Source organism: Chionomys nivalis, chromosome 11 (genome assembly GCF_950005125.1).
Source record: "Chionomys nivalis chromosome 11, mChiNiv1.1, whole genome shotgun sequence".
Classification (NCBI taxonomy): domain Eukaryota; kingdom Metazoa; phylum Chordata; class Mammalia; order Rodentia; family Cricetidae; genus Chionomys; species Chionomys nivalis.
The window spans coordinates 50,541,571-50,613,659 of record NC_080096.1 but is presented as its reverse complement, the minus strand read 5'-3'; the positions used below and the strand labels follow the sequence as shown (position 1 = coordinate 50,613,659).

The following is a 72,089-nucleotide window of genomic DNA, read 5'->3' as shown; positions in this document are numbered from 1 at the left end:
TGCAAGCAACCCCGTCAGCAGAAAGTCATGTTTATTAGAAACAGCTCACGCAGAAACCATGAAGGCTGAAACAGGCCAGCCCTGCCCTGTTCAGCTCTGTAAAACTGCAAACAAGAAGTCCTTTCCTGCACCAAAGCAGTTCTGCCCTATTGCAGAGGTCACTCAAGCCAAGGCAAGCACCAAACACCAGATTGGAAGCATTGGTTTCTCTCTTACTGTTCCCTGAGCACCTGGGGCCTTGCCAGATCACACCTTCTCTGCTAATATACTAACATGCTTCGCTAACCTGTCTTGCTTTGTTGAAATTGCCATACTGCTCTTACACCGGGACTCACTGCATGCTAACAAATTCACCTCTCACCCTCCCGTAGGGCCCCTGAGTTCAGGCCTCCGTGACCTGTTCTTTCCCCACCAGCCCCACCACTCTCTTCAGATTTGAGCCTTCTCCTTGGGTAGGACTTGACTTCTTCAACCACAGGTTAAATTCTCTTTTCTGCTAGTCTGACTTATAAGTCACCTCACCCACCCGACCTGTCACAAGTAAAGCTGTGTGAAAGGCTTATCTTCCCCAACTCAATATTTGACCTGGAAGTATCTGATTTACCTTCCAGTTTCCCCTTTAGGATCACGCTTTAGGGAAGGCTACTTAGATGGAACTCAGATTCCTTATCTACCGCTCACAAAACTCTCTCCCCCTAAGGTCATCCCGGTTCCATTACTTTCTAGTCACTAACTTGGGCCTTGCATTACCCTACGCAGACTTCTCAAAGAGAATGCAAGGGCCAGCAAGCATGATTTCTGACTAGAGATCTAAACTGCTGCGCAGGCTCCCTGATGTGACCGCAACAGAAAATGTGCACTCGACCTCCTGTCCCTCTGGTTTATTCTTGGCCCTCAGTGTGACTACGGCGTTTAACGGTCCATGATAGTGATGACTACAGAATCTGGACCAAGTCTTTGATTGACAGCCCAAGGCTCTCCAGAGCTCTCTTCCTCTACCCTACATGCTAGTGATGAACCAGATAAGGATTCTCCCTCAGATCACATGCCAGAATGAGGGCGACTCTGAACCCAGATCCCCTCAGTCCAAAAATGAACATGGAGCCTGAATGAGACAGCCTCTGTTTCTGAGACCACTGAGGGTTTTAAAGTTTGTCTCTTACCTCAGCGCCACTTTATAACTGGCATACCTCAGATGACTGAAGATATCCTGACCTTACCACAAGCAGGACAGCTGGTTCTATCTTGACTGTGGCAAGTCAGCCAGCTAAGCTGAAATCTCCTGGTTCTCACCTGAATCAGCCTCTCCCACTCTTTCCCAGTGATTCCTTTTTGAGCCCTCAGCACCATGAGAGTCTGTGCCAGCTCTTCCCCGCCAGGCCTCTCACGAGGTAGTTCTCAAGGTAGAACGGCCTAAGCATAGGCTCAGCTGTCCTCACAGGTGCTCTGGGGAGAACACACTGTGCCACAGGAATTTGAGGGCCTGCTTCAGAGCCATTACAGCAGGCATATCACAGACTTCCTGGTGCTTGTGCCAGGAACACACGTATCTAGCCTTAGTATCACCTGCCCTTTTAGTAGAGAGATTTACAAGGAAACTCTGTTATAAAGTCTACCGGAAATAACTGTGCATACGGCGATGACCTTGTCACAAAGGTGATTGAATTGGTGAGGAAGTGGTTGAAAAGCTTTCATGGCTGCGACTCTGGAATAAATCCCTCTCTTCCCAGCTCATTGTCCCTGTAATCTTTTGCATTTATGTAGGAATTTTGCTCAGTATTCTATAAAAATGTTTCTCATATTTTAAGCACACTTTTTCTTTCTGAGACTGTGACCTTTCATTTCACCATGGTTTTACTTTTTTTGTAGAAGACTTTCAAACAGTACAAATGATTCCCATACCCCCTCAGATTGGTTCTCCCAAAGTTGACGTTTCTCACAATCATACATCTATCAGTCCCCAATAAACTAACATTGGCAAAATATTGTCAATCAAATTAAACGTGCAAAGAGTTTTCTGATGTTTTGATGTTCTAGCATCCAATCTAGACATTCAGTACTTAGTACTTAGTACTTAGTGCCCTCTGATCTGGGGCAGCTTCATAGACTTCCTGTGTTTCCTATGACCTTGGCACCCTTGAGAATTATTAACCAGGTATTTTATAAAAACCATTCAGTTTGGTTTTATCTGATATGGTTCCGTAACTACATTGGTGTAATGGCTTTTAGACCAGCAGCAGAGATAAATTCTCTTCTCATCACAATCTCTTCAGGGACAAATGCTGTTCATAAAAGGCATCACTGCCAATGCTAAATGTACCCATTTAGTCAAGGTGGTATCTGGTAGACTGCTCTGCACATTGTTACTCTTTGTACCATTTTTATATTTTAGTAATTAGAACTACTAAGTCCAGACCACACAGGATGATAATTAAGCAGGAGTTCCAGGAAGAGGGAATGATAACACTGAATTCTATGAGAAATTTTTTTTTTTTTTTGGTTTTTCGAGACAGGGTTTCTCTGTGGCTTTGGAGCCTGTCCTGGAACTAGCTCTTGTAGACCAGGCTGGTCTCGACCTCACAGAGATTCATCTGCCTCTGCCTCCCAAGTGCTGGGATTAAAGGCGTGTGCCACCACCGCCCGGCTAAATTTTTTTTTTTTTTTTGGTTTTTTTTTGGTTTTTTCGAGACAGGGTTTCTCTGTGGTTTTGGAGCCTGTCCTGGAACTAGCTCTTGTAGACCAGGCTGGTCTCGAACTCACAGAGATCCGCCTGCCTCTGCCTCCCGAGTGCTGGGATTAAAGGCATGCGCCACCACCGCCCAAAGAAATGTTGAGAGCTCAGTTGAGCTCTACACCACCCAGGTTGACCTTCAACTTTGAATCATCCTCCCCAACAAGGAATTATAAGAGTAAACCACCATGGCTCTCTAGTTATTTTTAGAGACCTATGCTTTTTCTTATTACAATATGCTACAGGCTCATCTGCTTGCTTGCAACAGCCCTAAAGCCAGTCATTTCTGTAAAGAGCCCTGGTTTTCTCATTGATAAATGGCATTTGAAATCAAGAGCTAGATACTGAAATGCTTTTAGGTCCTCTCCAGAAAGCAAATAGAAAATACATGTGTGTTAATGTACTAGCCTATGTGTGTACACATATGACAACACTTAATAGATGCATGAAGAGTTTTCCATAAAAGTGACCTAAAGCCTTAAATTAATATGTAATATAGACAAATACAGCAATTATTTCAAAGTAGTCTTTGCTACAGAAGAAATACTAATGATATGTCCTACTAAACATTAGGAATCATCCACGTGAAAGGGCACAGAGAGACCATTTCACATGGAAGGAACATCACTCAAGAAGCACCATAAGGAGAGGCAAAAATTGACTGCAAAGAAACAAGCACAGGCCTGGCAATGGTGGCGCACGCCTTTAATCCCAGCACTCGGAAGGCAGAGGCAGATGGATCTTTGTGAGTTTGAGGCCAGCCTGGTCTACAAGACCTAGTTCCAGGACAGGCTCCAAAGCTACAGAGAAACCTTGTCTCAAAAAACAAAAAGGAAGGAAGGAAGGAAGGAAGGAAGGAAGGAAGGAAGGAAGGAAGGAAGGAAGGAAGGAAGGAAAAAAGAAAGAAAAGAAAGAAAAGAAAGAAACAAGCACAAGGGTATGCTTGGAAGCATGGAACAAAGTCCAGATTGCTGTGAATGCAGGGGATGGCACAGAAGAGATTTTAGTCTTGTAGAAGAGACTGTTATTCTTCACGTGAAACGGGGTTCTCTTGCCTCCCCAGTATTCCTCACTCTTTCCACCTACAAACTTTTCTCACCTGATATGAATCCACAGAAATTATTGCAGCATCCCGCATCATTCTGGTCCATACTAGCACTTTTTTAAATCCCAGTTTTTGGATTTCACCAAGACCAGATCTATAAGAAGGCTCAGTGCCAGGTGCAAGGAACCCTGGGATTTCAATGAGTTTGTTCCACAAATGGGCTGCAACCTGTCTGGTGCAATTCCTGAACTGCTGTAGAGTAGGCTATTGAATCATGCAGAGACATCACCAACACTGAAGTTTGATGGCCATCAAAGAGTCTACCTAAAAAGCCAGGCATGATGAGTGCATCTGTAATCCTAGTGTTCAGAAGACTGAAGGAAAAAGATAGCAAGTTTGAGGTCAGCCTGAACTATGTTGCAAAACCTTATTAGAGAGAGAGAGAGAGAAAGAGAGAGCTCAGCTGGAATCAAAGCCAATGTTGTAGCATATCTAACCAATACTTTAGGACATACCACTAACTGAAAGGTTTTTCCTGGGATGACAAACTCTAAACCGTCAGAAACTTAGAACTAACCCCAGTTCTTCTCAAATGATTCTAAAAGACTGATGTGGAAAATTCTTAACAAAATGCTAACAAATCCAGGAACACACACAAAACACATTGGGGGTTTATCCAAAGGATGTACAGATATACAGATAGTTAAACACATGAAACCGATGCACATAATACATCACCTCAAAAGAATAAAGGACAGAAACCACGTTATTATCCCAGCAGAAGCAGAAAATAACCCTCAGAAATTAGGGATACAAGGAATAATTTGACCTTCTTCTTTTATGACGATTCTACATTGGGAAGGGCCAGAACCTGACATTCTATTATAGATAGAACTATTACTATCATAACATAGAAAGTATCTGAAGCATACACTGTCACAGTATCCTAGAAGCAGCTGTGAGGAAGGGAAGTGTCCAGGTTCTCAGCTTAACCAAGGAAACCATCATGACCCTGACTGAAGTTCATGAATATCATGCACCCAGTTCCACACAAGAGTAGGTGGGAGAAGATTTTGTTAAAGAATATCTTAATAACAGCAATAATGTGTGGCTAACATGCAAAATGGATGGAAGTGTCTTAGTTTTGTGAATATATGTATGCATATCTATATTATGTATATGCATATATATACATTACACCTATATATACATATGCATATGTATGTATATATGCATGTATTGTTAAAATTCTTAAAGCTTTACTTGTGGGGTATAAGGTAATATGCATAAAACCAAGAAAAAATCTACAAATATTCACAAGACTAAGAATTTCTCTCATTACTAATATTTTGATTATTATCACAACTTTTTCTGTCTATCTGTGTAGCCCAAGCTGGCCTTCAATTCAGTTCTCTGCTTTCAGAGTGCTACAATTATAGGTATGTGTCACCATGCTTGGCCCACTATAATATAATAGACAAAACTTCTTTTGAGACAGTCTTAAGTATTTCATTAGTTTTGAAAGGAGCTCAAGTATTGGCTTTCCTAAATAAATTTCACTCTCTTCTGCATGCTGTGAAATACTGTCTCAGGAGGATATGAGACCATGGATTTATGACCCTACAGTTTTTATAGGGCTAGTGATACTAAGTCCAAAGAGCCCTTTATCTCACCTGGTAAAACAAAAAAAATAACACAAAAAAATGGGGTATCCTTGGAATAGTGGTGTAATTTGAGTCTTGAAAAGGAAGGTTCATTATTTGCATTGGAAGTTTGTATACATTAATATAAAGCAATTGGTCTTTTAGTTATGGACATGAAATATGAGAGCCAGTCAGACGATAATAATGCTTGTCACATGAAAGAACTTGCACAGAAGGCTTTTAGGATACCCTTTATTAAAATGGAAGCCACTCCCCACAGGGTATTTTATATCAAAGATCCTGAGATTAAGTTACAGTTTATATTGCACTAAAATTAATAAGTGGGTTTATTATCCCCTGTCAATACTAATCAATTAATAGTGGTTTCTGGGAGCACTTAGTTGAAAAAGACCATGGTATAATTTACTTTTCTTGTGGCTGTGATATGATACCCGAGAAAGCAACCTAAGGGAATTGTGGCTGCTGTGTCATATAATTTGAGAGGCTATAGTCCATCGTGGGTGGGAAGGTGAGGCTGTCACATTGCATGCATAGTCAAGAAGCAAAAAGATGAACGTTTGCTTTCTCCTTTCTATTCAGTGCAGAACCTCAGAACATGGGGCGGTGACTCGGACTAGCAGGCCATTCTTCAGTGACAGGGTCCTAAGTGGGAGGTGGCCAGGAGATGAGAAGATAAAGAAGACAGAAAATCTGTAGTCAGAAAATCTGCCTTATAACAAGTTTATTATGAAATGTAGCACCTGATATATGTTTTTCAGATGGATATAGGGCTATGGTTAGCAGAAAGTTAAATCAAGCAATTTTGGCAAAAAGATCACAGTATACCTTAGACATAGCTGCTTTAGGACTGATAACCACAGTCCTTCCGGAAAGAAAGCTGAGTTCAAAGGAACCAAAAACCTCAACTCCTTAGAAACCTAGGTCCGAGGCCCAAATTGGATCTTGTGAAGTCTACACCCTTGTAAACAAAGAACTAGGTTTTCTTTGTCTTCATCAGGACCTCTGAGAAAGTCTGGCTCCTAACAAAATGGTACCAGTGCCACTAGTTTGGGTGTTCTGACCTTAGTCAACCCCATCCAGAAATTCCGCCACAAATATGCCAAGTTATATGTATCCAAGGTAATTCTAGGTCTTGACAAGTTTACAATTAGCATTCAACATGACAGCTGTGAAGACAAATTACTTTCGTGCAAAGATCATGGATGTTGATGTTTAGGGAAGAGCCGAGGGAGGGGTTAGCAAATGCTCAACAGTAATCAGTTGGCTTTGGATTTGGGAAACAGGGAATATACACAGACCCAAGATTGTACATCTTTTTATCTTCTTATTCCAAAAAGAAATGAAGTGTAAGTAAGAAAAAAGATAAATAGATCATGACAACGTACAATAAGGTCAAATGATAAGAGCAGTACTACATGCAAGTCATGAAGTCCCACACATTTGATCTGAATATCATATTACCTCAATGAAAAGCTGAAGGTGGAATTATCTACAAGATCCAGAGTATGTAAAATATAAGCAGGTCATACGAGTAAGATAGGACACAACATTTTGACATAAAAACTAGAAGTCACAGTGTTAATCCTAGGCCTACTCACTATTGAGTGTCCCGTTGACTTCCTGCAGTTTATTTAAATTCTTTAATTTTGGCAAACTTGGCAAAAAAATGTTGTGATATATAGCTTTAGGGGATAATGTACCTTATATGCCCACAAAGGTCACTGTGGACAAGGTTTGGTTTCTAGAATGACATTGAACCTGCTAATAGGTCTATGGTTCATGAGGAGAATGCACTGAAAGGAGTACCCTGAAGGAGACTGTCGGGTCTTAGCTTCCATTCTCCATCATTTCCCAGTCATGAAGCAAATATATATGTTCCACCATGCACTCCAACAATGGTATGCTTCCTTACTGAAAGCAAGACAGCGAAACAAATGTTGAAAAAAAAACCCCTTTGAAACTGTGAACCCAAAACAAATAAGTTATTTTATCATGTGTTTGTTACAGTGATAGAAAGCTAACTGACATGTGTTTCACAAGTCTTTCTAAAATTCAGTGATGTGGCAATCCTTCACTTCTTGACCCTGCTCCAAGTCCTGGGAGGCCCTTCCTGATATAATGAACATTTATTTCAGAAGAAAAGGATTAGTACCATTTGAGTCTTTTATAGGATAAGCGTAGAGTCAAGAACTTTGGTGGGAGAGTTTTCATAAACGCTGATACATCTAGAGAAAAAAATATGAAATGGGTAAAAGAACCTGAGACATGGAACTCAGCTGCTTCCAATTACACTTTCTCAATTTTCCAATTTAGCATGCAAACAGGAGAGAGATGACCAGAGTACACTGTTCTCATCAGTGTGACCGAACACAACTGTGCCGGCATTTGTGAGGAGCTTAAAACACTACCCAGGTCTGTCTGAAACCTAAGGATCGCACAGTAAGGAGCAAGTATGCACTTTTTGTTTCATTCCATTTCCTGTACTGTGGTACCGGGTTAAAGTGAGCATGGCAGAGCATAGTTCACACACACACACTGTAATGACTAATTTCATTGTCAACTTGACTGGGTGTACAAACACGTAGGAAACACACATTGGCGCTTGTCTGTGAAGGAGTTTCCAGAGAGGATTAACTGAGGCCCTGGGCCGAATGAAAAGGTGAAAGCAAGTGGAGCACTAGTCTGTCTGTCTGTCTGTCTGTCTGTCTGTCTGTCTCTCCTGTCCCCCCCCCTCTCTCTCTGCCTCCCAGCTGGAGACACAGGGCGGCCAGTTTCCTCATACTCATGTGGCCACATCCACAGCCACTCTGCTCTTCTTGGAATGATCCACTGTTTCTCTGAAACTGTGAACCAACAGAACTTTTTGGTCCTTAAGTGACTTTTGTAAGGTATTTGTTACAGTAACTGGAAAAGTAACATATACACACCTAATCATTTCTGGAGTGATTAATAACTTTCAAATAGTCAATCAAAAAGGAATGCTAACTCTTCTATGCTCTCTCTCTCTCTCTCTCTCTCTCTCTCTCTCTCTCTCTCTCTCTCACGCACACACACACACACACATTCAAGTATAATAATGACTAAGCAGCTGGATTTAGTGCCACAGGCCCCAAATTCCAGTTGCTTGAGAGGCTATGGTAGGAGCATCACAAGTGTAAGTCCTACTTGAGCCATATGGAATGAATCCAAAATTACTCTAGACAATTTAGCGAAACTCTCTCTCAGCTCAGTGGTAGAGCACATTTCTGAAGCCATGGGTTCAACCCTAGCACCACCAAAGGATGACTCAAGTTCCCAGGGTGCTGTCCTTTGGCTTGGGAATGTCCCTCAAAGACATGTGTCCATCTTGGTTTTAGTGGCAGGTAGTGGAAAATTTAAGAGGTGGGGCTGAATGGGAGGATTTAGGCACTGGGGATGTGTTCTTGAAAATCATTACTCTGGTTTGTTCCACCTCCTCCAACCCTGCTATGAGTTTAAGTGGCTGGGTTCTACCATGCATTGCCGGGCCCTGAACAACACACCTAGCTAATCATAGACTGGAATCCACAAGACTAAAACAAAGCAAACCGTTTTCTTTATGAGCTGATCAAGTCCTCCTTCTGTTTCTAAAAGGAAAGCTATCGAAATGGGCAGTCAACAGAGTCCTATATTGGTCCTGAAATTACTGTGCTTAGATAATTTGCCCAGCTTCCCCTGTGAGAATTTTCTAGCTGCCATGAGGGTCAGGAGAGGTCCTCGTTCTCAAACCCTTTTATCAATAAAGCCTTTTCTCCCCTTTGTTGCAAGTGTTTTTCTAGGACACTAGATGTGCACTGAGATCTTTTGTGCACAAGCTGTTCCCATAATCAAACAAAATAACCACAGCGTAAGGGAGAATGTACGAAGTAAAAAACTTATAATGTACCATGCTTCATCCCCTGCCATCTTCCGTTCATCCTGCTTTGATTTTTAAAGTGAAGATTGTTCTGGTATGACAAACTGAACCAGTGAAATAAAGGAGCAAAGACCAAAATTTAATAATGAGGTTATAATTGCTCACAATTTTTGACGTGATCATCTTGATTACTCTTTATGTTTACTCAAGGGTTTTGTATTTCAGAGGAAACTTCTTGAAATGGTTCATATGTCCCAGATGTGACCTACTTTCATTCTGGGTATGAATACTGAGCATGCCACCAGCAAGCCAAGCAGGCATGGCTATTCAGGAGTTATTTATGTGGCATGCCTATGGGAACCAAATACGCAAATCCAGCTGGCCAGTGAAACCAGGCCGGCCAGTAAAACCCATGATATTTCAGCTCAGCAAAAATGAAGACCAAGTACTAAAGTTTGAGTAGTTGTGAACTAGTTTAAAAGAAAGACAATAAAATAGTCACAAGGTAGAAGAAATAAATTGCAAAAATAAAGCCACAGTAAACTATGATAAAGGCGGAGAAAGGCAAAGGAAGCACTTCATTCAGTGTAGACATCTGTTTAGCCCTAAGAGAGCTGGGGAAGATTCACAGAGGAGGTGATATTAGAGCAAACTAAAAGCTCAATTACAGTACTACATTAATTTAATTACCATGTTGTCTATTGGTTTGTCATACTAGGAACTGAAAGCTGCATGAAATAGAGAAGGAGCAGCAAAACAGAAACACAGAGATCCTGATTTTTATCATTAGGGCATTATCACTGCTGTGGACCTTATATTTTTCCACCTTTTTTCATTTACTATTCATTATTTTTTCTTCATTCCTTTATTGCTTTTCGTTTTATTAAAACATTGATAGAAAATAAGATACAGTTATGTTTCATTATTTTACATGGGGAAGCCTATAATGTTATCGGTGATTGAGACCATGTCTTTGATACTTACATGTTGTGTTTTAAGCAAGCATCTGTGATATTTATGTGCTTTTTAAGAGGCTTGAGAGTTGTCTCAGTAGTTAAGGGCACTTGTTGCTTTTACAGAGGACCTGGACTCAATTCCCAGTACCCACATGGCTCACAACCATCTGTAACTCTAGTCCCAGGAGGGCACACACATGCATGTAAGCGTAATACTGATCCACATAAAATAAACAAATCTTTAAAATTAAAAAAAATGCCTTGTATATTAAAGTTCTACAAACTCTAGTTATACTGTTAACAAAGAAGGGACAGGTACTTACCTTTAATTTTTGTTCTGTTTTTTATGTTAAATAAAACAGTCCAGCAAGAGAAGATAGCTAATATCTTTTGGTTTCTGCACACAGGTAAACTAATATCTTCATTTATAGTAAGATAACTGAGAAGAAAAATAGTTCAGGAACTTGACCTGGGTCCTAGCAACAGAGAAGGGAGAACAGGGCTTTCTATCCAGCACTCCTCAAGTAGCTTGCTGCCATTATTTCTGACGACTCTGCAGCAAACTTTCCCATAGTTAGCCTAGACTTCTGGCAGCAGACAGTACTCGTAATGAATAAGCCAAATGAGACACTGTTCATTATGAGATACTCTTCTGCTTTAAAAATATCACTACTGCACATAAGTAAAATAGAAGAACTTGTCTCCTATAAATTCCAGAGCAGTACAGAGCACATCTGAACCTCAGATGCAATCAAAGGCTCATGCTTGTGAAGGCAGCTGCGCATGGAAGTCTTAACGAACGCTTCAAATGCAACAGATAGGAGAATTAGCAGAGGTTGCTGACCTCAAAACTCAGTAAGCTGACCTCATCATCCTCCGTGTGTGTGTGTGTGTGTGTGTGTTTGTCGGGGCGCTGCTGAGATGCCTCAGTGGATAAGGAGCTTGGTGCCAAACCTGGAATCCTCAGTTCAGTCCCTGGGACCCACATAGTGGAAGAGCAACACCCTTGAGTTTCTCTTTGTTGTCACCCAAACACCACAGCACGCAAGTCACTCCTCTCGCTAACAGATAAATACACTGATACATAGATAGATAGTATTTAAATAAAGCCTACTGTGATGTAACAGAAACGGAGGCATATATGAGGATTTTCCCATGTGCAAAATAAGGCTGTGGTGGTAATACTTGCCAAAAGAAATTGCTATTAGCTTAATTTCTTCTTCTTCGGGAAACTCTTGCTTCTCTGTTGCCAGGCATCCGGCATCATCTCTCTTTCAGCTTCCTAGTCTACGAAGTTAGCAGGCAGAGAAGTATTTCACTCCAATGAATGAGTTATGAGGTCCAATATTTTACTTTTTACAAGAATTGTTTTATTTTAATGATGGTCTTAAAATCATACTCTAAGGAACTGGTGTGTAGTAATGAAGTAGATGTTGAGAAATCCAGCCTTCCTAGCACCAGTCTCAACAGCTTGGAAGCCAGACTCGCGGATCTGAGGGCAGGGCCAGGAAAAGTTCCCTCTGTAATTCACGTCAGGAAGCACAAAAGCACCACCACAGAGATGTGCGAGACATGCAGGGGGTAAAAGTTCCTATGAGTAGAACTGGGCACACTATTATGATGTAATAGAGCTGGTAAAGTAGACACAAGGCTTCACATTCAGATTTCTAGAAATTTAAAGGTACATATAACTCAAAAGGGGAAGCTCTTTTTAAGAGAACTATGTCAGCGGTTCCTTATTTTAACAAATGCACATGGAATCACAGAGACAGAACACTCTTTCACAAAAGTGATATTTGCTTCCAGCAAAAGTTTTCAATGGATGCTGAGGGAAGGTTTGGAGAACAATGTACTTACAGTCTTACGTTCCTTGGGTATTGCTGTGAAAAGCAACGTGACCACGGAGAAATCTAGACGACACCATACAAACTAAATTATAAAATTTCATATCCTTAGTAATCAGACAAGCCAGTACCTTGTTTCTACAGATATTCCTAGAATGGAATCCTTTCCCCAAACTGTTGAGCCAAATCTGAAAATAAAGAAACAGTCTGACTAACCTACCAGTCCCTTTCAAGAATGCTATTGTTGTGGTGGATCACACACAGAGCAACAGACCTGCATTAGAGGAAACTAAAGCCACAGGCTTATAAAATAACGCATGGGCCTTGATCCCTTGATTTTACATTCTTGGAGGAAATAAGTGAATAATTGAGAATGATTGAATCAACTTAAAGATCGCATATTAAATGATAGCATTACATGAATGTTAGATTTCCTAGTGTGAAAACATGCACTTACGTTGGAAGAGCCTGAGTGTTGGGTGAACAGTGTTAACTGTTGTTCTTAAATTGTGTGTGTGAGTAGTAGTATGTATGTGTGCATGTATATGTCTGTCTATGCATCCATTGAGAATGTAGCAACTAAAACTAAAAAAAATATTTTATATATAAATATTAAAGTCTCATGAATAAGCCAGTTCTTTGATTAAATTGTCAAATTTTGTGTTTTTAGAAAAATGTCATATTTGTAAGAAAAATTAGGCAAAAATAATAGTTCACGAGGTGAGGTAGGCTTTAATCTCAGTTCTTGGGATGTAGATCAGGCATATCTCTGAGTTTAAGGCCAGTTTGGTATACACATTGAATTCTAGGCCAGCCAGAGCTACCTGAAAAGAAAATCCAGCTTAGAAAACCAACCAACTGAACAAATCAATATCAAAAACATAATACAGCCAAGATCCCTGATTCATCAATTGTAGCTATTGATCTTCATTTGGCAGATTCTTTAGTGTGTTGCGACTAATTTCATTCATTTGGACAAGTTGGCTTTGCTTGCAAAACAGTATTGAAGAGAAAGAATGCTGACTATCTGAAGAAACACGGCAGCAACAACAGAAAATGCAGAGCTGGTCAAGGAAGGATCACACAGGCTGTTTAGGTTACCAAATACTCTATAAAAATCTCCTCTTTTCTATATGGACTTAGTCTTGTTCTGAATTTTCTCAATTTTCCTGTCTTTCTTTTTTTGTTTTGTTTCAGAAGAGTTGGAAAGTATTTCCATTTCACATTAAGAGACTTTTTAAAAATTCAGTTAAATACTATCAGATTTCCATTAGACATAACAGGATATGTTCTGCGAGGTATACAGAAGAGCACTGCTCATATCTTCATGGTCAGTTCTGTCCCCTTTGTTCTTACAGTCCAACTCATTACTGTGTACAAGGAAATAAGTTTCCTCGGTGTCCTTAATGGATTCCTGAACTCCTTCTTTCTAGCATTTTGGTATTTTAAGACATATTTTATTATATATAATGGAGAATGAACAAGATATCTCTCTATAGGTAGTTCATTTCAATTCATATACATAGTGAATTCAGTATATCAAATTTTAGTCACAATCATGTCAAACATAATTTTCTCTTATATAATAAAATATAACTGATATTTCTAACATTACAAAGGCAGTTATTTTTAAAATTTGGTTTTTATTAAGCCTATCTAAAATGCCTTGTGAATATGTCTTTATCCATGTTGCATTTATTTTAAATTATATATTTTTAAGTATTAACTTTAGCAGCCTTGGAAACAATAGGCAGCAGCTTGATTAGTCGTACTACATATAAAGCTAGATTATTCTTGCTTTTTATAGACAAGCATCTGTGGATTAAATGATTATCCAGTATGTGCCACTGTTTGGTAGTTATTTTGAAAACCTGCTTACCAGGATTAAAAAAAGGAATTTTGTGCATAAAAATAGGTCACCAATAAGAAGCATGAACCATTTCTCCCAATCAAGTATAAAATGATGACACATTTTATAAATCAGGTAAATATAGACATGAAATACAACATTTGAATAGTTAAAAGAAATTCTAGCTGGGTTACATTTTTAGAACATTTTACCAAATGCTTATTTTTACCTGCTATTTTCAAATATTTGAAAATTTCCATACATGTATTTTTTCTCACTTGAAAAAGTGAGACAAGTTCTATTTGTTATTCACTTATACTATAAAAATTTTAGTAGATGAAATGGTTATATTTGCTTTATTCAATAAGTATCAGTCTTTCCCCCTGTAAATTTAAAACATGGTTGGGAAGATTACTATGTTTGATAATTTACCTTTTTGTTAATTTTATTGCATAAGTAGTTCAGTCTTAAATTCTCCAAGATAGCATTTATGTACATAGTTTACGTAAAGCCTCTATGTGCAACCGTAACTGTGGCTACCATCACTGCCAGCTTTGCAACCATCTCCATCTAAGAACTGAGGATGTCAGTGCTCTTCTTCTGGAACTACTTTAACTTTGTATTTATGACAACTTACAGGCACACTTATGGTCACGTGCCCCTCGCTTCCCTGAAACCATTCCAAGTGAGGGGCACTCCTATCCTCACCCACAATGGCTGTGGAGGTGCTGAGAACACTGGGAAGTCCTGGCTATCTCCTCACCTGGAAGTGCTACCAGGAGCTAGCTAACAGAGGCAGCATTGTTTCCAGTCATCTAGCCTGGGAGGCCACCTTTCCAGGACAGCCCACCCACCAACTGCTCCATCTTCATTTAAACTCAGGACAACTTAGATGGGCAATTCCAGCAAAGGCTGGATCAAACAGAAGTAGCCTTCACTGGGACTGTACCACAGCCTGTTTCATCCTCTGCCCAATTCTCGTGATTCCTTTCTCAGGACTGTTAGTCAAAATTTTTAATAGATCTGCATGCTAATCTCAGAGTCTATTTTCCAGAAAATACTGCTTAAGAAAGGAAGCTATAACAAAAGTCCTGGGAGTTAATCTAGTAGCGGGACATGCCAAATCATCACTATTAATATTTTCATCTATTTTCTTTTTTTTTTTTTTTTTTTTTTTTTGGTTTTTCGAGACAGGGTTTCTCTGTGGTTTTGGAGCCTGTCCTGGAACTAGCTCTTGTAGATCAGGCTGGTCTCGAACTCCCAGAGATCTGCCTGCCTCTGCCTCCCAAGTGCTGGGATTAAAGGCGTGCGCCACCACCGCCCGGCTCATCTATTTTCTTTATTCTTCCTTCCTTCTACTCCCACCTCTCCCCCCATCTATCCAACTCATATGGATAAATTCATACACAACACACAAATAGTGATCTTTGTACATAACGAGGCCTTTGGTTTATGTCCAAATTCAATGATCACACTTCCTTTGAATAATTAAATTTAGTTTGAAATGTTTTAATAGAAAGATACATGATGTTAACCACGTCTCTTGTGATTTCCCCTTTAGATCTTTTCATTGCCCTTCTAGGATGTTGATACGCACCACTTACACCTGATTAGTAAGAGCAGATTCTGAAATTGAAGGTATGGCTTTGACAATTTTATAATCTTTTGAATTTTAACTCTTTTTCAAAAGGTTGTACCAATTTATACTTTTAAAACATTTTTCAGTGTTTTAAAAGTAGTTTTATTCAACTGTAAAAACTTGGACACTAAAGAAAAATTAATGCCAAATTGATAACTCAAATAGTTCTTGCTGTATTAGGTATCTCTTCTACCATTCTACCATTAGAAATTAGTATAAACTAACTATAAAAAAGATAAAAACACATAGAATATAATTATTTCACATATAAACATAACAGTTTGCTATGTAAATATTAAAATACATATATAATGATGTCTTATGGTTGACTATTTTATAAATAAAATCATATTTAATGTAAATTGATTATAATAAATTATTCATTATAAAAACTTTTCTCTATTGTAAAATATTTTCTAGTCTTATTTTTACTAGATATGACTCTTCTATAATATTCTTGTTTATTGGACTAGTAGTTAGTACTTGTATTAACCAATGTTGTACTTGATTATATTATAATGTTATATTATAATTGACTAATAATTGCTTAGCCAATACTTGTAATTGATTTACAATACATGTCTGTTCAGTCTTTAATTGAATTTGTGATTTCATAAATGGAATTGTGGAATGATGGGTTTAGAAGATATAGGTATTTTAAAGTTCCCTGGGGTTGGAGAGATGACTCAGAGTTAAGGGTAGTGCTATTCTTGCAGAGGACCAGAGTTCTGCTCCTAGCACCTACAGTAGACCACTCAAAACTGCCTGTAATTCCAGCTCCAGGAGGTTTGATACCCTCTTCTGGCCTTCAAGGGAGCCTCCACACATGTTGCAGATACACAGGAATAAAAATACAAATACATCTTTAATCTTTCTTAATAATACATATATAAAAATTTCCCTAAATTTTTAGATTTATACTCATTTCACACTTGTCAAAATTAGTCTTTTATTGTTGTATTTCTGTATTGTGTTTTTCTAACTTTTCAAGTTTGTAACATTTTTTTTCCTTAATCCCTCCCAGTGAATTTAAGTGGTCATTCTTCCCTGAGAACTTCTTTTCTATTCATCTAGAGTACAGATGCATAGTCCCCTCCCTGGTGACTTTTAGTATTTTAATAGCTCACTCACTCTTGGTTCTCAGCAACGTGTCCTCATACGTTTTGATGTGTCATTACAGTAAATCACATTGCACAGTTCATAGTTTGCAATGTACATTATCTTCACAATGTATGCTTATGTTTTAACTAGAGTGATCTTTACGGGCATGGAGGCTGGTGTCTCTACCATAAAATAAAGCTAAGAGTAAGAATGGGTGCGGGAGTTGGAGGGAGACTCACCATAAGGCCTCTTCAGTTCTTACAGTATATAGTTTTCATGTAGTTACATTGCTGTTTACAGTGCCCAGAATATTGAACGAAAGTTCCGAGATAGCGTCTAAGGAGTCAGAAAATACCCTCATTCTATTTTTAAAAGGGAGACCGATTTATATTAGTGGGCTTATGATCCCAGAGTCTTGCTCAATGTGTAAATTTAAAAATCACAGCGATTTAAATGAACCAACTGCTTGATAGTGTATGGGTTGATGAATGAGTGAAGAGGTGGGAACCAAGAACAAGAATATTCTGGTTCCATCCAATAAAGACACAGGTTATCTTGATGGCATGCCATCAACATTCTTAGTGAACACAGAGTTTTCACACCAAAAAGAGGGGATAGGGTACGCAGACACTTTGGAACGCTATTTCGTTTTGCTCTCTGAAAATGACTTAGCCCCATTTACAATGAAATCAGTCACAACCTGTGATTCCGTGAGCGCTTCTTTGACTTAGGCGGTATGGAAGGTCCATGATCCTTGGGAAACACATTTCTTGGTCATGTCTTCAAATTAAAAACATTTCTTTCCAATGAATGCCCAGGAGGCTTGGCAGCGGTTCCTCCTTCGTCTGGGCGGTCTCAAACCACCGGTACTCTCGTGGAATCGGTGAGGACGCTGGAAGCTGAGCATGCACCTGCACAGGTGCTCACCAGGAGAGAGGGAGGGAGGCACCTTGAGCCACTCACTCCTATCACCCTTTGGCCACCCCAGCCCGCGCAGGCGCGCTCTCCTCCCCCCAGCCCCGCCCTCACCGCACCTGCCAGGTCACAAACCTCCGCCCACCCACTCCCGCTCCTCTCTGCCGCCAGGGCTTGCCCCTCCTTGATTGGCCAAGAGTCCGCTGGAGCGCGTCCAATCGGCAGCCCTCCTGCGCGACCTCTTCCCGCTCCTCCCGCCCCGCCGGCCTCGCGGGCGCCCAGCTTCTTTGTGACTGGTGCTCGCGGAGGTCACTCAGCGCGCGGTGAGCGATCGGCGGGCGGGGCCGGCTCAGGTGCCGTGGCACGGGACGGCCGCGGTGGGCAAGGGGGCGGTCGCGCCGCGACGTCGGCGGCGTGAGGCTTGGCGCGCGTGAGCGGCGCGGGCGCCGGGCCTGGCGGCCGAGCTCCGGTGGCGGGCACGCAGGTCGTTGACGCGGGCCCCGGCTGGGAGGCGCGTCCGTCGCTGGGAGCGCGGCGTCGAGGTTCTCGGACCATGGAGGACCCGCAGCCGCTGCCACAGCCGGAGCTGCGGCTGTGTGACAGCCTCATCATCTGGGTGAGTGTGATCCGCGCTCGCCGGCGAGGCCACCCGCGGGGCGGGCTGAGCGAGGGAACCTGCGACTGCCACGTCCACCTGTTCCGCAGCCTGTCCGAGACCGGGCTCTCCACCCAGCCGCAGCGCCCCATGGCGTACTGGTGGCTAGGAGACGCTGGCCACCTCGGTTCCCAGCTTGCTGTCCCTTTGGGCCCACACAGCACGAACGGTGTAGACACGGCTGCAGAGAGATGCGGGAGCTCTTTTTCTTTTTTCTGTGCCTCCCCTTTCCTTCTTAATACCTTTTCTTTTTTAAAAGTAAAAAAGAAGATTTGGCATTTTTTTGTTTGCGCTTGATGCATGTGCAGGATTCATTGGTGCAGACTCGATGGACGACTGGCTCTGTCCTCAGATGTCCAGTGAGCAAAATGGTTTCTAACCTGTTGGAATTGCCTAGATATGACAGAACTGGCTTCCAGGTGTGATTCCTAGCCCTTTGTTGTGTTAGGATAATCCTTGACGTCCCACAAACTACTGTTGATGACTCAAAGCTCACCCCAGTTGTGTAGATTTGTGGAGGGCAGTCTGTCTGATTGGAATGTAAGTAGACTGGATCAGGAAGATTACATTCTCCAGGAGATTGGCTGGTTGTCTCTTAACGTGAGCAAATCCAAGGAACAAATGGGAAAGAGCTCTGAACGTTTGAAATATAAAGTAACTTTTGCACTTTGGACTTAAATGACAAGTTTTAAGTAGAACGCCAGTAGCTGGGATTTCAGGATTTAAAGCATTTAGATCTTGTCAATCTGCGTAGTCATTTAAATTAGTATTTAGGTTTAGATAATCTGTTTAAGATTGCGGGGGAAGAAGGCGGTATTACTTTAATGATCTGCTTTGTTTAAAAACAAATGGCTAATCATAGGGTGTGTCCAGGTCTCCAATTTTGTGCTCTGGCCGTGACTGAAGTGGTTCTTTATGATGTCACTGACTTCCCTGTCCTGCGGTGAGGTACAAGATTTTCTTAAAACTCTACTGCGATATTTTAAAATATTACGACCATATCCATTCTTAAAGCAGTATTTATTAACTTCGTACTTTGTGCTAGTCTCGTTACAACCAGTTTAGAGGTGTGTGTAACAACAGTGGAAGGCAAAATTCCCCAAGATCTGAAAAACTATGAGCCAAATAAGGAATCACAGACAGGGTGCTTGGTTGCCAGTCACCAATTGGCTTGGGCAGTGCTCTCCCAGGCTGCTGTGTACTGCAGGAAATAGAATGACTGACAAATTGTCACTGTCTTGTGGTCACACTATTATGGCCAGATGTACACTTTTTCTCAACACTGTAACAACAACCGGATAGTGCTACTACTTCGTAGAAGCTCCATGCAGATACTACTTGACTCTACTTTGAACTGAATCTTGGCTTTTAGCCGAAAGACTACCTTTCCTTATCTTTGGATCTAACTTTACAACCTATTCCTTCTAACTCTTCTAGTTCTTGTTTTATCATTTATTTTCCTTTGCTGCTTCTGCTGCCCATCCCCCAGCTGAATGAGGGGTCTCTGCAAGTGCTCCACCGATGTAGCCGAATCCTCAACCTCCTTTTTACTTAAGACATAGTCCAAGATGCCCAGGTTAGCCTTGAACTCACTATGGCTGACAAGTCTTTCTGAAGTTATCTAGTAGTTGACTGCTGAGCAACAGAACTGTTGCCTGATCTGCTTTGGCTGTGACCCTAAAAGAAAGGATACTCACTAAGGTCTCAGTATATTGAATGAAAATAGAGTTGTCTTGGCTCTGCCCTTTAGGAATGGTATTCCACTTTTAACTGCTGTGGACTTCTTGTCCTGCATTTTTAGTTGCATCGTGGTTTAAAGAAGAAGAAATCATAGGGAACGAGCCCCCACATCAGAGAAGAGTCGTTAGTTGTAACTAATACACCTGAACGCTTTTGTCTGTAGCCTGAGGGGAAGTAAGTAGTAGAAAACACACATTTGTCAGATTGTCTTTAGCCAGGAAGGTGTTCCCAGATATGCAAGTAATTTTGCGTTTGAGAAGAACTAGCACGGTTGATAAGATTGAAGGAAAAGCAAGTTGCAGTGGGGCCAAGGCGTGCAGGTGAGCATATGGCTGGAAGGAGTGTGATATTTTACAGCAGGACTAGGCCCTACCTGAAGCAGAAGAATCATCAAGAGAAGCTGGCTAGGTGAGGGTTGTCTCTTTAGGTAACTCTTTAAGTGTAGGTTTTATGATTTGAATGTTTCTTTTAAGTAGTTCTTAAAATGTACCGCTATTTAGAAAATACAAAATCAAAGGGAAAAATAGAATAATTTACATAACAGGGAATGAATGTAAAGTTTGAAGAAATGTTTTCAGGTTTCATTCTGGTTTGTAGTGTTGTGAGGTTGTTTTTACCTTTTATTACTTTTTAATTCAACTTTCACGAATATCTAAGGATATTATTGGGCCAGATTATTTTAATAATTCCTTTTTTAAAATTTTGCTGTAATTTTAAGAGGTAAAAGAAAGAGTAAAAGCAAATATATGTGCAGTCTTAGAAAATTACTGATCAAATTATATTTTGAAATTTTATTTATGTTTATTTTATGTGTATGAGTATTTCTGTGTCTGTGTGTGCACATGTGTGCATGTGGGTGTACATTACATGCTTGCCTAGTGCCCAAGGGGGCCAGAAATGGTCATTATATTCTCTCAGATGAGTTAAAAAGATGGTTGTGAGCTGACATTTGGGTGATGGGAATTGAACCCTATTCTTATAGAAGAGCGGCCAAGGCTCCTAACACTGAGCCATCTTGCCAGTCTCATGCAAAACAAATTTGTTGTTCTAGGCTATAAAGCCTTTCAGTTTACCCAAGAGAAATTACGTTGTTACCCACTTTCATTTGCAGTTGGGAGTTGATATTGATTTAAATGTAGTGCAAGGAGGCAACTCCATAACCTAGATACACCTATATGTATGTCCACATTGCTTTTTCAAACGTCTAAAACTATGTTCAATTATTGCACAAGATAGGGCAACTTGAGGGAGCTTCTTCTCCATGTGAGTTCCAGGAATTGAACTCATGTCAAGGTTGATAGCAAGTGATTTTTACTGCTGAGCCATTTCATTGACTCCTATCAGGATTGTTCTGCCTGATATTCTGAAATTGATCTTTTAAAGCCACTCACCATATCCATTTTGTAAAACATTTTGTAAAACATTGATCTTTAAGTTAATATGAAAAGTTAGCATGTAAATACAAAGTGTTGGCCAATGTTTTCCTTTTAAAGATATTGCAATTTCTCTTCCCTGCATATCCACCCAGTTGCAAAATTCTTGTTGCACATCTTATACAATCCATTCCTCCTGTATTCTGAATTCACATTATATGTGTCTTGGTGCTGCCCATTTTATGAACTCATCTCCTGCTCACAAGCACAAGGATATTCTGTATCTCTATTGCATCTCTGTCTTACCACTTCTTTGTGATTCCTTCTTACTCTAAAGCCAACACGTAGAAGAACTGCTGTAGACTTTCTGACTTCATGTGTCTGGAGGTTTGAACATGTATTATCCCTGTTCAGGAAAACTTAACTTGTCCAGATTGTGTTTGTAACCATTGAGCACAGAACCTTGTGCAGACGCTGATGTAATTATGTCGCCTCCTTCACTCAGTTTTCTCAGCCGTCTTCTGTGGTGGAAACTTTCCAGTTGTTTCCCATTACATAGATGGTTGTTCTAAGGATAAAATGTCGTCCTGACTCCTGCCTGTCTCTTCAGTCCCGTTGGTTGACATTCTTTGCCCATCCTCCTTAAATGATACTAGAATGCATACTCCTTAAAAATGGCAGTTTTCACTTGTATTTGTATGATAAAAATACTCATTTTCTGAAGCTTCCATCCTCAAGCCCTCTCATCCAGGATCTTTTTACAAGGTGTTTCTAAATTACAAATTTTAAATGAATTATCTCTTTTTTCTCCTTTCAAAAATAATTCATGTATACTGTAATTATGAGCTAATCATGTCTCAACATGACATGTGCCTTTCACTTTCTTATAATTCTTAGTGATAGCTGTTTTGAGGGAGAATACAGTGATTTTCCCTTGTAATCTCATCTCTTACCACAGTGCACCACATCAAGTAGGAGCTCAAGAAGGCATCTCCACGGGGTTTCAGAGCAGTCATAGCTGGCTTTAGCCTTCCCATTCCATCTCTCCTTTGTACTAGAAAAACAGGGACAGCTTTGTTGAATCTCAAAATGCACAAACTTGTAGTGAGTTATGCTGGAATGGAATTCTGTGGGCTTTGATAGTTAATTGGTGATCCTGAGGCTAGTAAGTGAATAGTGAAGGGAATGAATAATGTACAGGAAAGGAAATCATAATACCTTTAAGTATGGGTAGAGATTCGATTTCTATGCATTTATATGATCCATTTTAACTGTTACATTGCTTTATAAAATTTTTCCTATTTTGGATTTGCTGCTTTGAAAAGGATGCCAGTATTCTTAAAGTACACATGAAACATTAAAAATTACATTAACTTACGCGTTTCTTTATTGTGTTTGTGTAATTGTTTGTACGGCTGGAGTATGGAGGTGAGAGAACAGCTTGCAGGAGCTGGTTCTCTACCGCATGAGTTCTGGAGATTGCACACAGGCCGTCAGTCTTAGCAGCAGTGCATCTTGTCAGCCTCATAAACATTTTCAAAATCAAGATTAAATGTTAGTAACAGCTGAAGCATTCTAGATTAGAACAGCTCAGCTGCCTGTCTCTGTGGCTAATTGTTGGACAGTCCTAGTTTCTTTCAGAGCTCATTTATATGGTATTAAGTAGTTTTAGATCTAACAGTTATAGCTTTTATTTTCCTATCAAGTATCTGAAATGACATTTTAACTAGTACTTGTTCAGTTATCTTAATGTTCTTCTTATAGTAGATACATCTGAGAGTTTGTATTATTCAGAAGTGCTGAATAATTTCATACATATCACCACGTTCTATTAGGCCTGATTTTATGTACAAATGTGTTTTTTATAAAAATTTTACGCAGCTATAGAAACACAATCTTCCATCTGTATAGTTGCTATTTTTTTTTTATTTTGTATTGTAGGGATAGCCCAACCGTATGGTGATTTGTTTTGTGTCATTTTAGCTGCAGACATTCAAGACTGCCTCACCCTGTCAGGATGTCAAACAGCTGACTAATGGAGTGACCATGGCACAAGTTCTTCATCAAATGTGAGTAGTGACCAAAGACCTCATAGGAATGGATGTCCAGCAGCAGCTAGAACACTTCTATAAAGGAGACTGAGAGTTCATCCTACCCAGTAGACATAGTCAGATATATGGTACCAGGGCATTCTTGCAACTAGGGAACAAGACCATTTTACCACCTCATGATTTCTTGCTTGTTTATAAAGATTCATTTTAACCAAATGATCGATAAAGATTCCTATATCGGTTTTGTCCCATGCTTTTTTCAGACCCCGGCCAGCTGGCCTTGGTGAGTTCCCGATAGAACATCCCCATTGCCTCAGTGTGTGGGTGCACCCCTCGCGGTCCTGAGTTCCTTGCTCGTGCTCTCTCTCCTTCTGCTCCTCCTTTGGATCGTGATACTTCAGTCCAGTGCTCCAATGTTGGTCTCTGTCTCTGTCTTCTTTCATCGCCTGATGAAGGTTAATATTCAGGAGGATGCTTATATGTCTGAAAAAGCATGGGATAAAACCGGACTCGCTGAACATAGCGGACAATGAGGACTACTGAGAACTGAAGAACAATGGCAATGGGTTTTTGATCCTATTGCACATAATGGCTTTGTGGGAGCCATGTAGTTTGGATGCTCACCTTAATAGACCTGGATGGATGTGGGTGGTCCTTGGACCTCCCACAGGGCAGGAAAACCTGATTGCTCTTTGGGCTGAGGAGGGAGGAAGACTTGATTGGGGGTCGGGGGGAAATGGGAGGTGGTGGCGGGGAAGAGGCAGAAATCTTTAATAATTAAATAAAAAAAAAAGATTCCTATATCGTTGTATGCCAAATAATCACACAGAAACATTGCTTGGCCTATTAGCTGAGACTTCTTATTAACTATCTCTTTCATCTTAAATTAACCCATTTCTACTAATCTGTGTATCATCAAAAAGCTGTGGCCTACTGTAGGAGAAATTTTGGACGCTAATGACGAGAATACAAGTGAGCTCTGGATTCACCCTGTCCACATGTGCCTCTTGTAATTTTTCCTCAGTCATTGTCAGTTCCTTTTCTGCTTCAGCTGTTAATTCTCTGGGACTGTTCAAGTCTTTATCACCATCCAAGATTTTGTTCAAATGAATTATTAGATCAGGTGTTATCCCAACAGCTGGTCGTAGGCTGGAAATGTCTCCTAACAGTCTTTGAAAGTCATTAAGAGTTCGTAGCCAATCTCTCCTAATTTGTGCCTTTTGTGTCTTAATTTTTTGCAAACCTATTTTATAACCTACATAATTAACAGAATCTCCTCTCTGAATCTTTTCAGGAGCAATCTGCAATCCCCATTTATGTAAAACTATATTTCTTCAAACAGTCTTCCAAATATCATCCATATTGTGATAGATTATAGACTTGGGAAATTTCTTGCATATTTGCAATGGTTGATTTACAAAATATTGGCACAGGGAGGGGCTGTTTAAAATGCCCTGGAGGAGAACGGCCCACTGGTATCTCCTCGAAGGTTGAGAATTATTATAAGTAGGAACTGTGAAGGGGAAGAAGGCAGTGAGTGAGACACCATACCTCTTCTCTCCAGGCAGTCACCATAGCTCTCCTCTCCGAGATGGATGCAGATCAAGAATATTCCCGGTAAGACACCAAACCACCTCATGGTGCTACACAGATTATAAGATATGGGTTAATCAAGATGTGAGAGTTAGCCAGTAAGAGGCTAGAGCTAATGGGCCAAGCGGTTTCTTTATTAATTAACCAATGAAAGCAACAGATAGATAGTAGACCCACTTACATCAGCCTACTGGTAAGATTCTGGGGCATCTGTCTCCTTCGGTAGCTACATGGTATGTCCCCTACTCTGCCTACTCTCTCTCTATTTCTGTTGTTCGAATTTCCTGCCTGGCTTTATTTATTCTGCCCTACCTTAGGCCACAGCGACTTTATTCATTCACCAATAAAGCAGCACATCTACAGAAGGACATTCATCCATATCATATTGCTCAAGGGGAAAAGGCTAAATGATTGATATACTTGCATTCATTTTCTACAAATGTAGGTTGTTCTTTTGAGGGCTTTTCACATGGACATTCGTTCTTTGAGATTCTGAATTTGGAAAACAAACTATATTAAAAATCTAATACTGAAATAATAGTAATTATGAGTCCACCAATAATCGTGTTAATTTTATGGACTTTGAAGTTACAAAGCATGGACAAGGCTTGAATAGTTAAGATTCTGGCCTTGGGTATGTTAATGTACACTAAACAGTATTTAAAAATTGTGAGTTCAGAATTGGCCATTTGCACTATTGAGGATACAGTTTATATTGTTGACTGCAATCCTAATCCCTGAACTATGGTTGGGAAATATTAAGAAATAATAGATTTAAGAATTTTTGATATTACTATTTAAAAAGAGACCAGACTCCTGTTTTGACTTTATTGTTATCCAGTCAGAGATTATTATATTGACTTTTTCCCACCATCTACAAGATGAAACTGACTTGAAAAACTCTATAGTTGGAACCACAAAAATCTTTATGCCTCTCCTAGAAAAACAGCTTACAATTATTTTAAAATCTTAATAATTTGGTATTTGAATATCTCATTTGAATATCCAAATTTTATAGTTAAAGCATGTTAACATTTTCTTCAATCATTGAAAAATACTCCTGCCCAGTTTTCTTAAAATGTTGCTGGGAGGACACTCATTTGTTCCCAGCCACTTAGCCCCAAAATAATCACATGGAAACTGTATTAATTAAAACATTAGCTCTAGCTTCTTATTGCCTAACTCTTATATTAATTTCAACCATTTCTATTAATCTGTATATTGCCACGTGGTAATGGCTTACCAGCAAAGATTCAGCATGTCTGACTGGCATCTCTCTGATTCTGCCTTCTTCCTCCCAGCATTCTGTTTAGTTTTCCCTGCCTAGCTCTGTTCCCCTACCGCTCTGCTATAGGCCCAAAGCAGTTCCTTTACTAACCAATGAAAGAAATGCATAGACAGAAGGACCTCCTACATTAAAATACTTTTTTCATTTTATTTTGTTTAAAACTATCTACTTGACCAGAGCCAACAAAGTACTTCTTGATTTGAGGATGCCATCATTGCTTGATGAAGGAATATGTGTCTTGCTGCTTTCATTGTAATAATTTTTGGCTGATCGGAATAAAAGGTATCTATTTATTCAATTAACAGTGCTATGTGAAGACATCAACCCAAAACTAGGCCTAGTTTGTTCTTTTCCTTTCATTTTTTGTTTGTTGTTGTTGTTCTTTCAGAGTTTGGCTTTAATCTAGGGTGGACTGATACTTACTGTGTAGTCCAGGCTGCCTCACAGTTAGAACAGTCCTCCTGTTTCAACTGCTGGACTGCTAGGGTTATAGACCTTGCCAGAGGCATCATTTCTGTTTGTGTTCATAGCTTGATGTTATACTGTCTTTCCTTGGTGTGCTGTGTGTGGCTCTTGGATCTCCCAGATTTTCAGGCACTGTTTGGAGTAGCACCAGGTGCACTTTGTCTAAATGATAGCATGTGTCTTCTCGGCTTATTTTCCATGGTCAGATTTCTACTCTCTCTCTCTCTCTCTCTCTCTCTCTCTCTCTCTCTCTGCCTCTCTCTGCCTCTCTCCTTGTTTGTATATGTGTTATCTTCTAATAGCTTTTGTTTTTCAGGGAAAATCAAATAGGTTAGTTAATAAGAAAGATTTCTTCATTAAGCAAATGACCAGTGGCCTAAAATAGGTCCAAGCCAGTCTGTCTGCTGGTCCCCCTAACACCCCATTTTGTGTTTCATTTGCCCATCTTATTGTATTCTTTGAAGTTTTAACCTCCTTATCATCTAAGGAACTTTTATTTATTTATTTATTTTTAACACTTTTCTAGAAGTCTATATGTAGACCAGCAAGACTTCATTTGGATAAAAGTTTCATAATCTTAATAAAAAAGACTAATTTCTTAAGTGTATAATTTATTGTTTGTTGAGACAGGTCCTGGAACTCACTTTGTAGACCAGGCTGGCCTTGAACTCTCACCTGTGTCTGCCTCCCGAGTACTGGAATTAAAGGCATACCTGGCATATTTCTTTGACTGTTTCAAAGTACCATAATGGTAACATAATAAATTTTACTGGTGATTTATGTAAAGTCACATGAAAGTTGTAATAAAGTTGAGAAGATAAATTCTGCTTTTTAAAGAAAGGCCAACCTTTTAGATAATCATTTTTACTTATCTGAGGCAGGTATGCATTTATAGAATAAGATCTTAAACAGTTGTCTAAACTGTAACTTTAGCCACGAGGAACCATGGACTTAGTGATGGCTTCTGTAGGTCCTTGTCTTTAGTTTGGATATGTAATGTGCACTCCTTTAAAAGCGTACGTAGAAGGTGCAATTGTGGGGAAAGGCTGTGCACTGGGGGAAAATGCACCTACGACTGGGTTAGTTTTCCAGGGCTGCTGTAACAGTGCCACGGGCTGTGTGGCTTAAAACAACAAAATTTTATTCTCCTGTAGTTCCTATAGTTAGAAGTCTAAATCAAGCTCTTGGGCAGGCTGTTCTCACTCCAAATCTTCAGCGAGAGAGCTTCCTTGCCTTTTCTAGCTTCTGGTTGTCCTGGGCATTTCTAGGGCCACTGTGCCTCTGCTTAGCTTCCCTTTGTTTGCAGCTATATCTGTTGCAATTTTTTTTATTTTTAATTTATTTCATTTTTCTTTTTTTTAAAAAGAAAACAAACTAACTTTTTTCATTTTACATATCAATCCCAGTTCCCTGTCCCTCCTATCCCTACACCTCACCTCCCATCCATTCCTAAAAGAGGGTGAGGCACATTGCTTTGGGGAAGGTCCAGTGGCTCCCAACTATATCTAGGCTGAGCAAAGTATCCTCCCAAACATTGGAATACTACTTAGCAGTAAAAATAATAATAGTAAAAAAATGACATCTGAAATTTACATGCAAATGGATGGAACTAGAAAAACCATCCTGAGTGAGGTAACCTAGACCCAGAAAGATTAACTTGGTATGTACTCACTCATAAGTGGATACAACTGTAAACCAAAGGATACTGAGCCTATAGTTCATGATGCTAGAGAAGCTAAGTAACAAGGTGAACCCTAAGAAAAACATACATAGATCTGCCTGGAAAAGGGAAATAGACAATATTGCCTGACAAAATTGGGAGCATAGAGATGAGGGGAGAAGGGAGGGTGAAAAGTGGAAGAGGAGGAGAGAAGGGGAGGGGCCAGGAGAACTTGAGGGAACGGGATAGATGAGATGGAAGAAGAACAGAGATGAGAGCAAGGAAAGAGATATTTTGATTGAGGGAGCCATTATGGGGCTAGCAAGAAACCCGGCACTAGAAAAATGCCCAGGAATCCACACAGATGACCCCAGCTAAGAACCTAAGCAATAGAGGAGAGGGGGCCCAATTTTGACTGGCCCTGTAGTCACACTGATGAATATCTTAAATGTCACCATAGAACCTTCATCCAGCAACTGATGGAAACAGAGAAAGAGTCCAGCAGGGGAGCACTGGACTGAGCTCCCTAAGTCCTGTTGAAGAGTGGGAGGAATGAGAATATGAGCAAAGAGGTCAAGACCATGATGGGTTCACCCACTGAAACAGTTTACCTGAGCTAATGGGAGCTCACCAACTCCAGCCAAACAAGGAAGGAACTAGCATAGGTGCAAACGATAGTCCCTCTGAATGTGGGTGACAGTTGTAGGGTTAGGGCAGACTGCGGGTTCGCTGGCAGCCGCACCAGGACTTATCCGTACTACTTTATTTATTTATTTTTTTGTACTGGCTTTTAGGGAACCCATTCTATCTGTTCCATTTTAAGGGCACTAGTCTTATGGACCCATTCTAAGTTAATAAGATCTCTTCCTACTTTGATTGATACTGTGAAGACTTTATTTCCAAATAAGTTCATATTTATAGGTACAAAGTTAAAACTGAAATACATCTTTTTGGAAAATGTGGTTCTATATACTGCTACCAAGAATGAATCCATTCCCCCACTTTGTCAGTTGACCAGCCATGTAATATGTTTTTATTGTATTTCACTGGATGACTTTTGCAAAGAGGAATGTGGTATAGAATTAAAATATTCAGGCTTTAAATCATTTTTAATTGTGCAGGTATTTGAGCAGTTAAATGATAAACCATGATAGCCAACCTCTGAGTATTTACTAAGTATATCATTATAGGTCCCATTATATGGATTATTTGTGTGTGTGTATGTCTGTGCTTGTGCAGTTATCTGTTGTGTGCTTATGGAACCCAGAGGTTGATGTTGAGTATTTTCCTTTATCATTCTCAACCTTATTTTTGAAACAGGCTAGTCTCTGATCTGGAACTCACCGTTTTGGCTATCCTGGTTGGCAGTGAGCCCCACTTCATAGCCAGTGCTGGGGTTGTAGACATATGCTGTTGCATGCAGCTTTCCCATGGGTGCTGCAGATCTGACTCAAGCATGTGCATTTATGCACTGAGCTGTCTTCCCAGCTCTCATTCAGCCTTTTTATTTATAAGCTGTGTATTTACTATTTTTATGTCCAGTTTATCCCTGAAAACCAAGGGTGTAGAGAACTACTTTCAGAAGTGAAATAATAAATTGTAAGGCTGGGTTCTGTATTAGTTTGGTCTGACTCCAAGGCCAGTGTTTTTATTCAGCAGTAACAGTAGAAATCCAGTACCTCACGTCTTTCTGATAGAATCTTATTCAACAATAGTCTTGGGGCATCAATAGAAGACAATACAGTTTTTATTAGTAAGTAGAAATATAATTATTCCCTTAAGTTAGCTGCTAAAATTCTTGAAGATGCATCCTGGATGGAATTAAACATAGTGTAATGATTTTTGCTTAGTTTTCATTAGAAAATAATTGAATTGTATTTTTTTTTCATTAGCTCATTTCCTCCTTTTGGTGTTTCTTTAGTATCAAGATCAAGTTCTAATAAGTGTATAAAAGAAAACAAAAACTATCAAATCATATATATGATGTACCAGAGCAAAAAAGTATAAAATGTCTGAGGTTGAACATCAGGTTTAACTAGTGGGAAGATTATTAGCTCAATGTTAATGGTTACCAAGAATTTGCTTGTAAGAAGGCTAGAGCTAGGTAGGTTGCTATGGAGAAAGAAAAATGTAGTGGCTTCATTTAAATTACTGCTAATCTTATTAAGGATAGATTTTAAGCTATGAATACTTGAATACTGTGGTTCAGTTTTGTTTTTCATTTTACAAAAACATTTTAAAGTTTAGCTTTTATATTTTTGTTTTAGTGACGTGGCCTGGTTCGACGAATCTTGGTTAAGCCGAATTAAAGATGATGTTGGAGACAACTGGAGAATAAAGGTACGCAGACATGGATGGGTGGGTCACATATGGTGCAAGCAAAGCTCTTAGCAGCGGTTCTGATCTCATTTGATTTTTTAAAAATTAATACATGAGTGCATTTTTCAGTTTGAGTTAACATATACTGGTCTGTTTTTATCAACTTGACCCAAAGTAGAGTTAGTTACCTTGAAAGACAGAACCTCAATTGAAAAGGAAATGCCTCCATCAGATTGGCCTGTATGCCTGTCTGGTTGTCGTTTTCTTGATTGTTGATTGATGTGGGAGGACCCAGCCCACTGTGGGCAGTGTCACCCCTGGATAGGTGGTCGTGGAAAGTTTAAGAAGGCAGACTGAAGGGATGTGAACCTGAAAGCTAGTTATTAAGCAGCTGTCCTCCAAGATTTCTGCCTTTCCTGCTGCTTGAGTTCTTGCCCTGATATCTTTCAGTGATTGCTTGTGGTTAGGATTTGTAAACTCATTAAGTTCTTTTATCCCTAGGTTGCTTTTGGCCATTTTGCAATAAGAAAGAAACTAGGACATCTGAGTTTACTCATAGATAAATACCATTTTATAGTTACAGAGCTTTTCTTCCATCCAAGAACATTGGTCTCTTTTCAGTTAACCCTCACCCAGTGACTGGCTTCTGATGGCTGTCTGTCTGCTTTGAGTCCCTTGAGTTCTCGTTTCTTGAATTCTGTATAAATGCGCCAAACTGTGTACTATGTGTGTCTGTAGACTTCATTCATTAAGTATAATGATTTTGAGATTCATCTGTGTATACTACATTGATACGCCATTTTTATTTAGCTATTCACCTGGTGGGATAGTTGAACTATTTCTGTTTAGGTTATAGCAGTGAATCTTTAGTTAGACATAATTTCATTGGGGGGTAAATTTCTTGGTGGAATTGCTGGTGTGTGTGTGTGTGTGTGTGTGTGTGTGTTTAACTTTATCTGCAAATGATTTTATACTTTTAAATCCCTTTTACTTCTCTTGGATTTCTTGGGACTTGGGGGCCTATGTTTGTTTCATAAAGGATGTCTAATTTGTGTCATAAAGTTTTTAACAATACTAGTATTGTAATACTATGCTAATGAATAATTATATATATTTAAAAATTATTTATTATTCTGCATGTATGGGTATGGGTACCATGTGCATGCTTTGTGTATGCAGAGGTGATAAGAGAGCATCAGGCCTCTTGGAACTGGATGCTGGGAACTGAATCTGGGTCCTTAGTAACATGTATCTTATTTTTCAGTTTTAATTTTTAAATTATTTATTGCATTGATTTCCTCATTTACTTCTCCTTTTGCTGTTTACACATGTTCTTTTTTATCCTGCTTCTTTATTTTTGAAGAGGTTTAAATAATAAATGTTAGGCCCATTTTTATCCTAATATTAAACACTGCCTTACATTCAATGCATTATGAATATGTTGTGTGTATGGAGTGTGCACATGCTCCATCATGTGTGTGGAGGTCAAAGAACAAGTTTGTGAACTTTGATCTCCCTTCCCACCTTTGTGTGGGTTCTTGGGTCAAATATCAGCCTTGCTTTCTTATCTGTCTTATGTCTTAGTGAGTGCTCCAAGGGCACCTGAAAGCAATATACATCCTCATTTATTCTCCAGATATGTTTCGTTCCACATTTGTTGATAGTGCAGTGTGTATTTTGTGTTTAATTTCCCAATAACTTACATAGGGAGGCATCCTTAAGTCTCCGTTGATGATAACTATTTTTCTTTTCAGTTCTGATAATAATAAATTCAGGTTTTATCAGTTATAATAGTTTCATTTTCTTGCTAGGTTTCTTACACATTTTTCTGCCTTAGTGAGGAATTTGATAATGTTTTATTTTTATTGGGAAAGTAATTGTCTCTCATCTTTGTGTATGTCCCTCATTATTAACAAGAAAAAAACATTTATTTCTTCTTTTCTGTTTTAGGCTAGTAACTTAAAGAAGGTCCTCCATGGAATTACAAGTTATTATCACGAGGTACAAGAAATACCTGATTTTTAAACAAAAATTCCAGTTGCTTGACTTCTTGTTTATAGCTTATATTGGAATGAAATTCATAATTATAATAATTATATTGCCATTTTTAATGCACTCAGAATTTTTGTGAAAATGGTGATGTTTAAAGCTTAAATGCATTGGATTTCCAAAAGAGAAATAAAATTTCATTTTATTACCCTAAATTATTTTTACAAATATAGTTTATTGTCTATTAATTGGTGGCTTTTGAACTGATTTTCTTAGTTAAATTTTTTTTTTATTTTTTAATGGCACAGAAATAAACTTGAAAGTTTGTTGGAAAAGTTTTAATGCTACTATGAGAATTTTCTGTGTGCTCTACACGTCCAGAATCCTTATGACTTTTTAATAAGCTTCAAGAAAAGAAGGGGAAGAAAAAATCAAATCCATTGGATTTGTTTTTCATTTGTAAAAGTGTGGTAGTTGATGTTGTGATACATACTACAGATATTCTTCAGACAGTCTGTCTTTTCTTCATTGTGTAAATAACTGCCTTTCTTAATAATAATACCTTTCTATTTTGAGCTAGCATAATCCTGTTTACTGCTTACTGGGAAAGCATTTTTGTTAGAGTAAGATAGCCTAGGTTCTTCTTAACAAATCCTTGTTTTTCTGATAGTAAAAGCAAGCAAAAACAAATACAATTGGCTCTGAATATTGAGAAGGTGCCAGAATATTGCTAACTTGGTTTTAGTCAACAACACTGAGTTGTGGTTTTTTAATTTATTTAAGTTATTTTATGAACTTATTTTAATTTTTTTTATATAGTAATGTAAATTCTCTGTAGCCTACTTAACTCAGTGATCTAATATATCATTTGATTCTTCAGTTTTTGGGGCAGCAGATTTCTGAAGAACTTATTCCCGATTTAAACCAAATAACTGAGCGTTCAGACCCTGTCGAGCTTGGGAGGTTGCTTCAGCTTATTCTAGGCTGTGCAGTCAACTGTGAAAGGAAGCAAGGTAAGCAATTTTTAAACATTTGAGGTTCCCACTTTCTAGAAACATTCTGCTTTGCTAGTTCTTGGTGCTGACATTCACAGGAAGGGGTTGTCTTCCTGCTGCTGAGTGCCTGAAATCACATTGCACTAACTCGATCTAAATTCTAGACCTTCCTGTCATCTGTCATGTTGCAACTCTTAAGTGTCCTGTGTTCTGGTGGTCAGTGGCCAAATTAAGTTTATTTCGTTCATCAATACCTGGTATTTAAGACACCAGGTAGAATTTTAGGTTCATTTAATTTTTCATAATAAAATATTAAGCTAATAAATTTATAACCCAGACTTCCTCAAATAATACCTGCTGTGTTTAAAAGAAACCTGTCTACTGTTTTCTTTTGAGAAGTGGAATAGTTCACATATTAATGGAACCCATGCATTACACTAGTATATGTATACATAGCAGTTTGTGTGCTGCTGAGCATGAGATGTCACAAAGCTGAGTAGAGTGAGTCTCCTTCCCTGTGGGGGCTTGTCAGTCTTGTGTGTCTCGTCAGTCTTGTGTGTCTCGTCAGTCTTGTGTGTCTCGTCAGTCTTGTGTGTCTCGTCAGTCTTGTGTGTCTCGTCAGTCTTGTGTGTTTTGTCCATCTGTGTGTCTCGTCAGTCTTGTGTGTCTTGTCCATTTTGTGTACCTTGTCCATCTGTGTGTCTAGTCCGTCTGTGTGTCTCGTCAGTCTTGTGTGTCTCGTCAGTCTTGTGTGTTTTGTCCATCTGTGTGTCTCGTCAGTCTTGTGTGTCTCGTCCGTCTTGTGTGGTCTCTTACACATCTTGGGTGGGAGGAGCTTTGCTAGAGCCTGGTCTTAGTACACTGCCTTCGTAAAGACTTTTATCTTCAAGAAAGGGTAAAGGACAGATAAATTCAGTAAGTCCACGTTCAAGAAATATAAAATAAAGTCAATTATAGTTTATAAAATATATATACACTCACATGCCTTTCAGAGGGCAAGTAACTACTTTTCCTATTGTTAGTGCTGGGGGCATTAAAGATCTATATGTTGTGTTTGTGTGTTTTGTGAAAACTAAATCTTTACTCATATAGGTTAAAATGTCTCTGGCTATTCACAGTTTGACAAGGAATAATTCAGGTTTAAATATAGTACTTTTTGTTACAGTTTGGCTCTTTTTATTCCTTGATTAATACTTTTCTTCTCTTTTAGTTTCTGGCTATTTGTAGCGTATTTTTTGCCTAATTTATGTTTCCAAAATTTCAGACATAATTCATTTTCAGAAAAGTACCATTTGGCTTTGATTCTCTTTCATTTAAGTATTATTTGTTTTTTCTAGTATTGCATTCTTCCATTTTCTTGTAAATTCATCTTCTAGTATAAGCCATGACTGGCAGTCTAAGCTACACTTTTCCCTGGTGTTTGATGATTTTGTTGCATCCTGCAAACTTTATCTACTGTCTTAGTCATAATTTAGACCTAAGCATCACTAGATATTCTTGTCTTCATAGTTTTGAAAGGAAATTCAGTTCCTGAAGATACAAGTGAAAGTTTACTAAGCAGTCCATATGAGGAAACAGTCTGGCTTGACAATTAGGTTTGAGTAGTTAATAAAGCGTGCTAGCGGGCTGAGGGTACGGCCTAGTAGTAGAGCTCTCATCTGTCATGCAGAGCCCTGGATTCTATCAGAGCTGTAGAAGGAATGAAAATAGGAAAAGCAAAAACAAAAAATACAAGAAATGAACCCCCTAAATTTGATGATATCAAGCAACTTCTGCACTTTTGTGGTTTGAAGTGACAATTGGCTTAATTGTTAATAATAACTTTCTCAAACAGAAAGATTTTTTTAAACATAATTTCTCGATTGATTTTTAAAAAATCTTACCTCATGCACCCTAATCCCACTCACCTCTTAGGCTCTCCATATCACCCCTCACTTTTGCAGCACCTCTTCAAAAGAAAGTTAAAACAAGCAAACAATCAAAAACAAGAACAAAACAAATCTCGTTGATTCTCCATCTTTTCTGCTTCTCTAACATCTCTTCATTTGTCCTGGTGGTATTGGGAGCAATGTGTCACATAGTTTATGTACCCTTTTGTCCAATCTGCTTTACTAGCAAATGTTCACTGAAATGAGTCACTGGTCTGGTTCAAGGCCTCTGGTTTCTGGGACACCATCATCACTGGATCCTCACCAAAACTCTGGGATATCCCATGTCTGCTCCAAGTCCTGGAGATCCTGCCAGTGTAGTTCCATAGGACCAGTCTCTTCATGAGCTCCATCAGGTGGAGTAGGTGTTAGGGTGGGCCAACCTAAGACCCAGATGTAGGCCTGGGTGGTAGCTGAGCTGATCAGTCCAGGCCACTGGAGCCACCCACCTGAGGTGAGAGGGTGGAGCCAGATTCCCTATACTCATGCCATCAGAATCAGTTTTCCCTCATCTGTGGTGAGGAGTGGGCCTATATCTCCCAGTTCAGGGGCCAGCTCTCTTGCTGCAGTGTCCAGAGAGAGAGAGAGAGGCAGGGCCAGTGAAGGGCAGAACTGGCTCAACTTGGCCCCCTGGTGTCATCATGCATGGCCTACGACCCCCTGAGGTCATCAACACAGACTTCCATGGACCCAAACATGGCCCTCAGCAGCAACTCAGGCCTGGACAGCATCTTTGCTCTGGGTAGAAGCATTGGCCACACAGATCAGAACACTCAGATCAGGATGGCTCTGGTGGTGGCATGACCCCCGGACACCAACAAGGCCACAGTTTGCAGCCCAAACTCTGGGATTCTGTGTGACTTTGGTGGCACCACAGACCTCAGACTTCAACACAGACCCCTACCGTGGTAGGACCACTGACCCAGACATGTCCTTGGCAGCAGCCAGGTCTGGATGTCACCATTGCCCCAGGTGGCAGTGTAGGCCACTCAGATTGTCACAGCCCCAGTGGCAGCATGGCCCGCAGACACCAACATGGCCCAGACCTCAGGCTTCCACGTGGCCTTCAATGTAACAGCCGTGGACATGAGCAGCAGCACAGGCCACTCAAGCTTTTTTTTTTTTTTTTTGGTTTTTCGAGACAGGGTTTCTCTGTAGCTTTGGTGCCTGTCCTGGAGCTAGCTCTTGTAGACCAGGCTGGCCTCGAACTCCCAGAGATCCGCCTGCCTCTAGCACAGGCCACTCAAATCTGTATGACCTGGCTTCAGCATGGCCCTTGGACACCAACATGACCTGGACATCCATAATCCTCAGTAGCAACAGAAACCATGAATGTCATCCCAGACCCTGGCTGCTGTAGGGCCAGGGACCCAGACATGTCTCCCAGCTGCAGCTTTGGCACCATGTACCACACATATCTGTGTGACCCCAGCTGCAGCATGACCCTTGTACACCATCATGATCCCAGTTGGCTGATCAGATCCCAGGTAACCACATGGCCTTTGGTTGCAACAAGAGCCACAAATGTTGACTCAGACCCCGGCCGCTGTAGGGCCGTGGACCCAGACATTGCCTTTGGCAGCAGCCTGCGCCTGGACACACCAGGGCCCTGGGGTGGCAGTATAAGTCACCCAGACCAGTATGGCTCCATTTGTGGCACAGCCTTCGGTCAACAACAAGGCCACAGGTGGCAGCCCAAACTCGAGGCTTGTGTTGGCCTTTGATGGCAAAATGGGCCACGGATATTAACACAGACCCTGGCTACCATAGGGACCAAGATATGGCCCTTGTAGGCAGCACAGGCCAACCAGATCAGCATGACTCCAGCAGTGGCCATTGGACACCTACATGGCCATAGGTGGCAGCCTAGACACTGGACATCCCTGTGGCCTTTGGTGGTAACATGGGCCGCATCACCATAACCCTGGGTGGCGAGCAGGTCTCCCACATTAGCCTACTCCTCACCGCCTTCATTTCTTCTGTTCTGCCGCTTTCCCCATCACATGAACTATTCTACTTCTCTCCCATTTCTCCACCACATATTTTCTCATCATAATGGGATCCAACTGCCTGGTGCTGCAGGCAGGATGTCTTCCTGCCGCCTTAAGGGCCCAGCCGTAGTTAGCACCCTCCTGAGCACAATTGCATCAAGGGGCTGGCTGTGCTGTGGACTTGGTGAAGATTTTTTTTTTTTTTTTTTTTTGTAGATTTCAGCAAACTTGAAACATTCCACCCTCCAGAACGTTAAAGGAAACCATTATGTCTTTGGTACATTATTTAATTCTTTTTCTCCTTTGCATTTAGTGGTCAAGTGCATACCATAATATTTCAGACTCTTAGTTATCACAATAAAAGGAAGAAATAGAGGACTGTTTAAAAGAATCAGTAAAACACAAATTTTGGATACATGGAAGGACAGTAGTTGGGTAAGAACGTACAGTTGAAGTGAACTTAAGTCTACAAATATCTGAGGCATTCTTTAAGGTCCCACATTTCCTGCCTGGATGAATCACCTTATTACTGTATGTGTTTGTGGAAAGTTTTAAGCATCTTGTGAGAAGTAGTGGATGCTAAGCAGGTGTTGTGGAAGGCTGCTGGGATGCAGATGGTACAATCGAAGTTTCTGGATCTGAAATTGGATAGTTATTATAAATTATTTTAATATTACTTGTATTTTTTCTTTTACTAAGATAAATTAAAGGGTTTCTTCTTTGATTAAAAATTTAAATTACTAAGGGTAAAAATTTTTATCTTGCCTTTAATGGACATACTAGTGAATTAGTGTATTTGCATGAAAGATTTATGGTTAATTAATTTTCACACTTCTGTTATTAGGTAGTTAAGAAATTATATGTAACAAATTTATTTAAATTAATTTCAAGTTTAATTTTTTATTTGTAGAGCATATTAAAAATATAATGACCCTGGAAGAATCTGTTCAGCATGTGGTCATGACTGCAATTCAGGAGGTAAGTGATACTACATTCACACAAGTATGAAAGTGCTGAACAAAGTTATGCAAAACTATGTGTAAATTTTTTAACATTTAGAAAATGTCAAAAGTCTTCAAGCCCAGTTTTAGAACCCCAATTCTAAAAGTCATCTGATAGTCGGCATTTTAAAGTAATTTTATTTAAATTTAGAGCTCAGCACCAAACCCAAGCTCTAATGATTGCTAGGCAGATGCTGTTCCATGGATCTAAATCCCAGCCTCTAAAAATTCTTTTCAGTACCTTCTACTAATAAAGCAGAATAATCAGCTTTGCTACATGTAGAACATTCTATTTCCTCTCTTCTACCTGCCAGCTAGGACAGTGTTCCCTACACTAGTGAAGTGGTTCTCGACTTGTGGGTTGTCTAACACCCTTGGAAAACACAAATATGTACAATACAATTTATAATAGTAGAAAATTACAGCTATGAAGTAGCGATGAAAATTTATGGTTGGAGGTCACTACAGCCTGAAGAACTGTATTAAAAAGGGCCCAGCATTAGGAAGGTTGAAAACCTAGTGTATCTGTATTGTGCATTAGGAATTATAGGCTTAGATTTCAGAGTCAAATAACCCGAGTTTAAGATTATATCAGATATACTAGAAGCCGTATTGGCTCTTAGTTCCAGTTCTAAGTCTTGGGTAAAAAGCATTAATTTATGATATATGAGTCATTTTTAAGAGGGGCATGATAATATATCCTGTAATCCTTGCTCTTGATGGAGCACACAAACTTGAAATCAGGTTAGTCTACCTCATGAGAACACTGACTAGAAAAAGCACAAAATAAAATAAATTTAAGAATCCCTTATTTAAAAAAAAATTTGTGTTTATAGTCAGTAAAATGTCTCTTAAAACTTGCATTGTAATTTATTCTTAATCTTATCACTAATATGCTTGAACATTCTTAGTTGATTCTACCTCTAATGAAGCTTTTTTTGTGTGATCAATGTTCTAAGGTTCCTTAATTAAAGCAAGAGAAAGCTAAATATAAGTCAATTTATGATACTTCAAGTAAAGAGACTTTCATAAACATTGCACCATTGCACTTAACTTTGCTGTTTTAATTTCCTAGTTGATGAGTAAAGAAATAGTGAGCTCTCCTGCAAGTGACACCGTTGGAGAATTAGAGCAACAGGTAAGACTTTGATTGTGGGAGGAGACAGTTAGCAATGGTGACATGGGTCCCCTACCAGCTATTTTTACAAGACTTAAAATCACGTGCAGCAATCCCTCTTGTGGAACTGAATATGCTTTGCAGTAAGATCCCACTTGGATACTAATATGTGTTTTGTAGTGAATATAAGTAGTGACAGCTTTAGTGTTTTCTGTGATCCTGTTCCAAGAGTCAGTGGCACTAAACATTCCAGCCAGCCTGTTACTAGCTGTGTGGCCCTTTCTACATGGTTACACTATTAAACAGTAGATAATTTTTTAAAAATCTCTAAAATTTTTATTATGGTTTTGGTACTGATACACACACGCACGCGCACACACACTTCTGTTCTTTTCTCTGAGATTAAAGAAATAGCTCAAAGACTCAGGATCTTGTTGACAGCATTTTTTACGTAGGATAAAGTTCCTCCTTCTCCCTTTCCTATAGTTAATCAGGGTGGTCCTGGAAAAGGGTGAAGAGAGGTCAAATGCATTTTTAGGTATTTCTTTGTAAACCTCTGGCTCCCCACTCCACAACCTGGGGTAATATTAGATATCTTAAATAGTATTTCAAATTGATTTTTTATGGAAATTTTGTTTAAATATAAACATACTTTTAAAACATATTTTCTGCAATGAAATTAAAAAGTAAGATCTCTAATAACCTTTAAAATATATCCCAAGAATTTTCATAAAGTTTTATTTCTGTGGAACCTTATCTTTAAAATTATTAGTTATATTATGCAAATGTCATACCAAGGCAACACATGAAGACTCATTAGTTAACAGATGATTTTTTTAATCATGATTTCTAATACCACTATACATGTTGATAGATGAATTTACATTCTGGTTCACTCAGCCTGATTTACTGAGAATGGTGCTTTCTGTTTCAGCTTAAAAGGGCCCTAGAAGAGCTTCAGGAAGCCATAGCAGAAAAGGAAGAGCTAAAGCAAAGGTGCCAGGAACTGGATATGCAGGTATGGACACGGGAACCTGAGCAGAGAGGGCTCTTTTTAATTTAAATAATTAAAACTAGTAACCTGTTCTGAAGGTTGGTTTGCATTTCAGGAATGAGACATTAAAATGATTCTTTAACATTTAAATGGGGGTTGTATAAGTATTTTTCTCTGCTTTGAAAATTGTTGACTTGATTAGTCTTGGAGAAAAGCATGCCAATTGGAAAATTTCAGCTAAATTAATATATTAGGATTCAGTTTGAATTTTATAAAAATGGAAGATTTAAGCAGGGTGTGGTGTGCATGCATTTAAATCTCTGTGAGTTCAAGGCCAGCCTGGTCTACAGCCAGGGCTACGTAGAGAAACCCTGTCTCGAAAAACCAAAAAAAAAGTTTAAAAAAATGGAAGAAATGAAAGACTTAATGTATTATCTTCATGGCATGGTCATTTTTGAATATTAAGTAAAGTAATTTAATGTTCTTTTCAGTGATGCATGACCCTTTTAATAAAGTGTAACTCTCTCGTTCATCTATATGTCCATATATGTATGTATGTATCCTCCTATGTTTGCCTTGTCATGTATGTGAATATGTCTTATGTATTTCCTATATTAAACAAATGTGGCATGAACAAGTATTTGGGAACCCACTAAGTAAAGACATAATTGTTCAGGTGTGGCACACTTGTATCAAGTACTCCGAGGATGGAACTTGATGTATTGAGTGATTCCGTGATGATAGGAACAAAGTAGTGATGTTGAAGGGTCTCACTCACCAAGTGAGAAAGTATGTCTCATCTCATTGTATGGCTAAAAAAGAAGCTTAAGAATTGTCAATAAAACCAGGAAAGGTTAGCATAGGTGTGTGTGTGTGTGTGTGTGTTTGCACTGCTGAGTATTGAAACCATGTCTCTGTAAATGTTTCTGTGACATTGAGGTTCTGCCCCATACCCCTAGAAGTTTTTTAATGTTGATAGTGAGGCTCCATTTATTCATTTATTAACTGATGATAAAAGAGCTGTGGCTGAATCTAAGTTATTATAACAAATGGTGCTTAAGATGTTAGCACTGAAAAAAAAATACATGAAATGTCTTAAGTGCAGGTATTAAAACCAGAGAAGTGGATGGCTCCAGAGGAAACGTTTGAAAACCGTGCAGCAGCATGCCTCCTTACCTCAGGGAGTACCCACTTCCTGCTCTCTCAATGCTCCTGGTGTTTTTTCTCAAAACAAAACTAAAATCATCAGAAAAGAGCATATGATAACATTTTAATCAGAGCATAGCATCACTGGTGCAGTAATTAGCATTAGTAGATGATGTGGTCATTGCTACTTAAGTGCTGCCGTGGCTTCTTCTGGTTCTACAATGCTGCCCATTCAACTTGAGCATAGGGCTTTTTCGTGTGCTAGTGGTATGTCATTATTGTGCCAATTATGTTTATGTTTATGCAGATATTCCAAAACCTGAAATGCTCAGAGTAGGGGTCCTCAATCTGTATTCTTTCATTGTCTCATTCTGACCCTATCATGTTTATGTCAAAATAACTCCAACATCTCTTACGTAAGTACTTAAATTTCTACTCTGAGGGTCATTCTCTTTTTGGTGTTAGAATCACTTATTTGTGACAGGGAGGTAGTCAGTTAACTTCCTATGTGACAAATATGACTGACTACATTGGCTTTAGAACAGGAAATTGTTGTTGTGGTTGTGTGTGTGTGTGTTTTATCACCTAGTGTCATATTTTCAGCCTGTCCATATTTCTCATTTGTGTGTTTTACAAAGCAAACTGAAACACTGTTTGATTTTTAAAGGGTTAGATTCATCCATTAGGTAGCTTCAAAACAGGAATTAGTTTAGGAACTCCACCAAAGGACAGCAGTGAGAGGCTTCCAGAGAAGAGAGTAAAGTCAAGGAGACTGTGAGAAGGCTAAGCTGGTAAAGGTGGGGACCTGAGTTCAGTCTTTAGAGCCTATGTAACAGTGAAGGCCACTGACTCCACAGAAGTGATCTCTAACCTGTGTACTCAGTGGAAGTCCCTCCTGTAGTGTGTGTGTGTGTGTGTGTGTGTGTGTGTGTAGTTAGAGAACAGCTTCCAGGACTTGGTTTTCTCCTTTCACCATGAGACTGAACTCAGGCCGGCAGACCTGGATGACAAGCTCCTTCACCCCCTGAGCTATCTTACCAGTACCCACTTACATTTACATTTATCTCACCCATTTTACAAGATAAGCAAGTTCCTTGAGCACATGAAAACATTTTAGCTGACTTTTTTTTTCTTAGCTGATTCTTTAACCAAGTATGCTTGTCTCCAGGATATATGACTGTGGTTATTTTCTACTGTGAACCTAAAATGATAATTTAGGCTGAGAGAATGACTGCATCCTGAAAATTAGCTTAGACCTCAAACTGTTTAACTTCAAATTTAGATTTAGAAACACTGATTTGATTTCTCTTATTCTAAAATTCCTGTACTCAGAATTCTAGTGTGGAACGATCCTTAAAACTTACCTATTGGTCAGACTGTTTCATCCCTCAGTCAGAATTAGAGTACAGAACTCCCAGCTCGTCAGTGGTGGTTTTCTATTGATGTTTGCTTCTCAGGTGACTGCACTTCAGGATGAGAAGAATTCACTGGTCTCTGAGAATGAGATGATGAACGAAAAGCTTGACCAATTGGATGGCTCTTTGGATGATCCAAATACAATGGTTGCGAGAAAGTATTTTCATGCACAGTTACAGCTAGAACAATTACAAGAAGAAAACTACAGGTAGTATTTTTAGTAGAAATTACTGAGTTTTATTAAACTGATATCTAAAGAGTCATAATTATCAATAGCCAGTAATTGAGAATTATATATGCTTAGGACATTGATTAAAGTACACCTAACAAAAGTACCAAATGGTGTCAGCAGTGCCTTCCTTACAGGGTTCAGTCAGATTAAGCAGGTAGGATATGCACATTAAAACAAGGACTTCAAAGATATAAGCCAGATATTGGCTGGAGACAGTAAGAGTTGGGGGAGGGGTCACAGAGGCTTGGAGAGAGCATGTTCACAGAAGTAAGGTAACAGTAATGAAAGGATGTAGATCTCAAGCTTAAAAGATGCTTTTCATGCTAACCTTTTGCTCTTTAAAATAAACAGCCCAAGCTCTTACCTTTAGTAAAGGTTGGCTGTTTCTGACAGGCAGGCTACTGAGCCTTGTGCCAAGACCTTAGGACAAGCATTTTGATTGTACATTACATATATTTTCATATCCTTTCAAATTTGCAAAATAAAGTTGTCAGGATATCAGGAACTCGTTCCTACATGTCTTTTATAGCTGTTTCATAGTTGTATTATTATTATAAAGCTTTCTCTGCTTATCACAGTCAGTATTCATGTAGTCACTCAGATTTTTAGAGAGATGCAGATTCTTTAGCCCCCTCTAAGCGTGTGTTTCCTAAAATCAGCAAACCATAGTGTAGTGGTGATGATAAGGAGAATGGTCACTGACACGATGTTCCTGTCTAAACTACCGAGCATTTTCAGATACAATCAGTTGTTTCATTTTCTTTATAACTTTCCCTATTGAAAATGGAATCCAGGGTTTCATTAACTGATTTTTGCTCAGTGGATGCTAAGTCTGTCACTTTCATCCTTTGTTTTGATGTGCTGCTCTCCTAGATTTGACCAAGTCAATCATTTATCCTTTAAATGTAATCTTTCTTTTGAGTACTTTCTTTGTGACACAGCAATATGCCCTAAACTGGTTGTCCTGAATCTTTTGTAATCTATTTAGAATTAATATTTTACTTCCTTACATATCATATAATTTTTTTAAAAATTACTGTATTTATACATCCTTATTTTTCTTTGCCAATTAAAATTTCAGTTAGAACCAGATATGCATAAAAGGTAAAGTGAAAACTAAGAGCATTCTGTACCTTTCATTTGTGTTTCAATGTTAATGGCTAAAAGTTACTTGAATTTTTCCTCTTCTGAAGGTGGAATTTAAGTATGTCGTACTAACTTCAAATCTCAATGAGATGACAAAGGATGAAACTATATTAAAAATTATTTCTTTTAAGGCTTGAAGCTGCAAAAGATGATTACCGTGTTCACTGTGAGGAACTTGAAAAGCAGCTGATTGAATTTCAGCACAGGAATGATGAGCTGACAAGTCTTGCTGAGGAAACCAGAGCTCTGAAAGATGAGATAGACGTTCTTAGGTACGGCCTGTCCTAAGCTGCTGGTCGGATAACTTGAGTGGTTTCTGGTCTTACCAGAACTCTTACTATCCCTATATATTGATCGCTTTTTGTTTAGACTTCTGGTCCTTTTCTGTGTTCATTAATTAGAACTGCACTTAAAGATATAATAACGTTCAGTTCTTTTTTTTTCTTTCTTTTTTTTATTGATTTTATTGAGCTATGCATTTTTCTCTGCTCCCCTCCCTGCCTCTCCCCTCCCCTTCAACCCTCTCCCAAAGTCCCCATGCCCCCAATTTACTCAGGAGATCTTGTCTTTTTTCTATTTCCTATGTAGATTAGATCCATGTATGTCTCTTTTAGGGTCCTCATGTTGTCTAGGTTCTTTGGGATTGTGATCTGTAGGCTGGTTTTCTTTGCTTTATGTTTAAAAACCACTTATGAATGAGTATATATGATATTTGTCTTTCTGTGTCTGGGTTACCTCACTAAATATGATGTTTTCTAGATCCATCCATTTACCTGCAATTTCAAGATGTCATTATTTTTTTTTCTGCTGTGTAGTACTCCATTGTGTAAATGTACCACATTTTCCTTATCCATTCTTCAGTCAAGGGGCATTTAGGTTGTTTCAAGGTTCTGGCTATGACAAACAGTGCTGCTATGAACATAGTTGAGCACATGTCCTTGTGGTACGATTGAGCATCCTTTGGGTTTATATCCAAAAGTGGTATTACTGGGTCTTGAGGAAGGTTGTTTCCTACTTTTCTGAGAAAGCGCCATACTGATATCCAAAGGAGTTGTGCCAGCTTGCACTCCCACCAGCAATCAGTAGCATTCTCTTTACCCCACAACTTTTCCAGCATAAGTTGTCATCAGTGTTTTTGATCTTGGCCATTCTTACAGGTGTAAGATAGAATTTCAGAGTTGATTTGATTTGTATTTCTTTGATAACATTCAGTTCTTGTTAGGACGGTTTCATATCAGAACCCGTAAACCCAAAATGATAATGTGTTCTTACATTTTTGAAATAATACATGTTAACTGATTTTGTATGCATTACTATGTTTTGTTAAAGTAAGCCTAGCTAAGAATTCTAGCATTTCTTTCAGGCAGGATTGTCTGTGGGATATAGAATGTATGCTTAGCTGCCTGCTATGTTGTATTTGGGAGTGTGCATGCATGTTGTGGGGGCCTGAGGGCACCTTGTGGGAGTTGGCTCTCCTCCCGCACGTGGGTTCTGGTGACTGAACTCAGGTGTCAGCCTTGTTGGGGAACACCTTCAGCCACTGGGCTGTTTTGCTAGTCCTCTGTTAGTATTTTTATGTGACTTTTTTTTCTCTGCTTTAAATACTCATTTGAAAAGAAATCATTTTAGCTATTAATTTGGACTTATATGTGTTGTTGAAGTGACTTGATTTTTTTCAGTTTATTTTTGCTTTAGCCTACTTAATCAGATAAATACAGTTCTGAAGAAAATGCTTTGCCAGACAAATTTGTCCATTGATTCAACTTTGTAAGCATATCAAACACTTAGAACTGTTTGCTAAATGATATATGCAATTTGCCTGGGAACTGCAGGTAGCTCAGAATTTAATCATGTGTACCAAATCATACATTTTGATAGATTGTGCTAAAAGTCTAAATTTGAAGTATTTGAATAGTTGATGACTTTACAACAAAAATATTGACTTGAAATGGTTTTAGGCTTATGTTTTCGTTATTGTTTGAATATTCATTTCACAGCTAGAACAAAATATGTGTGCATACACGTTTTATTAATTCAGGGCTACCTCAGACAAAGCAAATAAACTGGAGTCAACAGTAGAGGTGTATCGTCAGAAGCTACAAGATCTAAATGACCTCCGCAAGCAGGTGAAATCTTTACAGGAGACAAATATGATGTACATGCACAACACTGTGAGCTTGGAAGAGGAGCTCAAGAAGGCCAATGCAGCGCGTGCACAGCTAGAGACCTATAAACGCCAGGTGAGAGACATCCATATATCTCATGGATGAAGTTAAAAGTTCAGTGTTACGGTTCTTTTCTTTTCTTTTTTCCAGTGACACAGAAGTGTTGAGTATAGTAAGTTGTATGCTCCTGATGAATTTCTTTCTACAATTGTAGTTTAGGTGACAGTTAAAGAACCCGCCTTGCAGCCGGGCGGTGGTGGCCACGCCTTTAATCCCAGCACTCGGGAGGCAGAGGCAGGCGGATCTCTGAGTTTGAGTTCAGCCTGATCTACAAGAGCTAGTTCCAGGACAGGCTCCAAAGCTACAGAGAAACCCTGTCGCAAAAAATAAAATAAAATAAAAAGCAAACAAAAAGAATCTGACTTACCTATGTCCTTCACCTTTTTACTACCTTCTGATATCTTCAGTTTTTCATGTTGAGCTTCTGTTGTTTGTCAGTGTTTTGGGACTTGGACAAATCCCTAGACAGTGATTCTCTTGAAATACTCTGTTGTGCTATTTATCAAACAACCTAGAAAATTATTAAAATACTTTAAAATATTTTGACTTATCTTAATCTATTTCTTGAATTTTATGTCATTCTTTTTTTTTTTTTTTTTTGATGTTGTGTTTTTTGAAATTCTTAGAATTAAAAAGTCTGTTTCCGATTCAGCCCTGAAAGCTGAGGAGTCTCGTGAACTATTTTGCTTTACTTTTTTTCCTTCCCAAAGGTTCAGGACCTTCACACTAAGTTATCCTTGGAGTCTAAAAGGGCAGATACACTAGCATTTGAGATGAAGCGGCTTGAAGAAAAACATGAAGCTTTACTCAAGGAAAAAGAGGTGATCATAAATGTTTGATAAGAAATATGTCCTTTTGTTATTGTTGCTTTGGATTTCCCTAATCCTGAACCACTAACCTGAATCCTAAGCATATTTTCTTCCAAGTGATTTTCTAGTTTAATGCCTTATGTTTAAGTCTTTGATCCCTTTTTAGTTGCTATCTCAGTACACAGTGAGAGATATTGCTTGATTTTTTTCTTTTTAAGCAGGGGGCAACAGTAATTGGAGAGGCATTCTTTTCCAGTGTATAAGTTTTTGTTCTTTTGATGGAGGATCATTTGACTGTAAAGGCCTGGATTTATTTTCGGTATTCGTGTCCTGTTTCAGTTGATTTGAGTATTTGCCAGTTCTGGTTCTGGTTGCTGCTCTCTGCAGTACAGTTTGATATCGAGTGCTGTGATGCTTCCATTGTTTTCTTGGTTCAGGGTTGCTATTTGGGATGTCTGGTGCTTTCATAGGAATTATAGCTTTTTCCCAGTCATTCTTTTGTGAAAATGTTATTATCAATCCTTCCATGGAGACTGCATCAAATCTTTATACTTTGGGGTGGCTTGGACATTTTAGAAATATATGATTCTTATACAGAGTATTAGAGAAGAATTAGAATTGATAAATTTAGTAAAGTTGTAGGACAAAATCAGCACACAAAATTAGTAGTTGTTTAATGCAGCATTAGTGAGATTGCTGCAAAGAAACTGTGAAAAAAATCACAGTGACAATAGATACAAAATAAATGAAATTCTTAGTACTAAATTTAACCAAGAAAGTTTAAGACCTTGCGGGGAAAGTGAGAAACACTGATGATAGAAATGAAGACAGCACATAACAAAACGCAGTCTCAGTGTTCACACATGCTGTATGCAGTCCTCTTAGCTTTGCCAGGAGAGACAGTGAAGTCACAGCCACAGTCCTCAGTTTGTGAGTGTTTCTAATTCTAGGTTTTCAGCCAACTACCTTAAAGCAAGGATCATCAACATCTTTATTAGCATAAAGGAACATACTATGTCTTCTACTTTAAAGTATACTGTTCCACGGGTGCCATTTAGTGGTCATATTACTGTGACAGGATGCCAATAAATGCCAATTTATATATGACAGGAAATTAGATTTTAGCTTATCAGTTACTGAAACTTTATTCATAATGGCTTGTTTTGTTGGCAAGCCTGTGGTAGGGTGAAACACCACAGAAGCGGTGAGCTTTTGGAAGAAGAGACTCTTAGGTCATGGTGGATGGTAGGCAGAGAAAGGAGTGTAGGAAATGACCAGGACAAGAGCTAAGTCCCCAAGGACATGACCCAAGCCATCTGTTTCCTCCAACTAAGGTTCACCATCTAATACCATCATCATGTAAATCCACCAAGGATTAATCCACTCATCACTTCAGAGCCCTCATGATCAATCATCTCTGAAGTGCCACCCCCGCCAACCTCATAGCTGCACTTTTGCTGATATTCTAGGCACTTTTCGGTTCAGTGGAGTTGAAAATTGAAACCATCACACAAGGCTTTTAGTATATATCTATAAAATTGAGCCACCATTACTGTAATCAAGTTTTAGAATGCTGTTATTCCAAAAAGAAATTCTTTACATAGCAGGTAGCATACAGTCTGGTCTTTTCCCATCAGTCTCAGCAACTGTTTTTGTTCTTGCTGTCTCTGCATTTTCCTGGCGTGTCTGAACCATGCAGTGACATGACTAGTTTTGTGATTATTTTAGCTCACGCTTCATATGGTGTCCTGTCTATTCTTAACTATTGCCCACTGTGTTGATACAGCATGTTTCATTTGTCTAGTCATCAGTGTGTAGACATTGGGACTCATCCCACTTTGGGCTGTTATGAATATTGCTTCTGGTTTATTCACATGTTTTTAGGTGGTGTTTTTCATTCCTCTGGAGTACATACTAAGGAAGGTGGCATAGTGCCTTACAATGAGTATATTTAATCTCTTTTTCTGTGTGCCTGCCAACACTTTTCTGTCGTTTTAATTTATTTTAGCTATCCTAGTGAACATGAATTTTTACTTGCATTTTTGTAATGACCAAGGACCTTGTGCAAGTATATGTGCTTTATGGTTCTTAAGATCCTTCCCATGACTCACTTTCATTATTTGCTTTTATTTTGTAAGCATATTTTAAAATATACTCTGGATGTAAGTCCTTTCTTGGATAACTACTTTTTGAATGTTGTCTATGATTCTGTGTGTTGTCTTCTCAAGTTCACAATAGTCCTGCTTGCAGCAAAAGTTTCTCATATACATTCAGTTACAGCTGTCTGCTTTTCTTGTTTTTTATTTACCCCGTTGTGCTCTTTCACAGGTGTGGAGTCAGGCTCTTATATGTAGTCTGTGCTCCATTTTGTACATGATGTGAGGTAGTGTCCAACTTACTCACTTGTAGGCTGCTGTCTGCTGTCCTAGCAGCATTTGATTAAAAGACTTTTTTCTTTATTGAAGCTGTCTTGTCACTTGTTATGAGTCAGTGTACCTGACCCTGTTGTGGTACACACATGTCATAGGCTGTGTGACAGAAGAGCAAAGCCTGCACACTGGAATGCATTCATAACAGTGCACTCACACCAACACACTGGAATGCAATAATAACAGTGCACTCACACCAACACACTGGAATGCAATAATAACAGTGCACTCACACCAACACACTGGAATGCAATAATAACAGTGCACTCACACCAACACACTGGAATGCAATAATAACAGTGCACTCACACTGACACATTGGAATACATTTATAGTAGTGTACTCACACCGGCACATTGGAATGAGTTGATAATAGTTTACTCACACTGGTACATAGGTCACAGCAGTGCAAAGGTATTAGAAATACAGAAACTGGCAGTGGAAGAGAAATGAGGGAATACATAGGAACTTTGGGTTTCCTGTTCATTTTCTAATAAATCTAAAATTACCCAAAAAAGAGCCTACTAACTAAAAAATTACATGTTCCTTGCCTATTAGCTCTCTTACATTGATCTGTATGTCTAGCCCCTGTGTTGATATCCCTCTGTCAGTCATGGTCATTATAGCTTTTTAGTCAAATTTTAAAATCAGAAAATGTGAATTCTGGGCAGGCTAGGTGGCTCGGTAGGTAAAAGTTCCTGGCATCAAAGTTGACAACCTGAGTTTGGTCCTTGGGCCTCATGTGTGGAAAGCATGTGCACACATACACACACACGCACACACAGAGCTGCTGGCTCCTGGTTGTTGTTAGGGTTGTAACTGCTGATAAAACAATTCTTTTTTAGAGATTGATAGAACAGCGTGACACTCTGAAAGAGACGAATGAGGAGCTACGGTGCTCACAAGCACAGCAAGATCACCTAAACCAAGCTGGTGAGTTGGACAGATTTACATTTTTTTTTCTAATGATTGAAGTACTGATGACACACTGACTGATTTCTGTTGCTTAGATGTGTCTGCTACAAAAAGTTATGAGACCCTCGCTGCTGAGATCATGCCAGTGGAGTACAGGTAATGTGTGCGGACTGAAAGCCACACCTAATAGTACAAGTGCCAGTTGGTTTTAGTCTATCTTTATAAAAAATTTACTTGTCTATTAAAACTTTAATGAAAAAGTTTTATTATTTAATAAAAGTTTATTATTATAATAGATCTGAAAACAACTTTCTCTAGTTATCTTTACTTGAGCAATTTAAAAAAACTATAAGTAAAATTTTAAGAATTGTCAGAGTAACAGTCTAGTGTTTATGACAAGGCCTGTATTTTATTAAAATATTTTTTTATTTTTCTAACTCTGGAAAACTCTTAATATATGACATTCAAATCCCTGTGAGTGAAATAAAATAGAAACATTGTCAGTAGTAGTAGGCAGATTAAACAAAATACAAATGTAGACATTCCCCCTCAGTCTGTCTCTTATCCTGGTTGTTTATGGTGATTTACTTCTAGGCATTTTACCTATCTAGTTGTAAAATATTATTTCTAGGCTTTGGCCCAAGTCAGGTTTTATTTATTGACTCAGATTATTGTTTGTGTAGTTTAAGCTGTAACTCATCATTTACTGTACTCAGACTTGTCACTGTCGCTGAGTCCCCGTTACTATCCGATGTTAGAGCCTCTGTCACTGCGCCCACATGGCTGTCCCACACCCGGTAGCAGTCGTTTCCCGTCCTCCCTGCCCAAGATCTCACCCCAGGCGACCAGCACCAGCTGCCTTTTATTACTGGTATACGTAGAATCCAACAGTAGGTGGCCTTTCGGAATTCAGATTTTTTTTCTTAGAATAATATAGACAAATAATACTGAAATTCTCTCTGACACATTTAAACTTTATAGATAAGAGTATGCTTACTAACAGAGCAGTTTAAAAATACATCAGAAGCAACATCCCACAAACTAACATTCTAAATTTATAACCTGACTTTTTCTTGCTAAGCTTTCATGTACTTTGTTGTTAAAAAAGAAACTTACTGCCTAAAATTCATATAACAAAAGCTGCTTTGCTTTAGAAGTCAAGTAACTCATTTCAAGTTATAAAAGTACAAAGAAGACAAAAAGAAGTATCATTAACAAACTTCAGAGTAGTTAGATAAATCGAGAATCATTTTCTTTGTTGTTGAGTCGATCGTTATTCTAAAATCAGTTTTTCAAAGGCTCTAGAGCTTAATTTTTAGAGTGATGCTTTTGTAATTTAAAACAAAATTTAGATTTGTTGAAAGTAGTTATTTTAGGAGTATGAGATTTTGAAAAGGGAGAAAGTATAAGTTTCCTATTTAATATCAGAATGAAAATTACATTGAATATAAATATGAAAAATACTTTAAGACCTTTATATAAACAATTAATACATTGTTTTTAAATATTTAAAATATTTTTAAATATTTAAAAATATCATATGTTTACTGTGCTTACACAATTCCCCATCTCTCACCCCTTTGTGTACCCTTCTCACCTGTTACCTCTTGATATATATATATATATATACATACACATACATACATACACACATATATACATATATGTGTGTATGTATGTATATATAAAACAAATAAATAAATCTTACCTGCTGCGTCCATTTACTGTTGCTGTTTGGGGTCTGACCATTTAGGAATGGATAACTAACCAAGTAAAGGTTCATTCCTGGAGAAGACTGATTCTCTCCCAACAGTCTTTAATTGGCTGTATCATCTACATCTTGTGAGATTTCCCCCATCCAACTGATGCTGTCATTGTTTAGGTCTTGTTTGGGCAGCCTTGTAGTTGAGATCCCATGCATGCAGCTTCCATGTCCTCATATAAAAGATTTCTCAGCAGACAAAGCTTGGTCCTCTGTCTCTTGGAATCTTCCCTCCCCATTTTCTGCCGTGTTCCAGGGGCTTAGATGGTAGGATTGTGTTGTGGGTGCATGAGTCAGCACTCAGCACCCCAGTCAGTTTTTGTGGCTCCCTGTAATGGTCTCCTGCAGCATTTGCAGAAGTTTGCTGGCTGAGGGGCAAGAGGTACACTTAGGTTTGGGTATAAGGATAAGTATTAAGAATGCATTTTAAAGCTGAGCATAAGTGACACATGCTTTTAATCCCAGTGCTTTGGAGGCAGAGGCAGAAGATCTCTTGAATTCTAGGCCAATCAGCACTCTATAGTGCGATCCCGTCTAAAATAAAAAATGAAAAAGAACGCAGTTAAAGATTATACTGGTTTTAGGAAGTGTCAGTAGTAGATTCTATTGAGTGGACTTTAAGTCCAGTTACCAAGATGTAAGTGCCAATATGCTATCTTTTGGGGTATCTTGCCTTGCTGGTCGTTGTCTATAAGCACCAGAGCTGAGTAGGACTACTGATGACTTTTCTTGGCAGCTTTCTTAGCAGCTTCAAGTACTGTAAGATCTAGTCCTTATGGAGAAGACTTCCAGGTCAAATTCTTCTGGGTTCCTCTTAAGTCCTAAGTGCCTGTTGTCTTCCACAACAGGGACTTACCTTCAACCTCTGAGAGGCAACCAAGTGCAATAGCAACAGCATAGATTGTGTTAGGACTTTCTTAGATGCCTCTAACCACAACTAGAAAGGAGGTTTCTAATACCTACACTGTTTTTTTCTTTTTGGTTCTTGGGGAAGGATAAGCACAATCACACTAAGTGGCATAACTTCATTTAAGAAAACACATACCCCCACAGTTATACATAGCTTTAGGTGAGCATAAGAGGATTCTCCCAACTGAAAACATCCTTTCTATTTACCACCCCCTCTCTGGGATTGTGGTATTCTAACCCCTCCAGCTTACTTTTTTCCCTATTTTTCTCATTTACTACTTCATAGCACCTGTGGTCTGCTATTCCCATGCCTGGAGTCTTTCCAGGTGTCTGTGGTTATGCCAGATTGATATATTGTGAACTCCTGCAGATTCAGAACTCGAAGTACAAATAAGAGAAATGGAGCATTTATGTTTTTTCTTTCGACTATTTACCCACTGAAAATATGATTTCATTTTTCTTTACAGCCAAATAATCTCATAAAGTTAAAAATAAATCACCCCTTGGCATATGCCCAAAAGGCTCAATATCAAAATAACTATGAAATGAAAATAACAAAATTTCCTTCAGCTGATGAATGAATAATGAAAATGTACATGTACACAAAAGATTTTCTTAAAGAAAAAAATATGAAACCGGGTGGTGGTGGCACTCATCTTTAATCCTGGCACTGGGGAGGCAGTGACAGATGAATTCCTGTGAGTTTGAGGCCAGCCTGGTCTACAGAGAGCTAGGGGTGTTATACAGAGAAGCTCTGTCTCGAACCCCCCCTTCAAAAAAAGGTAGAGATTAGTGATCATAAAAATGTATTTAAGATTTTTAGGTAAAATGTTTTCTTACAATTGTTTTTTATCATATACATTCTGAAAATATACTACTTTTCCTGAGGTTATTAAAATTCAAAAGTGATGATTATCTAAGAACTTACATAATTAACTTTTGAGGTGTGACCTTTCAGGACATACAGTATTTCTTTAAACCTTTTAAGAGTTTTGATCATATTTTTAAATTAGATAGGAGCCCCCTTAAGCTAATGTGGTGGTTCCAGTGAGTTGGCTCAGTGGGTTAAGGTACTTGCTGCCAGCCCTAGCTACCTGAGTTCTATCCCTGGATCCACATGGTAAAGGAGTGAACTGACTCCACAAGTTGCCCTCTGACCTTTTAGTTTACATGGGTACCCTGGAACATGTATGCACAAACACATATACATACCTATACACACAAAATAAGAATATAAATGTAGCAACAATTTGAAAATATATTGTGAACTTTATTTTAAAACTTGAAAAAAATTGCTTTTCAAAATTAGAGAGGTGTTCATTCGACTGCAGCATGAGAACAAAATGCTTCGCCTGCAGCAGGAAGGGACGGAGAATGAACGCATCGAGCAGCTGCAGGAGCAGCTGGAGCAGAAGCACCGCAAGATGAATGAGCTGGAAACTGAGCAAAGGTGACTGCTGCCATTAGGAGTCACGTGCAGGAACCAGCACTGGGGTCTGAATATGTAACATTGCCAAGCTTGTGTTCCTTACCTATGAAGAATTCAAAGGATTAGTTCAGGAATATCAGCATAAAACGTATGAAGAATGTTCATTGTAATAGACTTGGCTAGCCAGGATACTTATTTTTGATTTTCACTAGACAGCCTCACAACTGAAAGAAAACAAATAAGTAAATAATGATGTAGTGGCTCCTACAGCTGGGTGTATAGATAGGACACAGATTGTAGAGTCAAGATTGTTAAATTTTTAGTTTTTTATAAAAAAATTTAGTAATAATAATATATAAAATAATACTTAACACAGATCAAAAGTTATATTTTTAAATAGAAAATGTTTACTGAGATTTATATTGGTGAGGTAAAATTTCTCATAAAAATTCATATGTATTTAAAAACTACTGGTCATTCTTGGACATGGAAATTTATATTTTAGTGGTAGAATAATACTTCCATAAGGATGGAAACGATGTGGTCTTTAAACTTAGGCTTTTGTGTGTGGTCAATTAGAATTCCACTTCTGCTTAACTCGGTTGCTGTTTCTCAGCAAGTTACTCAAGTTCAGACTATTCAGCTGTAGACAGAGGAGGAATCTGCTTAATGTAGTGTGCTTTCCTTGTCCTTAAACTCAAATGTGACTTCTATGAATTTCCTGTCAGAGTCTTCCATAATGTCTTTCCTTCTGTGCTTCAAACTTGCCAGGGCTGCCTACATGACAGGCAAGCGAGCGCTCTATGCTGAACTCTCTTTCCACCTTCATAAATAGTAGTTACATGCAAGCACTTTTGTCGACCAGTTCATAAATCCTCACTGGGAATTAGGGACTGTGATCACCTTTTCTATGGATAAGGAGGTGGAGATGGAGAGAGTCAGAAGCTCACTGAATTTAGACCGCTGCATAAGCTCTAGATTCCACATTGAAGGCATCTGCCGGCCTGACTGCTGAGGGTCTTCTAACTTACCTATAGTGTATAGTGAGTACAAGGAGATATTCGCTATAGAGGTAGGTGCAGCTGGATTTGTTTATCCAGCTTTTACCAGATCGTCAAGAGACCACTGGGGTTCAGACACTTGAACCTTGTTTCCTATGAGTAAAATAGGGTACATTTGACCGTTCTGAAGAGACTTGACTATTACTGTATCGCTAACCCTGGAAATACTAGGTTTCAGCTTTTGGTGATAAAGAATGATAGATGTGTGACTCATTCAGTATGTGCATGTATATGCTTTAAGAAGGGAAAAGTTCTTTCTAAATTATTTCTGCAGAAGTGACATCCTGTTCTACCTGTTGTGCTTGTCACAGATAAGAGCCTTGCCCTTATTTATGCTAGCATTTCTATTAAATTGCGTGGATGTACTTCTATAGACCCCAGATGCTTTAACTTCAAATATGAGTAGATAAATACCAACTCATGTCACAATAGATTGAGCAAAGAGCGCATTGGAGAATTGCAGCAGCAAATTGAGGACCTCCAGAAGTCGTTACAAGAACAGGGCTCCAAGACTGAAGGCGAAAGTGTGAGTAAGAGAGTCTTAACTTGTGTGTGTTTTCTTGAATAATTTCCACCACCCATTTGTCTGCATTTGAAAATGTACCCTTCTCATTGTTACCTTCAGATACCATATATAGATGCAGTGGTTTTGCCAACTTGAAGTCTTACAGATTGCTTATATGCATCATAAGGTGATTTCTATCTGTACTGCTTGGAATCTGTACTTAAGTTCTCTACATCTTGACTCATAGTGGTAGACTTTGAGACCCAACAGATCTACAGGGATCTTAACCAGGCTTGTCCTGAAGTATAAGAGAAATGATAATAATCATCATTCAGAAGTGGAAAAGCTTCCTAATAGGAAACAAGTGATCCCAGTTGACAGCTCATTCCCGAAATTGGAACAGGTGTGAAGGACAGGAACACAGTTTTGAAGACATCGTCTCTATTGCTTCTCTTTCACACCATTTCAAAGCATTTCAGACAGTGTGGACTGAGATAAGAAGTTGAAAAGAGATTTAATCTGAATTTTGACATATCTAGCAGTTTTTCTATATGTGGGACAAAAAAGAACTGAGAGAGATGCAGTTGGTAAAAAGAAAAGGTAGATCTGGCCAGGTGGTGGTGGCACACACCTTTAATCCCAGCACTGGGGAGGCAGAGGCAGGAGGATCTCTGTGAGTCAGAGACCAGCCTGGTCTACAAGAGCTAGTTCCAGGACAGGCTCCAAAGCTACAGAGAAACCCTGTCTCGAAAGAAAAGAAAAGGTAGATTAGTAGAAGCTGTGAAGTAAGGAGAGGTGAAAAGGCAGATTGATATTGAAAGGGCTGAGTTTCCCTCTGTCTTTTCATACTTTACATGATTTTCTTTCTTCCTGGGGGGCTTGGAACATAGAAGTCATCTCATGCATGGCGACATCTCATATGTGCATATATATGGTATTGTATCCTCTCTAATACGGGTATTGCTAAGCCACCTTATGGAATACTTTTAAAATGGTGCCTATTTGGGGAACTATGTTTTGGGTCGCAGTGTTTTGAAGATTGTCAGCTCCTTTACATTACTGTACTGATTTCCACGTTACCAGAATTTTGCAGGTGCCCCGTTGATACAGAACTGCTGCTGTGGTTCTAAGCACTGCTTTTAAAGGAGGAAACTTGATTCTTTATATTTGTTTTTGACAAAAATCCAGTTGCCTCATTTAGTGTTGATGTTCAAGTGCTTTAATTTATAGTGATAAGGTTTTATAAGAAAAATATTAAAATCTGTATTTTTTTCAATAGTTGTTAATTAGGTATTGAAATGATTGATACTCCCCAGTATGTCACATTCAGCTTGGATTTTCTACTTTTCTTCCAGTTCACATTTAATTTTTATTATGTTCAAAAATAAGCAGAATTTTTCCGTGTTACTCTTCTTTACTTTATTTCCCATTTTTATTTCCTTTTCCTTTTGATGTAGAAAATATACCTAAAATTTTAGGTTTTAGAAACTGTGCTATTACAAGTACATGTTTTTTAAAAAAAAATAAATTAAATAAATAAAAACAAGTACATGTTTTAAAGATTATTTTTACATAACATACCTTTAAAAGAAGTGAAGAAATCTAAATGTTTGGGAAATTTACCCTTCTCAAGTGAGTCATCTTAACAGCAACTATTTTTTATTTTATAGTCCAGCAAACTAAAGCGGAAGTTGGAAGCTCATATGTAAGTAAACTCATGTTCCATTTCAAAGGGGAAGGGTTGTAGAAGTTTCTGGAAAATGTCTTTTCTGACTTGGTGAATGAAAACACAGGCCCAGACTACTCACTACTGCTACCAAGGGCAAGAAAAGACGTGATCAATCGCTCATGCCTGGCAGCCGCCAACTCCTGCATTTTTAAACAGCTAACATCATCTGACAGATTTAACCGAGCAGACATTTATGGGCCAGCCAAGTGGATGCTGTGCTGCTAAAGTTGTACAGCCTTTCCTTTCAGTTGTGTAGAAAGTGGCGGTGCAGAGGGAAAGGCAAAGGCTGGAGTGCACCATGTGTCTCCATGTGCATCTACACAGCAGACCCTGGAGTTAGGTAAATAGGTTCCCACTTTACCTGTGGGAGACTAAAGATCAGACAGATTCTTGTCCGAAGTCCAGACCTTATTGTGGCAAAGACCAGTTTTCATTCTAACATCTGTTTAACACCAACCTACATGCTCTCTCCACTACTTAGGGAAAAGCTAACAGAAGTCCATGAAGAATTACAGAAGAAACAGGAGCTCATTGAAGACCTTCAGCCAGATATAAGTCAGAATGGTAAGTTTGGGTAAAATCTGGACACACTTCTCAGGATTGACTCTTCTAGTGTGTTGTGTACACATTGCATAAGAACATGGTAATTTTTAAAAGCTAAGATCATTTGCATACAATATAATTTTAAAGCAAAACAATTTTAGTAAGATGAACTGATTGATATAAAGGAGTATCAAACATTGTAAATTCTAGTCAAGTTAATAATATAGAATCTGAGTAAAACAATACTGTCTTATTTTCTGTCCTTGTGGTTGTTAACAGTAGACTTCACATTCTTCATGTTTGCTAGGAAAGTAGAAACAGTTAAATTATCGACAGGGGTTGAGGATACATTACTTGTAGTTGAAAAGTTTTAGATAAGAATAAATTACTAAAAAGATATTAAAGGCTTTTTCTTGGAAACTTATCAGTCATTAGAAAATAAGTTTGATAAGTACAATTTTTACGTAAGGATAAAGTATTTTGAATATGTGATCATTGGCTTAATTTTATTTTCACAAATAGCCCAAAAGATCAGTGAACTTGAAGCTGCTCTCCAGAAGAAAGATGAAGACATGAAAGCAATGGAGGAGAGATACAAGATGTACTTAGAGAAAGCCAGAAATGTGAGTGACCCACCTGCCGAGCAGATTCCTTGTGCCCATGTTCTGGTCATCCCTAGTTCAGACACAGGTCTGTGTCTGAGCCTAGTCCCTGTTCTCCTCCACCTGTCAGGTTTCTGCCATCTTCTCTGCGAGTCCTGCACACACAGGCTGACTTAGTGTCAGATAAATGTGACCTTAGGGACGTCATCAACAATGGCAGTAGTGATGTAACTAAAGAAAGTGACTACTGTGGTATAAACTCTTGTACTTATGTGCTAGGGTCTCAGCATGTTGGCTGAGAATAAGATTTGCCAGAGTCTTAGCAAAATGAATGAAATTATTTACCTTTTTTTTTGGAGACAGTCTCAGTACTCAGTTGGTTTTATTTTACATTTTAGAGACTTAAACAGTATCCTGATGTTCATTTCTTTTCCTTATTGTATAGTTTAGTTCAGATATCTGTGAAATGTTGTTTTCATAGTCTTATTTTCATGAATACCACATAAAAACTCAGAATGTTAATACGTTCTTTTCTGTTTGGTAATTAGGGAATTTCGTGTTGGTGCAACTCTAAAATAATAGTATATTTACTTGTCTTAATATTTGGATTCCATATATTTACCAGTTAAAATGTCAATACAAGCCATAGCAAGAGTTGAACCCCAAATCTCAAGGCTTTGCATGCTGACCATTTCCGTCCTAATTTTAGCGTATCTAGTCATGAGTGAGAGTGGCTCTGAATGCAGTCATTCAGGTCTCAGCACAGCCCCAGGTTAACAACTGTTTGCTAGTGGATGAGAAGAGACAGTGTAGACCCCAGAGGTGACGACGTACTGTAGGCTAGGCCTGGAGACAGCGCTCAGTGGGAGAGCTCACACGTGTGGCCGCAGTGCACATCTAAAAAGAGATAGGATGTAACATAGTTATGTTTCAGAAACAACAAGCAAATATATTTGATTTCTAGCACTTACTTGATGGCCCACAACCATCTGTAACTCTAGTTCCAGGAAACTGGATGATCTTTCCTGGCCTTTGTAAGTCCAGAGCAAACACATGGCACACATATAAACACGTAGACAGCTGCCTAGAGATGAGCCAGGAAGCAGTGAAAGCTCTTCATTCAGGGCTGCCTTTTATGTGGAATGAGGTGGAAAGCACAAGGCTTCTGAACAGAGTATGGGGTCATGGCCAGGTCACCTCCCAAGATAAAAATGAGAAATTAACTTCAAAAAGCTAAACTAACTTCAGAGCTCAAAGTTTAAATAACAGAAACGGCTAATTACGTAGCTGCCATTGAGTACACAGACAAGAGACATTTAGTTTGGTGTTGTTTTCCCACTCTTGTTGTTTAAATTGTTGGTAAGCGCCTACTGACTTTGTAGAGAGCCTATGTTACAATTTTTATAAAACATGTTCTTATATTTTTGATACTTTTAAAGACAAAATGGATATAACTTTTCTCTTTATACAGGTAATAAAAACTTTAGATCCCAAATTAAATCCAGCATCAGCAGAAATAATGCTACTTAGAAAGCAGCTGGCGGAGAAGGAAAGAAGAATTGAGATTCTAGAGGTAAAGCCTCCGCTGCCACTCACCTCCCCCTGCCCGGGAATCCTGGGAATTAACCTTTGTCGTATTTGCCACTCATGGTCAGTCTCATAAAACCGTTGTTCATCGTGGTGTGACCTACTGAGCTAAGAACCCTGAGTTCTTAGCTATCAAAGGCTTTGTTCTACTATTTACATCATTTTTATGAAGTCAGGTGGGCATGGCATTGTACAGTTTTATGTTAGAGTCTGTAATTACTTTGTAGTTTTTTTGGTAAAATGTTTCACAGGAACGCTATTTTCACACAGTGGTAAGAGTTGGTGCTGCTTTTGGAATGGATTCATAGAGGTAGAGAGACCTGTGTTTTCTGGCCTTCCTAAAGATATTTTGATTCTCTTCTGCATAATTCACTCCTTTATTTCAACTAATTTATGTACCTCATAAGTACATTTTTCCTATGAGATAGTAAATAAATTACTTTGTCTTCCATATTTTGTGGCAATTTCTGATATTTTAATTGTCTTAATCCTTTTTTTTTCAGAGTGAATGTAAAGTAGCCAAATTCCGTGACTATGAGGAAAAACTCATTGTTTCTGCCTGGTATAACAAGGTATGTTACATTTCAGTGATGAGTGGAATTGAGCCCTGTTGATCACCTCCTTGACCAGAATAGAAGAATAGAAATATATTTTATATCAATACAATACAGTTGTGTTACGGGTTCTAGTAATAGAGAAATACCTTCTGTCACATGAAAACCAGTAGCCCAAACTGGAGTACTTTGCTCATGAGGTGATGTATCCTTTTCTTGTTATAATTAAGCTTAACTCTGGCATGGCTGTTTTAGGCTGCTGTTTTTAATGATTTAAAATTAAAAATTAAAAATTAAGAGGATTAAAATAAAAACAGTGATTTTTAGTGTCTTCATCCCAGCACTGTCAGACATAGAAGAATCGACTTTTGAATCCTTAATTTTTTTCTCGCTGGAAAGGCCTGCTAGGGCTGGTGTAAATATGACATTACTTTTTGCATGTTATTTATCTGTTTCTTTACCCAGAGCCTGGCGTTTCAGAAACTGGGCATTGAATCTCGGCTTGTGAGTGGTGCTGGTGCTTGCAAAGACACCGGTGTGGGCCCTCCTCCTCGGTCCTTCTTAGCACAGCAGCGGCACATCACCAGCACCCGGAGGAACCTGTCTGTTAAAGTCCCAGCCGCAGCATCTGACTAGTCTACAAACAAATGCGAACAGAAGTGCCTCAAAATGTTTTGTACCCCAAGAAACTACCAGACGAAAAACAAAGGTTAAAATGCTTGGTATCAGCTAGTTTTGTTTGGATTTTGTTTTGAGATAGGGTCTCCTATACCACAAACTGGCATTGAATTTATAACGTATTCAGGGATGACCTGGAACATTGATCAGTCCTTCCGTCACTTCCTGCATGCTGGGATTAATAGGTGTATACCACCATAGCAGGTTTATATAGTGCTGGGGATCAAAACCTGCCCTGTAAGTCAAGTGACCTCCAGCTGATCTACATTCCCAGTATTGGTATCAACTATTTTTAAGTCAATATATATCAAATTAATATTTAAGTTTACTATAACTACAAAATACAGAATCAGCTGTCTCTGGGCAGTACTTTTGAGTACGTGGAAGTGTGATAAAGCAAATATTTGTCTTAAGATGGCATCATGGGAAAGCAGCTGCATATTCCAGCTTTACGCTTCTAGTTGTAACAGCAGGTCAGTTAATTTGTAGTTTAGTAGTACATCTAGATTTGCCGTGTGGGAAGCAGTAAGGCATGTAGAGCAGACCTGTGCAAGGCAGATTCTTTGTGTGCACAGAGCGTTCCTCTACTTGCCAGTTCTGCCCTCCAGAGGAGACTGTCGAGCTGTGGGAGGAAGCTCTAACGCTTGGGAGACTTTACCGTTGGAGTGACTTTGTCCTGTCGGAGTAACTGACTAGACATTCGCAGTTTCTCCGAGATGTATCTCAGTTTGCACATGCAGTGCTGTGGATGAAGACTGCAGGGCTTGACGGGAACTTTAAAGTGGGAAGTAAGCTGTGTTGTGAAAGGGAACTTTCTGTTGGAAAGCAAACTAGAATACATGTTGAATTTCCACATGCTTTTGAGCATGAAGTTGTTGTGGCCTTTGCTTTCTAAGAAGGGGTAGATCATGTATAATGTTGCCTCATTGAAAAGAAGCAATGATGTAACAGCTTAGGACCCGTTCAGTTCCTGCTTACCTCTGGGAAGGGTCTGGATCTAGATTCGTGGCGTTCAGGTCATTTCTGCCCAGCGTTGGTCTTTTCAGAGAGGTTTCTCTCTAGTTTAGGGTCACTTTTTAAAGTCACACTTTGGAATATTAGTTGTTAAATCAGTATTGCCTGATGTAGCACAAGTGGTCCGTGCTTGTGTCAGACACATTTCCAGCACTTTGTAGGCACGCTTCCATCATTGCTGAGAGTTCTGGTATGCATTGGTGTTTTTTTGTTGTTGTTGTTGTTGTTTTTGTTTTTTTGGTAACTTGGAAAAATTCTTCGATCCTTAGACTACAGAAGTAAGAAGTGTTGCACCGTTTCATATCTAGAGAGAGGAAGCAAGTGGTGCGGGAGTGCAGCAAACAGTAACGTCACAGCACTGTGTACCCTGAGGGGTTGTGCTTGTGATCCTTATTGGATCAGCTCCTCACATCTCCCTCTCCTCGTGCACCAAAGAGGAGATGTAAACAAAGTGGGTGTAAGTCAGATTGAGCTGATGGGCTATAGAGCTGTGGTCTCCGTTTTATTCTTAGTCCTTCATAAATATGAGTATTGCTCTATTTGAAGTGTTAACTCATGTAGATAACTGCCTTTAAATTCTTGCCCAGTAATTTTTTAACCACTTAAAAATAAAAATAAAAAAAAATTCACAGTGATTTGGGGTCTTTAGCAGCATCTGCTGGGATAATTTGTTTTATCAGGGTTCCTTCTGTTGACTACCTCTTAGATTTTGATGCTTTGTGCATTTAAACTGTTGGTTTGCATTTTTGTATGCTCTTATGCTGTCTGCTTGCCCGTGTCTTTTAGTGAAATAAGACTTTGAAAATACTTTAGCATGCTATTTAAAATTTTCTAAAAATTGTGGCATTTGGGTATATTTTTGTTATTGAAGATATATTGATGTGTTTGTAATTGCTTATAATTGAGATTTTACAAATCCCCTTTTAATGGAACTTATTGTAAAAGATCAACTTCAATAAATTACTGTTTCCAGTGCAATTGCTCATAAATTTCTAAATAATGTAGCATAAATAAGGACATAAAGATAGGTTCTTTTTTTTCTTAATAAAGAAAAGGCAAATTTTCTGATTTTTCTAGTTTTAAGTAGACTTTCAAATGTTTGATACGTGTTTATACAAAACTATGTAAAGTTCTACATAATTGGGACTAATCACAAAAATTCAGGCAGGCAGTAATCGGGGTGAAATTCTTTCCGTGTGTGGCTACTGCAGTGATACTGGTGCCCTGCCAGGTATAAAGCATACGTGTTTCATCTGGAACCATCATTTCTACAATGTGTTCAGGAAGGATTGAATGACAATAAACATGGAATTGACAAAAAAAATTTATATTCCGGTGATTATAAAGTTATAAACAATCTTGAATTTCAAGCAGTTGTCCTTGAATTGATACTTCTTTCTCTTTTTGGATATAATTGTGACAAATTGTTTATCTTGGGATTAACATAATGTATTGATAAATATTTGAAGTTGAGTCTATTTTTTTCAATAATTAAGACTAATGGTTTAATGTAAATTAAAAATGTCTTGCCTGGCATCTTTTAGCTGAGTATCCCTTAGTAAGATCTGGTCAGTCATTGATGACTGGATGTTAAACACTTCACAAACACTCCTACTTCTGTGTAATGGTGCATCTGGCCTTTGGGGCGTGATGGTGGTTTAGGGCAAAGGAGTATCACTTTATGTAGAAATGAATGTATATGGCTTGTTATACACACAGTCTTACTGTGATCCTGTTTGTTGCACAGAAATAGTTTGGACATTTTAAAGCACAAATCGTCAGAGGAAATAGTGTGTAGTTATTAAACTTGAGGAAGTTTCAGTGCAGTGTTTAGTTTATAAAAAGGTCCTTTCTATTTTCTATGGCAGATACTGTCACACTTGAAAAATAGAAGCAATACTTGATTTATTTTTGTAAGTATTTAGAATATTATTTTAAATAAATAATTGTCAATATAATTGTGAAATGTTTTAAGTAAATAAACTTCTGCTTCTGCATCAGTTGGTTGTGGTGTTTTTGGTGACTACAAATGTATATTTATTTCCTGTTTTAATAAAGGGCTAAACCCACTTAGATTAGTAAGCAAAACTGCATGAATTCATTTTTTTATGTGTGAACAGGTGTATAAAAGTGATTTTTGTGTGTCCTCTGTCTCCAGTTTTACCACCAGAATGTAGATACCTTTTGTTAAGGTGGACTCCAGACCATTTCTAGGCATATAATTTTAGGTTTATTGAGTATTAATCTCAAAACTCATTTTTAGATTTCCCTTTATTAATAGTTTCCTTAACATAATTCATTAGTAATTATATTACCTTGGGGGTTGGTCCTTATGTGGCTAGGTGACAGGACCCTGTTAGTGCTGGCTAATTGGATGTGAATAGCACTGACTTGCAGATAGAGAATACAGGCATGTGTAGTCGGATGCTATGCATGTTTCCCGGCTGCCCAGAACCAAATAATCACAGAAACTATATCAATTACAACACTGTTTGGCCAATAGCATAGGCATATTCCTAACTAACTCTTACATCTTACTTAATCCATTTCTATTAATCTGTGTATCATTATGAAACTATGGCCTACTGGTAAGGTTCTGGCACCCTTCTCTTTCAGCAGCTATATGCTGTCTCTGTGACTTCACTTTCTCTCTTCTGATTTCCCACTTGGCTTTACTCTGCTAAGCCATTGGCCCAAACAGCTTTATTCATCAACCAATAAAAGCAACTCATATACATAAGGACATCCCACATCATCTCCCATTTTCTGTCTAATTAAAAAGGAAGGTTTCAACTTTAATATAGTAAAATCACATAAACCAAACAGTTATCAAGCCAGAATTATAGTTATAATATTTAGTCCTTTTACATTTGGCAAATTAAGGAAAATATTTTTATTATCTATCCTGTCTTTGTGAGTCTAAAGTTTTATACTTTATTTTTTTATCATAACTAAGGAAAACTGATAACTATTTGTCTTTAACTCTTTAAAGACCCCAGAAGGATATAATATTGCCTAAGTAGACAAAAAGTACATTATAAGCAACTTCAAAGTTTTAGAATTGACAAAGACATCTTGTTGCCTGGAGAGTCACACAAAGTTCTTCTATAACGCTGGGGCCATCTTCAGCCTACAGGCCCGTAGTATCCAGCAGACTTTTTTATGAAGCAGGGAATTTGAAGATCTGTTTTGCCTTATAATGGCAAAGTTTATTAGCTGCTTTTTTGTGTGCCCTTCAGAATGTCTGGCAGGTTTTTGTTTGTGTGAAGCAGGAACCCTGAAGGACCATCCTGTGTTTTAGAAAGTTTAGCAGACTATTTTGTGGGTCCTGCCTGTCCAGTTTATACAGCATACCATCAACCAGTCTGAGCAAGAGTAGTTTTTTACCCAAATGGCTAGCCTTGTCACATTGAAGGCAAATTTCGTAATGATTTTTTTTTTAATGCCCTTCAACCTCTCTCAAATAATTGGTGTTGCCAAAAGCAGACATGGCTCATTGTTAAGTCTAAATTCTTCAAACATTTTAAGTGCCATATTTTGTAGTTCTTTGAAGTGTTGAAGATTATCTAGCTGAAATACATATCTAGAAAACCTAACATGACTACAAGTTTGACTATTATAAAATATTTTTAATCCATAATTTTAATTATGTATTACATTTTTAATGAGCTGCATAAACACAATACATTAAATAAGAGCATAAATACATATAACAAAATTGACTTTAAATTTGTATCAGTAGTTCAAGATCCATACCAATGCAACATATTTGCCTCTATATTATATACTGTCCTTTTTTTAGAAGAATTGACTATGACCATTAATGATTTATACCCAACCCCTTTTAAATGAAAGCAAACATTTAAAAGCAACTATTTTGGGAATTCGGGCATAATTTCCTCAAAACTGCTTCCTGCTGTTTGTTGGGTGAAGTATTTCTAGGGTTTATAAAGACCTTTTGGGGGTTCTTGTTACATCAAGCCACACTGGCTTGGAAGGAATCCACAGGTTCTCATCTTCCATAGAATCAAAAGCAGATCCTATTTTTCAAAGTAACATAGCCTTAGACTCAAATTTTGAAGTCAAGATAAAGTTGGTTTAGCTCAGCAGCCCCAGAATCAAATGTCTCTGCAGTCAAGAAATTTAAAGAGAAAACAATAATATACATAATCCAGACTGTCAGAGACTGTGTTTGTTTCCCGGCTGCCCAGACCCAATAATCACACAGAAACTATATTAATTGTGTCACTGTTTGTTGGCCAATAACTTAATTACATTCCTAGCTAGCTCTTATATCTTAAATTAATTCATTTCTATTAATCTGTGTATCATGAGACTGTGGCCTACCGGTAAGTTTCCAGTGTCCTCCTTTGGCAGCTACATGGTGTCTCTGACTCCACCTATTCTCTATATCTCTGTTCTGAAACCCTGCCTGACTTGATTCTACTAAGCCATTGGCCTAAAAAGCTTTATTCATCAACCAATAAAAGCAACACATATACAGAAAGACATCCCGCATCGGGCATGCTCTTCCTAGCCCTGTGCCTCTCAGTCTCATGTGCCCCTTTGGTACAGCTGAAAGTTTAAAAGGAACATGGGTCCCAGAAATCATATCAGAACCCATCAACTGTGAGCTGCTAACACAGGAGTCTCTTGTGTAAAGCTATTTCATATTTTATGCTGTATTCATCACCCTAGCTAGCCACACCTAACCTGTGTTTGCCATCTCGAGTTGTAAGTGGAGTTATAGAAAAACACAGGTGTCCCATGTTCTGTAAACTTGCCTTGGAAAAGTTTAACTATGTTGCTGTTGCTGAATGGTCAATAACTGTAACGATTACATGACTATTTAAATGTTTTGGATATAAAAGAATAGAGACAGGAGACAAAGTGAAAAAACTGCTCCACTTTAGGTGATATCCAGGAAACCTCACAAGCTCTATTATAGGGCTTAGCCTTCACAACTGTAGAATATTGTGGTGGTCTAACTAAAGGAAAATTCTTTTGTTTTCTGATGTCCTTGGCAAATATGGTGTCACTAACTACATTGTTCATGTGTAGTTTTAAGTGCTTAAGTGTAAATTTCAGTCACATTGTTGCTTTGCAGATCAAGTTAACTGGTTAGAATTCCTGCAATTATGAGGCTTGGAAAGTTACAGACCCAGAGCCGAAATTATTTTATCTATGCTTAGTTATCTTTGTAGCTATTGTCAAGTGTGAAACTTAACGGGTATTTGCAAACCAATAACTTCCACCAACCCAAAACTAAGAATGTCCTGAGATGGCAAACACATTTCCCCCGACTTTCTGCTGCCAGCTCCTGATGCCTCAACAGTATTTTTGGTTATGTATGACTGCGCTGTAACTAAATGTACATGCAGTGGTTTTCACAGTAAAATGCTCCTGAGCCTTGACTGCAAAGAAACTGTCCCACTGCCTTTTTAGAGAGCTGCTTTCCGTCTCACACAAACCTGTGAAGCTTTGCTCTTTTCTCTCCACCCACTTCTGGCCCGAGGAGCTGATAATCTCATTAACATTTTCAAGTTTACTGGTTCCTCCTGCCTGCTGATAAATACTGCTAAATCCTCCTAGGAATTTTTAAGTCTGTTACTTCCTCTTTGAGTTTTTCTAGGTTATCTCCTTTGGAAGTAGTCTCCTTGCTGTGATTTTCCATTAAAAAACCATTCTTGCTCTTCTAGCCTTGACTGCTCTTTATATTTTTTTAAAAAAAAAATGCTTTAATTATAAGACTGTGGTAATTTTTCAAGAACCTGGTGATGTTGTCGGTGCTTGTTTTTACTAGTATGTGCAATGCTTTTTGAGGGAGTGGACTTTGGGGATTTACACAATAGATTTTTTTCTAGAAAAGAGCTAACTCTGTCAAATGATTTATTTAAAAAGAAGCCAAGGTAATTCAAAAGGAGAAATATTAATCTTTCCAGTAACTAGTCATAAAATAATTGAATTTTGGCTATGAAAAGATAACTTTAGTTTTTTTCTTTGCATCAAAGTTAGCATTACATATAAACCTTTCAGAAAAAGAAAAATATTGCCTTGGATTAGGCAAGCTATTATTAAGTGACATTTAAAGGACATATTTAAAGAAAAATGTTCTAAAATTATTGTCATAAAGATTCATATGCAAAGAAAAGACAATGAAAAGAACCTCAGACTGGGAGAGATATTTGTATAAATATGTTAAAATGTATGGATTTATATTAAAAAAAAACCTAAGGTCTCTTTAATATTGCTATTTTTTGAAATTATAATTATATTATTTCTTTCAACTCCTCCCCTATACCCTCCCACTCCTAAGTTCATGACCTTTTTCTTTCGTTGTTACATATATACATACATACTCCTAAGTACATCAGTGCTACCTACTTAGCTCAGATGATGTAACACATGGATGTAAATGATCTCAAAGCTACCACTAGTATTGGATAACCAACTAGGGAAAAGAACTGTTCCCTGGGGAAGGTCGTCTTTCCTTCTCTTCATGTTCCCCAGATGCCTTCAGTTTTTGCCTAAGGTTGAGCCCTCGTGAGATTTCTCCATTCCGTGTTCTTTCCATCCCCCCATCATGGTTCAGCTGTTATTTAGGCAGCCGTGTAGATGAGTCTTTCATTGATGTAGCCTCTGACATTTTTAGATTACAGCGACTACAGCATGGTAGCCTTTTAAAAGAGTTTGCCAAACTCTAGTCTGACTAGAATTTACCCCTCTAGACAATGGGGAGCACATATTGTTCCATGAGTTTTGTAAGGAAACCATCAAATAGCCTGGAAGAAAAATGCCTGTAAGTTTCTCAATGGCACAAACATGTACAATCACAGAGATAAGACTACTATATTTTGACTAAATGCTGTGGGTTTTGGTTTTTGTTTCTGTTGTTGATTTTTTTTTCTTTCTCTCTTTGGTCCTTACAGCCTTGGCAAAGCAGGTGGGTAGTTATGCAGCACTAACAGCCCTGAAATCCCTGTGCCTAACAAAAAACCATTTATTTAGGGCATTGTATGCCCATCTTGAATAAGCTATGACATTGTTTCATGCCTTTGTCATTCTGGAGAATGCCATCTGGAGAGAGGCTGTAATCTAAGACATGGCAGAGAAGAAAGTATGCTGAAAAGAGGTCAGGCACTCAGAGGTAAAACCCCTAACTTTACTCATCTTCTTGACCAAACCAATCATGGAGCCATCCCTAACTTTATTGGTGCCTTCTGTAAAAACACACAGAGGAAGGATATACAAAGAAAAATCACCTTCAGGAGGATAGTGACTTGATTTGCCAAGCATAGCATGTGAGCTGGATGATTCTGTTTTTCAGATGGGCAGGAAAGGAAGAGAAACTGTTTGCTTCACAAGCAGGAGGTAACTGACCAACCTGGGATTGGCTAGCTAGCCAGAGCCACAGCCTAGTTCATCTGGCTCCCCAGGAGACTCCCTGAGTCTTTTAATGTAGTTTGATATTCATGAGGGTGCTGTGATTGTTTTGGTCCTTGATGCTTTTGGACAAAGAGAAGCCTCTGTCCTGGATTAGTAGCTACAGTAGGCATCACTAGTGACTCATACCAGCTCCTGAAGGCACCCTTTGCAGCTATTCCTTTTCTCTTGCTCAGTTTAATGTAACTATTAAAAAGAAAAGCCCTATGTTTGCCAGAGCAGAACACACAGTTCATGGTGCGTGCACAAGAACACAGTGTGACCCAGAAAGCATCAGTATTCACTGGGGCAGCTGCCAGGTTTTGAGACAAGCATGGGGAATGTGGAGGGTAAATCTGAAGCAGGGAGCCAGCTGGGAACTAGGTCAGAAGCTGAGATGTTCACAAAGCCATGTTCCTTCACTGTTCCTAGAAGATGGTAACGAAATTAGCCCGAGGAGAAAAAAAAAATGGCTGAAAATATTAACAATCTCAATGACTGGTCAGTCAATATCTATGGTTTTAACCTGTGACTACAATCAAAGAAACATGGCAGCTGAGTGTAGGTTCAGAAAAAAAAATACTTGAAGAAATAATGGCCCAAATGTATGCAGATTGTCTTAAAATGTAAGCTTACAGGTAAGAGGATTTCAGTTAATAAGAAAAATAGCAAATGCTAACAAGAAGAATGCCATACTGCTGAGAATGAAGATAGGAGAGCCAGGGTGTCCCTGCGTGAAAGACGGTGCACACCAGAAAGAAGCTGGAAAGAACAAATAATGTTTCCAGACAGCCAAGGGGAAAAGTTGTCCCTATAAAATTATACCCAGGGGCTGGAGAGTTGGCCTAGAAGTTAAGAGCAAGTACTGGCTGTTCTTTAGAGGTTCTGAACTCAGTTCCCAGCAACCATATGGTGGCTCACAACCATCTGTAATGTGATCTGTCCCCTCTTCTGGCCTGCAGGCATACATGCAGGCAGAACACTGTTTATATAATAAATCTTTTTTAAAAAATGATACCTGGTCAATTTTTTTTTTAAAAAAAAAGCAAAAACTCACATCCTGCCACAGAAAAGGGAGGAAGAGAAGAAATTGGAGAAAAACTGGGGAAGAGATTGCAGCATTGCTTTGCAAATAAGAGAGGTGAGGCCCAGAAGAATCATACTGGGAATGTTGTCAGAACTTCCTCACTCCCAAAGTT

The 72,089-nt window shown here is 38.7% G+C and overlaps 1 protein-coding gene across 1 annotated transcript; it reads left to right on the top strand.

Moving 5' to 3' along the window:
* The first annotated feature begins 18,000 nt into the window (after positions 1-18,000).
* Hook1 (hook microtubule tethering protein 1) lies at positions 18,001-65,468 on the top strand. The gene is made up of 22 exons (XM_057784687.1): positions 18,001-18,234; positions 23,370-23,455; positions 30,711-30,783; positions 32,713-32,763; positions 33,632-33,764; positions 38,576-38,643; positions 39,742-39,804; positions 40,718-40,801; positions 43,381-43,547; positions 44,849-44,989; positions 46,756-46,957; positions 47,653-47,763; positions 51,026-51,113; positions 51,191-51,251; positions 55,076-55,216; positions 56,689-56,782; positions 58,432-58,466; positions 58,972-59,054; positions 59,556-59,656; positions 61,107-61,208; positions 61,726-61,794; positions 62,242-65,468. Exons 1-22 carry the CDS (start codon positions 18,172-18,174, stop codon positions 62,410-62,412), a joined length of 2,187 nt encoding a protein of 728 aa, XP_057640670.1. The 5' UTR covers positions 18,001-18,171; the 3' UTR covers positions 62,413-65,468.
* Positions 65,469-72,089: the final 6,621 nt, after the last annotated feature.

Bases quoted from the DNA above. Each gene is read 5' to 3' on its own strand.
- Hook1 (XM_057784687.1), top strand. From the start codon at position 18,172: ATGGAGGACCCGCAGCCGCTGCCACAGCCGGAGCTGCGGCTGTGTGAC. The intron at 51,114-51,190 runs GTGAGTTGGACA...TCTGTTGCTTAG, and splicing joins AGATCACCTAAACCAAGCTG to ATGTGTCTGCTACAAAAAGT. The intron at 61,795-62,241 runs GTATGTTACATT...TTCTTTACCCAG, and splicing joins TTTCTGCCTGGTATAACAAG to AGCCTGGCGTTTCAGAAACT.